The sequence below is a fragment of the Amblyomma maculatum genome, chromosome 11 (genome assembly GCF_055883805.1).
Source record: "Amblyomma maculatum isolate TAMU_Amacu chromosome 11, ASM5588380v1, whole genome shotgun sequence".
NCBI classification, from domain to species: Eukaryota; Metazoa; Arthropoda; class Arachnida; order Ixodida; family Ixodidae; genus Amblyomma; species Amblyomma maculatum.
In genome coordinates, this window is record NC_139354.1 from 55,791,157 (window position 1) to 55,863,245 (window position 72,089).

Sequence of the window (72,089 nt, forward strand, 5' to 3'; positions counted from 1 at the left end):
GCGACTGCACCATTAGCTTCAATTCCTGCCGAAACAGTCGCCATTCGTCGGCTCTCGGACATTCTTGATATCAACGTAGTCGAGTCGAGTTTCTTGATATCAACGTAGTCGAGTCGAGTTAGCTTTAAAAAGCATCGCACGGTGTATGGGGACGGAGATCTCTGAAGTGCAGGCCGGAATTTACCGCAAGAACTTCGTTTTCGGGATTCATAGATGAATATATGGCTACGCCCAGTCGAAAAAAACTACAGAACTGTGTCAAAAATACGACAAAATATCCTGTAGTTCTGTCGTAACCATCAGATTTTTCTGTAGTTCTGTAGTTTTTCTGTAGCATATTTCTGTTGTACTTTTCTGTTGTAACTACAGAAATTTCTGATGTCACTACAGAATGTTCTGTTGTCACAACAGGTTTCCCGTCAAAAACCGCACAGAAATTCTGTCGTAACATCAGAAAATTTTCTGTAGTTTTTTCCGACTGGGCGGCAAAAGAAGTGATGACTCTAACCAACTTTAGCCGTAAGTTTTGCTGCTAATTGAGAGCCCTAGTCGAGTACCAGCAATCACGAGGTCCGCGACCACGTCATGGTTTCTATAGTTTTACTCATCTACGTAGGTGCGTGAAAATACATACGGTGCTTAAAATACACATATCTTTTTAATCGAAATGTCTCAGGAATAAATGCATCATTTACGTAGTGAAAGGCCAACAAAGGTAAGAACTACTTCGACTGGGATGCCAGCACACGTTATAGATCCCCAGGTGGTCGAAATTACTCCGTAGTCTCTGCCCCACTTGTTTCTGGGGACACCTGGATCGCTCCATAAGGAAAGGGAGGAAGAGAGAAGTGAAACTGGATAGAGAGAAGGACTCCTTCTCTCTATCCAGTTTCACTTCCCTCTTCCTCCCTTTCCTTATGGAGCGATCCAGGTGTCCACAGAAACAAGTGTGGCAGATACTATGACGATCCATTCTTGTTAACCACTTATTCTTATTTATTATTATTATTATTATTATTATTATTATTATTATTATTATTATTATTATTATTCTGCTAACATAATAATCATGGCAGAGGGGTAAATATGGTCTTTTAAAAATCGCTTAGCGTAATAATTCACTTGCGAACTAATTGAACATTGTGCTTCTTGCCTATTACCTATGTAGCGTCAATAGAGACTCTGAGAAAAATTAAATGTGAAGCAGATTTCTTTGCTTAGTAATAATATGCGACGCGTTAAAAACAGCCTGTATTACAATTATATAAAGTACATGAGAGTTCACAAACGCATATTGATATAAGGGCGCCCACTGAAAAACTCGCCCCCGAGAGAGCCTGAACTCATAAATAGGTACAAATACCAAGAAAACAAATTTATGAAAACATCCCAAAGTAGTAGTAACCACAAAGGATCCGCCAAAATATACCTTTTCCAGACCACATTGTCATCGATCCTGGGCCAGCTGCATTCACTTGACCGCTGCCAACTTCTTAACCTCATCCGCTAACCTGACTTTCTGCCGCCCCCTGCTAAGCTTTTCTTCCCAATTTGTTAACTAGAGCGGTTTTTCTTTATACGCACTACATGCGCTGCCCATGTCCATTTCTTCTTCGTGATTTTCACTAGAATATGATTAACTCGCGCTATTTTTAGACTTATCTGCGCTCTTTCGGTCGTTTAACGTTAGACCTACCGTTTTCATTGTTTCATTTGTACAAAGGAAGTGTACCTTTTCGAGACAATATTTTTATTTGGTAGGAAAGCGAGCCTTGTGGTAAAGCCAGCGTGTGAAGCTAGAACGCAGCGGTGGGACTCATCACGCAGCCCGACGGACCTCCTGCGGCCTGCGATTCTCGGGTTCGAGTCCACTGCAGTAGGTAGATATCACTATAAGACTAAGTATTCTATGCAACATCAAGCGAAGACATATCTCAGAGTAAAATATACTGCCACATATTTACATTGTGCAAAGTAACCACAACTTCTGCCCACTGAAAAACTGTTGCTAGTAAATTTGCAGCTGTTATGATGTACTCCAAGAATATATTTGCCCCTGTGAACTTATTGACATAACTGAATTGCTGGTACTGTCAAGGAAAAAGTCCGCGGACCACGCCAACTACAAACAAAGTGCATAATTTTCGGGTCGGACCACATTTGTAGATGCGAAAGTCGGACATTAGTTCTTGCAGGTGTGCTAAAGAAATAAGGCGATACATCGTTTACATCGTGTTTCTAGTTCATAATCTGAAGACGTACGGTCCAGATACCCGATAGTACTTTTTCTATAAATTCTGTTACGCTCCGCAGAAACAATGCAGTGTGCCTAAAATGTATCCGCCTTCCCCTGAATACAAAAATTCATTTCAAGAGGGCAAAAGTAAAGTGATGGCGACATAAGGTGTTAAACTTGTAGCAAGGCTTAGATGTATACGCTTCTAGAAATAACAATATACTATGATAATAAAGATAATGCAATAGCGAGCAATTATTATCTCCGTTTCATTTCGATGTACTCTAAGCTGTCGTTCAGACCACTTCCCCTGACGGGAAATTACTAAGTTGTGCGTGACGTTCAACAATACAAGCGTCCTTCAAATTTCGCTGGCCTTTGAAACATCTAGATAAAGTTTTCAGTGAAGGTACTTTGGCACCAAGAAAGTTGAAGTCGATCTTTAAAGTACAATGAAACTTGAGACCAAATACATTTGCCAGCATGAAGGTACTTTGGAGTCCACTTCACAAAGAGCGCTTTATTTCCCAACACACGACAGCTTGGCAGCGTCATCAATTTCACTTTACTTTTCAACTCTATGTGCCGCATCTCATCCTATTGATTCGGGAAAGAAAACAGCGAAGAGGCAGGCATCCTCACAATGCGGACCTTTGTTGGCATTGTGGGTTTTTCGCGCAGCGCCAAGTTTTTAAAACACTCCATGCAACAGTCCCAGAAAAAAAGCACCTGAATTTCCATCACGTTTTCTTTCCGCAGCTTTTATATTCGTCTTTTTCCTTTTAATACAGAGAAGAATTAGTCGCACCACTTCTCTTCAGTAGCCAGAAGGAAGCAAATTAGAAGAATGCTGAAGAAAAAAAACTAAAACAGCCCGGCAAATTAGGGAGACAAAAGTTTCGTAAATATTTCAGGAAAGATAGTCCAGAATAATAGAAAAAAGTAAAAGAAAAATGTTAAGGATTCAGGACAAAAATAAGGGAACGATCACGTCTCGCCTTAAGGGTAGAATCGTCAGCGGCTTTATTATCCTCTCTTCATTTCGGAAATGCTTTTGTATGTTATAGATTATATTGCGTTTTAGGGAAAGGAAGGTGCAGAATCTATTATTAAAGCTTTTAAGCTGATTTTTTAGGCGAAAATACGATTTATTTTAAGTTGGATTTTGAGGAAAGGAAAGAGCAGGAATCTCCCTTTTTATTGAGCAACTAAAACTCGCAGATGTGCACATGTGAGTGTTTTGAATCCTTATCATAAGCTAGCCTCCAATTTGACTTGAATGTATGCTAAATTGGAAGTGAATTGGTATGAAAGCTCCTTTAATGCTGGACACAGCACTGCTGCAACACAATATTGATAATAAATCATCAGCTTGCTTTCTTTGACTCCCCTGTTCTCAATTTGGCTTACGGCGATGAGCAGGCCTTTTCAGCTGGACAAGCTGGATAACCCAAGCAGACATGACCAACCGCCGACGGCTTGCCGACATTTCGCAACAGGCTCGAAACAGGTAGGTGGACTTTTTTGTCAGCCAAAGGAGGTTGGGCAAAGCTTGGGGTGTGGTCGCTCAAGAAACATGTCGGCTGGTGGTTGGCAAGTAAGCTTGGCCCGACGTCTTTTAGGAGCCACTTTGTTGTCGTTTTTTGCAAAGGCTTGCCGTCTTGTCCTTGCCTTCTTTCATACTGTTTATACGGTATTTGTGTAAAGAAAACCATGTGAATGAATACATGGAACGTCCCCGTAGTTCCTATAACATAACAGAACGTAGGTGTGGCTAACATGTTAATAACTGAAAATTTACAGGTTTGTTCTTCAAGTGGAATAAAATATAAATTTTTTTTACTAAAATAAGTTGTCTGCGAAGCATGTTTGCAAAAGACACAGCGACCTACAGGCGGCGGCTGACATCCCCACGCATAGACCATCTTGCGTTAGCCGTGATTTTTCACGTCTCCACATATTCCTTTCGGGGCCTAGGCTGGTGCCTCTGTCACAGAAATAAGTACATGTCTTTGGCCATATGAGGTTCATATTGATGCTGATATTTGAGGGCTCTGGTTTTGTACGGAATCGCTGACGGATGTCACTCACTACTGTGCCCAGAAATCATTGCTTGTCATTTTTCATGGGTGTCATCTGTCGGCAGCCGAAGAATTTTCCTGCATAAATGTATCTGCATTCACATCTGGTTGGCCATAGGGACCGGACTGCTTGACGTGTGGCGCCACCTCTCGGTGCTTCGCTGTTTTCAGGATGCACACTCTTTCGATGGCTCGTGTGGGTAGTTTTTTCCATAATGTTTAGTCAATGTGCGTTAATATATCCTTAGAGAGCAGAAATTTCGGCTCATTGTGTGAATATGTCTGGTGGGAAGAAGTCTGTTCAAACTTGTCATGTTGCTGGCTACAACAGAAACGCTTTGGTTGACTGTTTACTACGAATCGCCGTACAAGCATGAGAGGCGGGAGACTTGGACACGGTGTGTTCTAAGACAGAGGCATGTATCTACGCATTTTATTGCTGTGTGATCGTGAAATTAACGGCAGTTTTTGAAAGCTCGTTGCTACCCGAAGCTCTGTGCCTTTGCCCCAGAATTGACGGCTCGGCAGTCTCGGAGCCAAAGCTGCACTCCTGCATATGGAGTTGTTATTGTATCGACAGTTGGAAGACGGAGCAGCCCTGCAGCTTGAGCTATAACGCCACCATTTTTCAGCCAGTGTAGAAGAAAGGGCCTGCACGGAAAAGGACAAGGCAGCCAGGATTGTCATTGGAGCCGCGTTACTCTTTTCAGTGATGGGCAAAAATAATGTTTACACAGCTACTTTCACTGGCTAGGTTTAGTGCATTTACTTTATTTCTTAACAAAAAGAGGAATAGGAGATACAAACATTTGCAATTTCTATAACTTTTTGTCATATTTCTTCTCTTCGATGGTCAACCAATGTCTACTCGCTGAGGACTCGGCGTTGCCCCTTCCGATTTCTTCCGTATTGTCTGTAGCATGACTTTATCTAATAAAGGTAAACCAGTCCAGAGCTTATTCACTACTGCTTATTGTAAGGGGGGATTAATTCCTCCATGCTTAAGAAGGGATGGAGGCATAACAGCAGTCTGCAATGAGGGAGGTCAGCCGCGTGCCTGAACTAGGCATGGCCTTGCGAATTGAGCGTATTCCGTCGTTTTCGCAATGGCTCCATGTCCGAAAAGGAGTCACCCTGCTGACTTACGGGGCGAAGAAGACAGCGGGATCATCACTGTCTCGCGGTCGCATCGATAGAGTCGGGAGACTGCCTGAGGCGCTCAAGAAGGTAATTAACAATTGATGTCCGCTTCAAGAGAAGGAAGGTACTTTGATATTATGCGAGAAGTTTCCTGGAGAGGCCCGGTCTACTGAGGGGATTCTGTAGCCAGACAAGGCAGGCAAGAAATGTGGGGCAGGTGGATTAGTTTTCATTGTAACTTGGTGTAGGCATTGGATAGCTATCACGAAGGGCCGTGCGATCTATTGGCAACCTTCGGCGTACTTGGCAGCCTCTAAAACTGTGGTAGCGTAGCACAGTATTAATGGGGATGAATAGATGTCGACGCTAGAGAAGAAAGAAAGAAGAAAAACCTTTATTAGATTGTTTGGCAGTATTTTACATGAATGTAATGCAGGGAAGACCCAGGTCCCATTTAGTGTAAATACATAGGAAGCACTTCACCCGCTTTGTGGTTAAAGCACTCCGTAGGGCGTTTGAGTGTGGCGCGCAGTGCGCATGTGTAGACACGTGACTGCTCGGGACTTGTGGTGTGTGCATGTATTGACGCTTCCAAATAAAGCCTTTCTGTTAGGATCGAGTAAGTGCTGCGTATCATTTGTCTGTCACACTTGTCTTGGTTATTTTGAAATGAATGTACTCGAACTTGCTCAGTTGTCTGTATAGATGCAGTTAATTTCCAGTACACTTAGTCCTATCTTGTCTGTTATTTTGACCCCTCCAACTCAGCAGTGAGCGCGTCACTAATCCCATATACATTTTTGAGCCTGGTACGCTTGCCTGAAATGCGAGGCATGGCAGATTCCATGGGGAAGCGTACACTGCCTATCGCTTCATCGAGCCTTCAAGATGTACGCAAAAAGGATGACAAAGATCCGCCTTTCTGAGTGTTGGAGACAGGCAACGTCCTTTCAAGCTCACCTTAGTCTGGTGGGTCCTTACAAGGGGATAGCGCTTGTTTCGAGAGCGGTTAGCGACAACGGAACGAATGATGGAGTACTTAGGTTCATTTTGTCACCCAGGCTTCCCAGGAATTGGCGAAAGAAGTCCACAAAAAACAACATTATCATTATATGGGACAAGCCGTTTGCAGATGAGAATCAGAAGATTTTGCAGTTGGGACTGAGTTTAATTTCAGCTTGACCTTCTTTTCGCTGAGAATCTTGCTTTTGCCAAGTCCGTCTGCTGACGTGCTGCCAGTGACTGTCGCCCTCGGTGCGCTCATGAGTGTGTATCTATATTACAGAGGAGCGAAGCTGAGAAAAGAAGATGCGCGAGCACATACCACCTGGTAAATTACGGGCTGGAGAACGACCTAAGCTTGGCGATCGCATAAAAGACTGGCGTTTTTTTTTCGCTATGTCAGGCAGCATGTTTGGCGAAAAGGTATACGAGGCGGGGAGAAGGATTTCAAGCAGGTCGATGTCTGGGTGACGGCTCTCAAGAATCAAGCCGGCACATTTTTGCAGACACAATCTACTGCGTCCTGCATCAGAAAGCGACTTCGGCTAGGCCTCTAGAGGCCTTCTTCAGCATGAAGACACACAAGAAGGGCACGCCATTCAGGTGCATCGTATAGGAGAACTCATGCCAGGACGCCGTCTCGAGGTACTAGCGGACCTGCTTTCTTTGGGGATTGACGACCCGCTCAGCGTCAAAAACTTTGAAGCCTTGGTAATGTATTCGAAAGACGAGAGCTCAGGCAGTACAATTTCATCAGTGTAGATGTTAACGAATTGCATTATTCAGCGCCGCACGACAAATTAATGAGGTGCGTAAAATCATACACAACTGAATACAACGATGAAAGACCCTTTAATGGAAGATGCGGTATTTTTCTTGAGGCATATTTAAAAACTTTTGTTTTATTTAAAGTCCACTGTGGATTGGCCAAGACAAACCATTTTTTCGTGGAGTGGGTAGTTGTTTGCAAAGGGTGTTGGGTAGCTCCTGCTTTTAGCACCATTTTTTAGGCTCCAGGGACAGAAAATACCTCGGTGTTCGGTTTAAAGCTTTTTTAAAAATGTTTTCCGATACATAGATGACTATTTATTTATTCCTAATGACTTCGAGAACTTTGTACATAAAGCTACTGATGTATTGAAGATGTGCAAGCATGGTGGGCTAGGATTGTAATTGATGCATGAGGTGTTCAGCGAACTGCAGCGAACTCTAGTTTCTTGGAGAACCCGAACCATATCTGTTGGGTTTACCCTGCGCGGTCCGCAAAAACAGTAACTTGTGTGTGCTTAATTCAGGGTATTGAGGATAAAACAGCTGTCTCCTGCCTAACATCAGCTATATCGAAGTCGTGTAACTATCGGGTGAAACAAAACCTTAACTATCAAGTGAATCGATATTGTAAAGTTCCGTGGCAAGTGAGAAAGTTCCTTGCTTGGTGAACCGCAACAAGAGGAGGGGGAAGACAAATGAATACAACAGTCCCGTCGTGATGCCGTACCTTCATCGTTTATCACATGGGATTACAAATATCGCTACCAGATATTCCGTTCGAGTCATATCTTGCGCCCCCAAAAAACTATCAAGTTGATGTCCTCCAAGTGAAAGCTTTCAGTACCATTCATCTTGCGTTGACTGCAATGTAGGGATAGTTGACAGCACTCCTTTATCATATGGGAAAACGTACGTGGACCGGAGTGAACGGCGTTTATATTGGCGCCTTATGGACTATGGTAAAAGCCCTGATATAAGTGATACATCAAGCGATTTCGTGGCGCAGTGTCGAACGGCAGCAATCAGAATAACAAGAAGGCATGCTATTTATTGCTTTCGAGAAGAGTGCTTTGTTGGTACAGTGAGATCGGTTAATACGGGATGTAGTGGAAAGATGTTTCATATCAAAACGCGGGACTACATATTTTAATGAACCTTCGGTTAGCTTTTTCTGAAGGATAACTTATTTCTCAGATGCTCGAATGACGAATGCGTGGCACCGTTCTCCTGCGCATGGGTAGCACTTGAGTATTCGGGATTTGTGGTATTGTGTTTATATATCTAAACTTGCAAATAAAATCTTCAGTTGCAAGTAAGCGCTGTTCCCCCTTCCTTCGGTTGTGTATAGCGCTTTTGTTATTTTGAGAAGGTTGTTTTACCTTCGAGAAATTGCTGACATAAACAAAGCTTTATAAGAGATTTACTCATTTAACGGCACTCCAACAGTTTACGATACAAAAGGTGTTTGAAAAGCTGACCTTTCGATCATTCAATATTCTCAAGCGCTATTAAAAGCTACTTTCATAGACATACCCTCACACATTAATCGAAATATGGATGCCACTATCAGGCTCGACAAATTTGTCGTATGCTGAGACAGCAAAAAATCTTAGCGAATGAGCGATCACTGCGAGTCTTTTATAAATAGAACACCATCTTGGTTGTTTCGGTGCCTATTTAACACGTCATGTTCGATGTTTTTATTTTATTGTATTTATGGTTCTGGTATAGGTTTTATTGTTTTGGTTATGGTTACGTAGACGGGTGCCGTCAATTATTATGACCTTCCTGCGCTGGGAGAATGCTTAGGTGATAAAAGCAAAATAATCCTAGGAACGCATGTATCATATAAGGTGTCCAAAAAATACTGCTGCTCAAACCAGGTATTTTTGTTTTTTATTCTCAAACTCTGGAGCATGTCAAGAGAAATGTTTTCGAATTAAAGTGTTTCCGAACTCCGATATCTTCAGTAGCCTCTGATGTGTTCAACCAGGGCATCAGTGTATTGTAATGATGATGCTTTATATTTATTTCCCTCATATGAGTATTAAGAGGCCACGGTTAATGAGGTGTGGCAGCATAACAGCGAAAGAAGTCTAGAAAGTTTGTTAACTTGCTTTTCTTAACAAAACGGTAAGCCTGCTTCTGTCTAGTTGGTTTTATTTTCTACTTCTCAGGTCTCGTGTTCAAGACTGAAACAAGAAAATATCTGGCTGTCACTCTCTTCCGAATCATTGAACGCATTGCCGAAAAGCATCCTTCACGAACTCCAGGCCATTTCAACTACCACTAATAAGGCACCATCGCTTCACGGTATAGCGATATTTGCCCTGCTGGCGGATTTCGACAAGGGTAACGATAAGGTTGAGTTCAGCGCTGCAGTTCGTATGCTATCGGTATAGTTCCACACTCTGTTTTTTTTTCCATAGAATTAATCCAATTTTCACCTTCTGTGTTTTTCACCTATTGCATAACGCCATTGCATGGTGGAACAGCGCCACCCACGGCATAACGCTCGCCATTGGAATGAAATAAATCATTGCGGCGTAGCCGGTTCCGTCCGGCGAGGCGTACTCGAGCAGGTCGTATAGGATATAGGGCACCAAAGAAGAGCTCTTTGGTGTCCTATATCCATGGCTTCAGTTAAGTTCAGTTCAGTCGTTCAGTCGTGTCCGACTCTTCGTGACCCTATTGACCATGTCACGCCACGCTTTCCGGTCTCTCACTATCTTCCTAACGTCACATAACTTCATCTGCAGTGCCTCGAGGACGCCATCTAACCATCGCGTTCGCTGCCTACCCCTTCTCCGGCTACCCTCAACCTTTCCCAACATCAAATCTTTCTCCAGCGACTCCTCTCTTCTCATCAGATGACCAAAGTAGCTGAGCTTTAACTTTAGAATTTGACCCTCCAATGAGCAGTCAGGGTTTATGGTCGACAATATTGACTTATTTGATCTTCTGGCAGTCCAAGGAACTCTCAAGAGTCTTCGCCAGCACCACAATTCAAACGCGTCAAATCTTCGACGGTCAGCCTTTTTCACTGTCCAACTCTCGCATACATACATCACAACTGGAAAGACCATAGCACGAGTTATACGGATCTTGGTTGGCAGACTAATGTCTCTGCTCTTTACTAGGCGGTCAAGGCTAACCATTGCTCTCTTTCCCAGAAGCAGGCGTCTCCTAATTTCTTGGCTGCAGTCTCCTTCCCAGGTAATCTTTGAGCCCAAGAAGAGAAAGTCTGTCACTGCTTCCACTTCTTGTCCATTGATGCTCCAGGACTTGATAGGGCAAGACGCCATCATCTTTGTCTTTTTAATGTTCAGTTTAAGCCCAAACTGCTCACTCTCTTCTTGTACGCGCATCAGAAGTCTCTTGAGTTCCGTTTCACTTTCTGGCATTAAAGTGGTATCATCCGCATATCTAAGGTCGTTGATACGTTTTCCAGCAATCTTCACTCCATCTGAAGACTCGTCCAGACCGGCCTTCCTCATGATGCACTCCATGGCTTCACCCACAACATAATGAAGATTGGGAAGAAGTATGGCGTTCATATAATTCCTACGGCTCCCAACAAAGCTAGAAGTGTAACTTGCAAGGGTGGAAGAACGGGCTAGTTGGTAATTCATCTTGGAAATCAAACTAGCGCACTTCAAAACAAAGACACAGGAAGACACAGCGCTGTGTTGTCGTTCTCTTCCTGTGTCTTTGTTTTGAAGTGCGCTAGTTTGATTTCCAAGAAAAAAAGTTAGAAGTATGTGTGCTCGTGTAAATGGGAATGACAATCGATCGAGATGCACAACAACGCATCGAACAAGATACTCTGAGTGCATTCAAGGGATTGTTTATAGCATCCCCTAGTACTGTGGCAAGAATTATATCGCCCAGACTGGAAGAGGCATAAATGATTGGATTAGAGAACATGCCTTTACGATATTGGATAAGTCCGGGACTAACCGTGCGATACACTACAAGGACTACACTCTTTGTGGAAATAGAATGCCTTCTACAGAACTTAATAAAGTAGCAGTGTTGAGGAAGAACAAGGACAGATTAACCAGAGAGATTTTGGAAGCTTGGGAGATATCTTTAGCTGGTGAAGACTGCGTTAGCATGCCTTCTGTTCTCCTGTCAAATAAAGAGAAAGACTTTTTATATCATTGGGAGGATCGTCAAAGAAGTAGTGGCGTGTGTCCTTACATGTGACGAAGAAAGAGGATGTTGGTTTTAGATTTAATTAGTTGTCAGTGCAGCATTGTCCTTGTTTATGTGTATGTGTGTATTGTATGCCTCTTCTGTGTGTCGTCGCCTAATCTGCGGCGTTGTGCATCAGGTCGTATCACCCAAGCTTTTTTCCAAAAGTGAGGGTGTTTTCTGTGCATGGTGAGATCGAGCGCGGTATTCGAGTATATAAAAGAAATGTTATGTTCCGGGCGGTTTCAAAACACACGCACTCCCGCCGATGTTGGCCGTTTCCTTTTTATTATTTCCTTTTCGGGAAAACTTCGTGCGAATATTAGGATTTGAAAGCGCCTCATGGCAGAAGGAAGAGTAGAGACCTGCTCGAGTACGCCTCGCCGAATGAAACCGGCTACGCCGCAATGATTCCTCTCATTCCAATGGCGAGCGTTATGCCGTGGGCGGCACTGTTCCACCGAGGCGATGGCGTTATGCAATAGGTGTAAAACATAGAAGGTGAAAATTGTATCAATTCTGTGGAAAAGGAACAGAGTGTAGAACTATACCGAAAGCGGAAAAGGCAGATCAGGAAGGAAGCTTTCTGTTCGTGCTTACCCAACGCGTCGAAATATCAAGAGTAGAAAATAGACCTTTGTATTTGGCCTTCTAGGACATAAATGGTGCGTACGACCACGTAAAAAGGGAACTCCTGTGGAGCACTATAAAACGAAGAAGGTATCGGCCATGAGATAACTGATTTCCTACAGCAAATATACCGGAATAACAAAGTAGAAATTACATGGGAAGGGATAAGAAGTACTGAAGCTGTGAAGGTATTTAAAGGATTAAGAGAAGGTTAAGATTAAGATTAAGACGGAGAGGCGGTAGAGCAGCGCCTCCCCGGTTTAATGTATGCAGAAAATATTGTGCTGCTAGCAGATAGCCAGGAAGAATTGTAAACGCTAGTTAAGTATTGCGCAGACGAAGGGGATATTCTAGGCTTCACTTTTGGTGCAGTTAGGTCGGGTCTGATGACAAGGCCGTGAGATACCCAGAGTGACAGAATATAAATATCTCGGGGTATGGGTAAACGAACGACTGGAATACACTGAAAAGCATGAGCAATCACTTAAAGCAGCAGGGCGAATAAATTCCGGGATAACGAAGCATAGGACATTGCGGGGATACAATAGGTATTAGGTTTTGAGAGGTATTTGGAAAGGAATTATGGGGCCCGGGCTTCCTTTCGAAAATGCGTTTCGTGTATAAATTTTGAGGTACAGTCGGCATTATAAATAAATCAGAGAGCCGTCGGAAAATTAGCACTGGGTGCACGAGGCAAAACCACAAATGAGGAAACACAGATAGATGTAGGCTAGGCGTCTTTTGAAGTACGCGAAGCTAAGAGTAAAATATTTTATGAGGAATGCCTCATGAAATTGAACAGTAACAGATGGGCAGCTAAAGTATTTAAATACCTATACCTAAAAAGCATTGACTCGCAATGGAGAAAAAGAACTAGGAAACTAACCAGTAAGTACGCTGGTCAATAGGACGAAGTGTAGTGTCACACCAACGCTCGGTGATTGTCGACGATGACAAAGACGACGAGCGTACGTCGAAAGGCGCGTGCAAAAGAAAGAAGACGGCAGACAAAAGACGAAGACGCAAGAGACTGACGCGCTAGGTAAACGGTCGACCTGAACACCGACCTGAGCTTCAACGCACCCTTACATTTGGTGGAGGCTGCTCTTCGTTCCCTCCTCTCAAGCTGGAGCTTCGCAGCCGCACACTAGCTCGGCCATCCGCTATGCCTGAGGCAACAAGCCAGACCGCCACTCCACACTCGACTGATCCCACCGGTTCCCCTACCATCCTGTGCTCCGGTGGGCTTCGCCAGCGTGACCCCAGCTTTTTCAGTGGCGCCGACGACCAAGATGTAGACGACTGGCTATCCTCCTACGAACGCGTAAGCGCCTACAACAAGTGGGACGACACCACGAAGTTAGCCAACGTCCTCTTTTACCTGACCGATGTAGCAAATTTATGGTTCCGCAACCACGAACCCGACCTACCCACCTGGTCGGCCTTCAAAACGAGCTTTTCCGAGGTGTTCGGCCGCCCCGCTGTGCGCAAACTGCGCGCCGAACAACGCCTCGAAGCCCGCGCCCAGAATCCCGATGAATCGTTCACCAGCTACATAGAGGACATTGTGGATCTTTGTAGACGTGTTGATCCTTGCATGTCCGAAGCTGACAAGATCACCAAAATCGTGAAGGGAATCTCCGACGATGCATTTCACATGTTGACGGCCAGAAACCCCCAAACCGTCGTCGAGGTAGTTCAGCTCTGTCAGAGTTACGACGTCCTCAAAAGGCAACGAGCTTCTACCCGGCGTTCTCTCGTGAACGATCGGTTATTCGTACCTCCGACAGCATGCAGTCTCACTTCTGAACCACCTTCCCTCCTTCCTGAGATCAAGGCCTTTATACGGGAGGAAGTGGCTCGTCAACTATCGCTCCTCCCTGCTTCTGCCGCAACCACCCCATCGATAGATTCTGCACTTCGACGCACCATCCAGGAGCAAGTTGCAGAAGTTTTACCGCCAAGTTCTCAAATTGCGCCTGTGACAGCCCCGTTAACGTACGCCGCTGTCGCCGCCAGACCACCACCCTGCCCTGTCGCGTATGCTGCGCCGTTACCACCGCCACCACCTCCGCCCCGCCCTTATCTGCCTCCTCGACGTCCGGTCAACAATCCATGGCGGACCTCCGACAACCGCCCAATCTGTTATTCATGTGGCGTTCCTGGCCACGTCGCCCGGCTTTGTCGCCAGCGCACGCAGTCATACCGCAATGGCCCCCGCCTGTACAGTTACAACTACAGTTCAAACTTTGAACCTTCCCCTCCCCCTGTCCCTGCCGGCACTTCTACGGACTCATCTTATCCTGACCGCTCCTCCCACTCCTCCCGTCGATCGCCGTCTCCCCGCCGTCGTTCCCTCTCGCCGCTGCGCCGTCGCTCTCCTGCTGGCCCGGAGGAAAACTAACAGCCGCAGTTCCGGAGGCAAGAACTGCGTTTTCCTCAACTTGTGAAAGTCCTCCGTCTTCCCCGACCAACGTTATCGAAGTGTTTGTTGATGGCGTCGCAGTTCTCGCTCTTGTGGACACTGGCGCCGCTGTGTCTGTTATAAGTGCCAACCTTTGCCGCCGACTTCGTAAAGTTACGACGACTGTTTCGAAATTTTTTCTCCGAACTGCCAGCTCACATCGCATTCAACCGCTTGCGGCGTGCACAGCTCGAATTGTCATTCAGGGTGTTTTGTACGTCGCCGAATTTTTTGTGCTGCCTCACTGCTCTCACGAACTGATTCTGGGTTGCGACTTTCTCACTAGTCATCATGCCATTATTGATTGTGCCCGAGCCAGCATCGAATTGTCTCCGCTTTCACCGGCCGCCTCGTCTGATACACCGCTCTACATCGATAAGATAACTGTGGCCGAAGATACTGACATCCCCGCCTGCTCTACCGTCCTCGTGCCCGTTTCCTGCGCCGGCTTTTCTGATTCGACAGTTCTGTTCACTCCGACTCACGCAGCTAATCGTCGCCATTGCTTAGTCCTGCCTTTCGCCCTTCTGACTTTCTGTGGTGGCTACAGCGCCATATACGTCTCTAACCCGTCGCCTTGTCCGTCAACGCTTCTTCGGGGAGAACGTCTTGGTCATGTCGAGTCCTTTGATGACGCTATGACATCTGCCGTCTCAGAAGACCCAACCCCACTGCAACTCGATACTATTGACTTGCCCGCTTATGTACCGAACGACGACTCCACTGCAGCTTTTTCTGGCTGTCTGGATGCCAGCCTTTCAGCAGATCAACGCGACCAGCTCGTCAGCTTGCTGCAGCGCTTCCGTTCCTCATTCGACCTTCCTCGGACATCTTTGGGGCGCACATCCGTAGTCACTCACTGCATCGACACCGGTACGCACGCCCCGGTACGCCAGCGCCCTTATCGGGTATCGGCTGCTGAACGTCAAGTCATCACCGAGCACGTTAATGACATGCTTCAGCGTGGCGTCATCCAGCCTTCGCACAGCCCTTGGGCTTCTCCAGTTGTACTCGTGAGGAAAAAGGATGGCTCTATACGGTTCTGTGTTGATTACAGGCGTTTGAACAAGATAACGCGAAAAGACGTATACCCCCTTCCACGTATTGATGACGCTCTGGATTGCCTTCAAGGTGCCGAATTCTTTTCATCTCTGGATCTTCGCTCGGGCTACTGGCAAGTACCCATGGCAGCTGACGATCGACCAAAAACCGCCTTTGTGACACCTGATGGTCTCTATGAATTTAACGTCATGCCGTTTGGATTGTGCAACGCGCCGGCCACCTTCGAGCGCATGATGGACACAATCCTGTGCGGACTCAAGTGGCATGACTGTCTTTGTTACCTAGACGATGTTGTCGTGTTTTCAAAAGATTTTACGTCACATTTGGACCGTCTCGAGCGTGTGCTAAAGTGTTTGACTGATGCCGGCCTGCAACTAAATTTGAAAAAGTGCTGCTTCGGGGCTCGCCAGCTTCCTATATTGGGACACGTTGTTTCGAAAGACGGTGTTCGACCAGATCCTGCGAAACTCCGTGCAGTAGCTGAGTTTCCACGCCCAACTTCCCTAAAGGAGCTGCGTAGTTTTATCGGGCTGTGCTCGTATTTTCGTCGCTTCGTACACAATTTCGCTTCGATCATCTCGCCGCTGACTGATCTCCTTGCCGGTGACGCCATTCTTTCGTCTTGGACATCCGACTGTGATGAGGCCTTTTCGACACTTCGGCGCCTTCTAGTGTCGCCTCCGATTCTCCGCCATTTTGACCCTACGGCGCCTACCGAAATTCACACTGATGCCAGCGGTGTAGGTCTCGGCGCTGTCCTTGCACAACGAAAGCCCGGCAACCCAGAGTACGTTGTTGCTTATGCCAGCCGTACCTTAACAAAGGCCGAAAAGAATTATTCTGTAACCGAAAAGGAGTGCTTGGCCATCATTTGGGCCATTGGGAAGTTCCGCCCATATCTCTACGGTCGTCCCTTTTCTGTTGTTACGGACCATCACGCACTCTGCTGGTTGTCCACCCTTAAAGACCCATCCGGCCGTCTTGCTCGTTGGGCCCTCCGCTTACAAGAGTACGACATTCAGGTTACCTACCGGTCAGGCCGTAAGCATTCTGATGCCGACGCCCTGTCTAGGTCACCTCTTCAATGTAGCTCTGACTCGACAGCTATCACCATAAGTGACTCATTTTCGCTAGAAATTGCCGACATGCCCAATGAACAAAGGCAAGACCCTTGGATCGCTTCTCTTCTCACGCTTTTATCTACACCTTCTCTGCGCCCAGCTTCACGAACGCTTCACCGCCAAGCTCGTCACTTTTCCATCCGCGACGGCATGCTTTACCGCCGAAACTACCTTTCCGACGGACGCAAGTGGCTCCTTGTCATTCCTCGGCATCTCCGTTCGGAAATATGCGCCGCTTTTCACGCCGATCCTCAGTGTGCCCACGCCGGAGTGTTGAAAACTTACACTCGTCTTCGCCTCCGCTATTACTGGCAGGGTATGTACCGCTTCGTGCGTCATTACGTTCGCGCATGCCAGGAATGCCAACGCCGCAAAAACCCTCCACACCACTCCACCGTTCCGATGCAGCCCTTGCCCTGCCCCAGCCGACCATTCGATCGTGTTGGTATTGATCTTTACGGGCCACTACCAGTCACTCCAGCTGGTAACCGTTGGGTCATCGTGGCTGTTGACCACCTTACCCGCTACGCAGAAACATCTTCCTTACCTTCTGCGTCGGCGCCAGACGTTGCGTCTTTCGTCCTGCATCATCTCGTTCTGCGCCATGGTTCACCTAAAGAATTGCTCAGTGACCGTGGCCGTGTTTTTCTTTCTGAGACCATTGAAGCCCTTCTTCAGCAGTGCCGCATTGTCCACCGTTCTACCTCGGCCTACCATCCGCAGACAAATGGCATGACAGAACGTTTTAACCGCACCTTAAGTGACATGCTGGCCATGTATGTCGCGTCCGACCACTCAAACTGGGACCGGCTTCTCCCATTCGTCACGTACGCTTATAATACTGCCATACAAAGCACGACCGGCTTCTCCCCCTTTTTTCTTCTATACGGCCGTGAACCCACCTCAACTATGGACACGATACTTCCTTATCGCCCTGACACCTCCGAAGCGACCACCGTCTCTCAAGCAGCAGCATATGCAGAAGAATGTCGCCAGTTGGCCCGCTCATTTACAACCCAGAACCAAGGTCACCAGCAGTTCCTTCGCGCACCGTCTTGTCCAGCTCCTTCATACACCGCAGACTCCCTCGTGTGGCTTTGGGTTCCTGCCACCCCTTCCGGCCTCTCTACCAAACTTGCTTCCAAATATCATGGCCCATATCGGATTATTTGCCAGACCTCTCCGGTGAACTACGTTATAGAACCGCTTGTACCGACACCGGATATGCGTCGCCGCGGGCGTGAAACAGTGCACGTTGACCGCCTCAAGCCCTGTTACGACCCGCCTGTTGTGTCCACACCATGAGTCGGCAGGATGCCTCTTTTTTCTCCCGGGGATAATGTAGTGTCACACCAACGCTCGGTGATTGTCGACGATGACAAAGACGACGAGCGTACGTCGAAAGGCGCGTGCAAAAGAAAGAAGACGGCAGACAAAAGACGAAGACGCAAGAGACTGACGCGCTAGGTAAACGGTCGACCTGAACACCGACCTGAGCTTCAACGCACCCTTACAGAAGAAATAAAGAGCGTTAAGCAACCGGTGAGAAACACAGAAGGTAAAAATTGGATAAATCCAGTGGAAAAGAAAAACAGAGTGCGGAACTGTAAAGAAAGTGGATAAGGCAGATCGCGAAGGAAGCTTTCTTTGATAACTCAAGAGGCAGTGCCCTACTTTTTGAAGCTAGATCATGATACCTTAGAACGCGCAGTATAAAAAAAAAAGACTTTAACCATGAAGTTGACACATGCGCAGTATGTGGTAAATTCGCAGAATCAATTGCCCATATTATACTCGAATGTAATGGTATCCGTCTGGAAGTCGATGCCGGGGCAGTCACTCTTCCTGAAGCTCCCAGTGGCCGGGTGAATGAACCTGCGGTGGAAGGTAGCAAACAACGACAGGACGATTGGTGGGCTAAAAGCAGAAAAGTGACTTATAGTGACAATGAAGAAACAAAAATTCAATAAATACAATGATGGTGTAGTTAGTCAAACTAAAACAATAATCAAGATATAGGGGGAAAATGAGCATGATAGCAACTTCTACCACCCTGTTTCAAAGGGGACGCTACTATATTCCATCCATCATCCATCGATGGCGGCGCCATACAACGGGCGTCCTGTCCATAGAGTAAGTCATAAAACACCACCTACTGTTTTTACTTTTACGTCATTGTTCATGAAAGGAAGCGCTGCGGAGTAGATGCACCACACGGTAGCTTTAAAAGATTCACTTGCTCTTTGCTTCATCAGTGATTTATACAGTACTTTACGCAAAGGAATATGTGAAGGTGTAAAAAACTTTAAAGCGAGCAGTAAACTCAATACAAACTTTTAAATATATTCCTTACCGATCGTATTCGCGCTAAGCCTCATATTTATTCAGTATAAAAAGATGATTTTTTTTACCCAGAAGTAACATGTCATGTTACTATTCATTAACTGCCATGAATAATTTGCGGAAGACAGAGGTGGTCGGGCACCACACTTGTGACGTTTCAGAATGAATGAGTGCCATACATGGCTGTGCATATCCTCTAGATATTATAAAAAATGCAGAACAACCAGTCAACAAGGTTATTTATACTTATTAATCAAAAGCTTCCTCATGTCACCATTTAAAAGCATGTCAATGGCAATAATATCTAGTAATATGGCCACACCGTTGCATTTCAGTGATAACCTGTCACTGCTCAGTGGAAAGAAAATGGCTTTATAATTCTGATGGTCGGGCTGGTAGCCAAATTTGGTATATCTCTAGCACTGCTGGTGCACAAGAAACCGTTGACCCCACCACTTGTATATTTTATTGAAACGCCTTGCTCAATATTTTGTACGATATTCTGCTTTGTTCTTTCGAGAATGAGTGCTTCTGCTGTCATATTTTTGAGTTCTCTGCTTAATTAGCAGGCTGAGCGGTTATCAATGATCCAAAAGAGGCTTTACTGTAATATGCGAGTGCTGTCCTTAGATATGGCTCATTGTAGTTCAGGATCAACAGGAAGGCTTCACCGAGAAGCTGATGCAACAACAGATGGCCGAAGGTAGCCAGCAGTGCCAGGACTGGAAACCTGAAAGGTGGTTTGCGAAAAGAAGCGCAGTGTTTTGTGCCTGAATCAGTTTTTCTGACTTGCCTTAGCGTGCAACACAAGTATTATGGCGATCTTTCTACAAGTTCTGAATGTCAAATGTGAGACTGGGTTCTTCAATTTGTTTTCATTTTCTGCCTGTCTTTTTGCCGTGTTTACGATTCAAAGCAGCATTTGTAGACACAAAAACGTGTTGGGCGGAGGGCCTCGCCCAGTTCATGTGGGTTTTTGTGTTTGGAATAATTAGCATTTAACTTGAAACCCAACAGGTTTCCCTAGTTCAACTCAATGTTCCCTTATCTCGGAAAATTTTGTGCTTGGGTAAATATTTTACGAATGCACCCAAGTTTTTATGCGCCTTTTGCCCATTGAGAAAAAGGGCAGGCTAATATAATAAGAAACTGTCTTGAATTCTGTCGAGCATATTTACACTGTTTTAGAGTATATTGTGTTCCTTCGCGTTCCCATTTTGTACACTGTTCCTTCGCTTATTTCGAAATGACTAATGACACATCATTTAGGCTGCATATTTGCTTGTCTCTAAGGATGTAAAGTCATGAGAATGAATCGACCTTCATATTTTATTTTTCTGCAAAGGGTTAAATATATTTAGGATTTCATTTTTTTTTACAACATATTTGTTATGTTTTTTTTTTATATTTCAATTCTTGTAATAGGCTAATGTTCTCAATTTATATATCAGCGATCATTTTTTAGCTTTTTTTCACGCCTCATGGGATCTAACCTTAGTGCATGTCGCGCTTTATCATTCACTAATAAAGCAAACAGCATCACAAATAAATTATATTACACAGTATGCAGTCGTTAAGAAAAACACCATCAGGGGATTCACGTGTGGTGAAGTGTTAGGCATTATCTGAAGTGTGAAAATAGGGAGCAATTGGTGGTTACATATTTTGAAAAATTGCCAAGGGCGAGAACAGTGTAACTGAAAGGATTATCAATGCTTTTCTAAACTGTTTCTTTGCTTTATTCACGCCCTGTAGAAAAACGCTGTTCCATGAAGAACTGGTCGTTTTTTGCAGTTCCTGTTTTAGAGCTTTAAATATATTTACTGTTGTGCAACGATGAGATAAGGGCTACATGCTTTGCACACATTCTGAATAATTCAAGATTATTTCAAATCAGAACATACAAAGGTGTTTCCTGAGCATTACAATTCATCGGTAAGCCTTTGCAAAAGTTAGTTTTTGAGTTTCACTTTATTTTTAGTGCTCCTGGATACTCTAAGAAATTACAGCAAAGCACTAAACTCGTCCAATATTCGTTTTATATGATATGGCTTCTGCGTGCATTTGAAAGAGAGGGATGCTCCTTGCGGCGATTTGAAACCAGTGAACATACAGTCATGTTAGAAAAATGCCTCTCATGCACATTCTCAGTGGCGGGTGCTGAAACATTGAATATCTTGCCGTAGTGTGACACAATATTTTGTCTAAAACAGCATTATGTTGTTATTGTGCGCAAGGTAGAAAATTTGATAGCAGCTCCAGTTTTTTAACATTTTTCCAGTTCAGAATGTGCAGTGGGCTCGGAAACTTATTTACGAAAACCTACAGATCTGTCGGCGGATAGGTTTTAACAAACACTTTTCCAAAACAGGTCTGAGTTAAAGAATTCAGAACATGAGTTGCGCAGTGTTGTTCACGACCCCTTAACTGTTACAGTGTATTTTTATCTGGGCTCAGTCGGAGAATCTCCTTTCGCATATATTTCATCCAAAATACCCAATTCTGCCACCAGGTAATAAGCCATTATTTTAGAAGGTGGAGAAAACGCCCGACCACTCGTTTGGGCATTACATTCAAAGACAGAATGTTATATTTCTCAAATTCATTTGTCGCGCTCTGCTCTGGGCAAAACGTTTTTGTGAAACGGAAAATATTAAATTGTAACTGAGGGTCAAAATACACAATTCTGCCACCAGGTAATAAGTGTGTATTTTAGAACGTGGAGAAAGAGCCCGACCACTCGTTTGGGCATTACATTCGAAGACAGGATGCAATATTTCTCAAATTTATTTGTCGCGCTCTGCTCTGTGCAAAACGTTTTTGTGAAAGAGGAAATACCAAATTGCAACTGAGGGTGAACAAATTAGGACGAACACTACTCGCCGTTCTTTATGAATGCATTATTCGTGAAGATGAAAAACAAATGATATTATTCGTACCTTGCTTCTGGGTGGTAACGTAAATGTTCCAGCTGCTAGTGTTCAAGTTTTATATTTAGGATAGCTTTCTTGACCGTTTTACTTTCGGTTCGAATAATAGAGACAACCGCTAGGTTTCTCAGGAACACTTTCATTCCTCTCCGGCCTGCCCCTAGCACTTATCGTTTTACCGTCCCTATTTTTTATCCTTCATTAGAAGCCTTCTTATATTCTTATGTTTGATTCTCTGATTGCACTGATCTGAGGTTTTATTTATGCCATTTAACGTCCCAAAGCGACTCAGGCTACACTAGATGCCGTAGTCGAGGGTACATAAAAGCCATGATTCATAAATTTATTGATTGCCACGTGCCGGGTACTCTCAAACAAATATGAAAAAAAAACCCGATGGTTCTCTCGAGCAAGATTTGATTTGAAATAATACCAAAATGCCTGAATAAAAAATAAATATTCATTCAGCGTAATTTAAGGAAGATCACTTTACTCGTTTTAAGCAAAAAGAGCAAACGGTTCTCCACGACATTTATTGTTATCATATCAGATTTTTCAGAAAATACAGGCGCTTAATTTTGCATCCTTCATGGATTGCCGATGAGTTAGAAATATAAGATGTCGTCGGTAGACAGGACAGTTTTTCCTGTCTTCAAACAACAACTTTTGGTATGTACTTACTTATGAAATCGTAGCTTGCCAATATTCGGAGCATAATCTTCGCTTTTAATGGACCTTGTAATAGGCGAGCAATGTATTTGAAGTCTACTGTTAACCTCCATGTAAAGATATCACCTGGGCTGGACGAGATGGAAGCCCATTTATTTCTTAACGGACATCTGCAATGCAGATCTGAATATCTTTTTTACTTACAAAGTTCTTACGTGAAAGTTTAATTCAGAGCGACTGCGAGACAGCCAGAGTGAACCACTTCCTAAACCTACAGAAAATCGATTGATCATGACTTGCGGCCTTACTTTTTGCACTCGAAAGCCTGTAAAGTACGTGAATGCACAAACCGCAATTACGTATGAAGGGTTCTTTAAACAATTTTAATATCGGCATGAATTCTGTCTGTACAGTGGGCGTCACCGTTGTGTAGAGCGCGCGAGCGGCGGCCGCCAGAGCTCTCCGAAGCCAGCCAGCGACGTCTAACGGTAGTTGCTGGGCCCGAGATAAGATGCGTCCAGGCAAGAGCGGCCACACATACAGACAAGCCTTGCTCTTTCACCGCCCGACGCTTACGCAGCCTCTTCTCCTTTCCACTGCTCTACTTGTTTCCGTGGTAGGTTCGCTTTCGCGCGGAACGAAGCAACGCTGGATAGCGAGCCGTGGGGAAAAAGCGTCACACTTTATTCGTTCATATTTACTGCATGCTTATGGATAATTGTAGTAAAAAGATCGACATGCGTGTATGTAAGTTTCCGGTGAACAGAAAAAAAATGCCTTTTGCCTTTTTTTCACAGCAGGTGAGCCTCAGTTAGTGGCCAATTTTCTTGAATATAACCCAGGATTCTGCGTCCGTTGCTTCGTTCCGCGCGAAAGCGAACCTACCACGGAAACAAGTAGAGCAGTGGAAAGGAGAAGAGGCTGCGTAAGCGTCCGCTCCCGCGGGCGGTGAAAGAGCAAGGCTTGTCTGTATGTGTGGCCGCGCGTGCCCAGACCATCTTATCTCGGGCCCAGCAACTACCGTTAGACGTCGCTGGCTGGCTCCGAAATGCTCCGGCGGCCGGCGCTCGCGCGCTCTACACAGCGGTGACGCCCACTGTACATATGTTTGTCTGTAATACTGTCTGTCCATATGGATTGTACAGGAAAGGCTGGCATTTATGTTTGTTATAGACCAGTCATGAAACCACTAATAGAGAGAGAGAAAGAGAGAGAAGGCAGAGAGGTTAACCAGGATAGCTTCCGGTTTGCTACCCTGCACTGGGGAAGGGGAATGAGGAGTTTTAAGGAGAAAGATAGAAGAGAATGATAGGAAAGGTAAGGCGGCGAGGAGCACAGTAACAGTCACTAATAAAGTAAAAATGACTAAGGACCTCCTTTGCTTTCGATCGCAAGGGTCAATATTATCAAAATAACTTAAAGCTGTTCAAATAAAGTCGACTATATTTTTCAACTTTTGTTATCGGCATTGAATTTAGAAATCTTTAACGTCTACTTCGGGCATTTTACCTCACAAACTTGGCTTTTCATAGCGAATATTTTTAAAATGGCGTTGGTATACGTCAGTTATATATTTTTCAATCCAAGCTTGCGTGGCAGCAATAACTGGCCGAAATGAAATTGCACAAGTTAAATTCATGTACCAATTTATTAAAAGATATAAAAAAATATCGCCCACCGATTTACTTGCATATGATAATAAACACGAAAATGACCTTAGAAATGTTTAGATCTTTTTTCGTGGCATAATAATTGCTTGAAATGCTCATTTCATTTGCAATTTATTTCCCTCTGGAATGACCTCACTAACAATGAATTGTTGCAGCAATCCCTAATGTTGTTCTTACAAAACATGACATAGTTTGTTTTTCAAAATCTATTTTGTTTTACTGCTGTATTTCTAAAATCATGTTGCAATGTTTCAACTCGAAATTGTATTGCTCAATTACATTTGCTGCTTTCGTTAATCTGGTCACTTTTTTCCCACTCGTGTATCTCCAGACGCCGTGATTGCAGTTCAATAATTGTTTAAAAGTAAATGATAAGAGCCATCAAAAATGCACATAGGAAGTTTAGCATACGTACATCGCTCATGTCGGTTACCATTTTTGGCATTAGAAAGTACAAGTCTTCAAGAATTCGAATCAGTTACAGATTTAGGAAATTAACATAGCTTACGCCACATCTATGCAATAGGAACTGGCTTATTTTTATATAACATTTGTCCCACATCTGTTTCACAAATTGTAGAATGGTCTCTTATGAGAAGTCCCATGGCGCAGGCGACGTCGCAGTGTGGCGATTGACAGTATATTCTTCCTGGCGGCCACGCAATCACAAATGAAACGCCACCAGAGTAGCTATTATACCTCACCCCGTCGAGCGTATATGTAAGGATGTGAGCTACGTGTTAAGACAGTGCTGACATATTTTAAAGCGAATCGCTCTAGTACTCCAGGCCTGCCAAGGTCGAGTTTGGCGAGGACTTGGCCTTGAGTCGATGAAGTGCAGATGTGACTGTGAGGTCATACCATGTGTCTCAGCACGGAGAGGCGCAGCTGAGCGCGCTCGCCGAGCATCGCAGCTCTTATACTCGGCGACTAGGAGAGGTATAATAGCTGTTTCCCATCGCGTTCGATGGCTTTATCAGTGTAAACCCTCTAGGATAGGAGAGGATATAATGGCAGGTGCTCTGTAGGTGGGTTTTCTTCCAGTTGTGCCATGGAAGAGGCGCACACTGGACAGTGTGCGACAACTCTTCGCGGCATCATCAGGCAGCGCACGATAATATTGTCGACGTAGCTCACCAAGAAGAAGCACTGCAGAGGTGCTTTAAGGTAGCCGCTGAAACCGATCAATATTTTAAACTCGAATAGAGAGAAAATGGCAGTATGCCCGTGAAAGACGATGTCAGAAAGTAATGGCAGATGCTGCGGCTGCTTCTAGATCGTCCTCAATATTAGATTCACCTGGTGATGTAGAGCTTTACGCTCCGCGTAACCGGGTTTGGAAGAGTTGAAGAGTTGACGCTCATTAGTTTTTTTATGAATGCAAAGTAGAGAGCTTCATGTCTTGCTTCCTGCTGCTTTACGGCGCTCCTATCTTGAAGCCAGGAGCGCCGTAAAGCGGTGCAAATGCTTTTCCATATACTCAGTTCACATTATAATCAGCCTTTTTCTGGTTATGCTAGGGTTATTCAGGGATGCCTGTTACAATATGCAATGCATGATGCAGTTTGACGCTGGTAGCTGGGTTCGTCAAAATGGCTTCGACGCACTCCACTGTTAAACTTTGGTGGCCAGAATCTGAAAATACCTCTCACGAAACTTTGCACTCACGTTTGCGCACTCTGTTATCCTGAGCATCAAGTCCCAAATCACTCACTCTCGCTGCTCCCCTTCTGTCATCAACTATAGAAGCGCTGCTTCTTCACTTTTCCTTATACCCAAAGGAGCAGTAGCAAGGGTAAAACAAGAGAAACACAATTAGTGCACAGTATGAAGGAGAACTGAACAGGGACTAAGAAATTATCGGTTTCCAAGCCGAGCAAACGTTTAGAAAAGGGGCTCGTCTTAATCTAGGCCAGGCGAAGACAAGTCCCCTTCTCAAAACGATGGCTCGGTTTGCGTACTGAAGCTTCCCCTCAATCCTTGTTCAGTGTTCGTTCTTACTGAGGACTAGCAAGTCACATTAAAATCCCTCAAGCAATCCTTTCCACACCCTTCTCTCACTATAGATCTCCTGTTCCTATCGATGTTATATTCCTTTTCCGTTGTTTACCTTTCCCTGCATTTTTGGCACCCTCGCTCTTCCGATGACCAAGTTTCCGAGTATATAATCAGTCCGATTATGTGATCGCTAAAAACATACTCCCTGACATTGATTTTTAATATTCTCCGTATGAGCCAGTCGTTGCCACGTCAAATCTGATTTTGAAATATAATATCAGCGCTATGCTCTGCATCATCCTCGCGAAGTTTACATTTCCTTTGAATAGATGATAAACAACGGTAGTCTGCCTGCTGCTCATGCGAGACATGAGTGCCCGTGCTGAGTTAGATTAACACTTCGTGCGACTAGCGCCGATCACATCGCCGCAACGTGATGCCACCTGCTACCACCCTTGCAGACCTTGCATGTGTGCTCCGCATCGAGCTTTGGGGGAATCATATGCCTTATATTCGCAACTTGTGAAAGCACGAAGTAATCCCCGTGTTTGTGAACTGCTGCAAAAGAATATTTGTTGAGGCACTCTATTTTTCTCGTGCGAAAATGCCTGAGTCGGAACATAGACTGAAAAATCTGTTTATGAAGCTTCCGCATTGAGTATACAGCTCACGCACCAAATTATCCGCACCCCTACTGTTGCTGACAGCGTATTCATGACACGTGTGACGACCTCCTTCGATTTCAATAAGAAAAGACAAATCGCGCGTCTAGAACCTCTAGTATTTTTATCGAAGCCTTGTTTGGTGTACAGCCAGGCAGTGGCAAAGCATTTTGAACAGACTCGGAGAGCCTCGCTGATTTCCTTTCAAACGTATCCTGAGTAGTCAATTTCATTTTCTATACATTATGCATCCGCGAGACGTCCGATCCGTTCTGTTTGTTTCCTTGAAGTAAGTTGTTTCCACGCACGTCGGCAGCCATGCAGCAGCCGATACCATCTGCTCAGTGAACAGCCACCACATTCGTTCCCTTATGCAGAAGATGTACTGCGTCTACCTGCATTCGAATCTCGCTCGGTAAAAGCATTTTTTTCTTCGGACTTGATAGACATAGAGGGGTGCAAGCCCCTACTAGAAGCATTTTTCAGGTAACAAATGACAGTCATCTAAAATATATATAATCCGTGCCTATACGTGCTGCGGCTAAACCGTATCATCAAAACTCCAAGGTATGCGATATTTTGGACTTATAGTCAGTAAAAACACTCCCATAGTCCGTTCTATATATCTTGCATTTAGTATTACAATGGTTATTCTTAAAAAAAATCATGAAACAGTACTTAAATGCTCTAGCTTATCCCTGAGCGGACAAGATAGAGCTGTCAACACCGCCTTGTCGGTCCGCCAAACTGCTCTTTCAGTGAGTGATTAGAGAGTAAAGCGGTAGTTCTCAAACCGAAAATGGAGCACCAGATAACTTCGCCTTTTTTACCTTCATCTCAGTCTCAATATCAAATCTTTGAGTCAAGTTCTGGCAATGCTTGTTTTATATCATTGACGGCTGTAACCACAACACAGTGTTATATTGTTGGATCGCTAATGTCTGGCATAATTCCACTGGAATAATTATACGCCTTCAATATTAGCGTTATTTCGTTGCTGTGATTAAAATATGAACTTTGAGCTGCAGCATCAAATCATTTATTGCTATTTTCTTATCACTGGTACCATTTTACGATGCTAATGAATTGTCAATAATTTATTGTTCTTTGGTTGACCGTGAGCAAACATTGAACTCCACTCTAAACAATTATGTCATTTAATTGAATATCTTATATCAAGTACGATTGCGCTCAGTTAATTGCATACCTTAATTCAACTGTTAATTAGGCGATTACGGAATTAAAATTGAGATTTGCAAAGAAAAGTCATATGTCGAATGATAGGTCGCGACAGTTACAACCCCAAAAAGGAAGGCCGCCGCACGTAATACACTCGAAACTGGGCCATCGGTCACGCAAATCGATCAACCATGATGAAAACGCTGCCACACGATTGAGTCGGGATTGAGGAGAAGGAAAGGTAAGTATTTGATCCACATAATTCTCAATAGACACCTACAATTACAATTCACGCAAACATTTGTGGTATATACGTGTGTATTTGGTTAGAGTTCCTATCAGACACTGGCCTTTAATTTGACTTGCTTACGGATGCGAAATGGGGTACGAAATGGTTTGATACCCCCTTGGACTTTCGACAAAAAAAAATGTTCTATCAAAGTTTGGATCGTAAATTGCGTGCTTATTTTTAAGCATTTCTATAGACTGAGGCGAGGCCCGAGCTTCGTCTCAAGAGTATACTCGATAAGGCCTTTAACTCTGGCTTTTCAGTCCTCGAATTGTCGGCATTGAAAGATTGGCACCGCGATCGGCAATAGAACGACTTTTGGTGTTCTGGTTCCTGGAGAAGGGAGGGCGCCATATACGCAAGTCTCCTTGGTAGACACGTAGACGTGCAATGAACGCCGCACAATTTGAAGGGCTCATATCATTGATTCCAATCGCTGTTGCAAAATAGCCTTGTCAAACAGGTGTGTGCTAAGATGAAATAGATATATTATGACATCATTTCCAACGCTGCCCAACTAGCGGTTGCGGGGTAAGCTCGATACTAAGAAGCATACAGTTTTTTTCTGACGCATTTTCCTCATTTCCGTGTTACGGCGATGGCTGCCGCTTCACTGCCCGACGGGCCCTATGATCTTTTGCTTAATTATGACGCTCAGGAATCACGTAGGAAAAAAAAAAGCATTGCTCGTCATGCTTGTCGTTTTGCGTCCAACTACGTGAGTAAAGAGTTACATAAGCTACTGTGGGACCTTCTGTGGATTTGCGCAGTTTTCAAACACTATTTCTATTATATTCGCGGCTAGACAACTTCATGCGCTCCTCTAATTACGCCATGCTTTCTGTATTCTAGACGCAACTATTACACGAACCTGGCACTGTACTGGGGCTGGTGCCAGATTTTGGGTGGTGATATGGGGGCACCACTTTCCCGTTCCGCCCTTAAACACTTTTCCTCCTCTTCGAGAATCGATAGCCCAGAGAGCTGTTAGAGCGGGTTGCTTCCTACGAATATCTTCCTTCAATATAACCCACTTTCATTCACCGCGCTGAGGAGCACACCACACAAGCCGGCTTGCTAAAGTACAACAATGCATAAAAATAACGCCGCCGTGTTTACAATTCTGCAATAGAGCGTCACATACACGGGATGTCCGCTGTGGTAATGACGCAATCACGGCCGGCAGCTAAAAATGCGAGTTTCTAATAAGGTGATCTGGGACGCCACTCGCAATCGTGATGCCATCCGCTTTCATCTGTTGCCAGAGATGTTTTATAAGCGCACGTCAAATTATTTTTTCTTTGTATTTAGGACTTGTTAAGAACAAATTCTTTGACATACATGAAAACAGTTGGGAAAGGCATAGAATAAAAGATGTCAAACGAATATTAAATTACGGGCCCATACTTCGTTTAGGTGCACAGCGATTTCAAAAATCATCATTCATTACATGGCTACGTTTTATTTCAGGACACACTTGAGAGACTTATTCGTTAGAAGTGCCCAGATCATTTTTTTTATTTTCATGTTGCATTGTGCGGCACTGTGGGCGGGGGAGAGAGATGGCTGCATGCCTGAGTTATCCTTAAACTGCTAATATTTACACTGACTTCCTAGCCGCCCTTAAGCAGGTACTGTTGTTCGGCGCACATTCAAAAGTACACAATCCATTCACAATCTCTGTAAAAAATACCCCTGTCCTGTGCGTATACACTGCATTCGCGACCATGCTCCGACATACATAATATCCATGTGGATAAAATGATACACCTTGACACATCAGACATCCCGCCGCCTTCCCCTCATCCCCCAGATCCGCTCATGTCTAATGTTTGCGAGAATATTTGCGCCAGCGAACACGCGCTGTAATTCCTCCGTCTAACGTAACCTCTCCCCCGTAATTTCCCCGGGAGGAAGAGGTATCTGTGTGCCGGATTTGGGCAGGAGTGGCTCTGACCCTTTGTTTGCGTCATCGGTGGCGCGACGAACGCTTACAAGTGACCGAAAATTGCCTGCATTGTGGTGCTTCACCAGAACTGTGCAATGCGAAGCATCTATTGTGGACTTGCCCAGCTACGGCATACGTGACCCAGTGCTACCTACGGAAAGTAGGCTTGCGGTGGGACCTTGATTGTGATTACAGGAAGCGGACGCTAAACAATCAGTTTACCGTAACCTATTTATTTATGCGAGACCTCTTTGCACTTTTTTTTCTGGCTTCCTCCTACTCCCCGCTGCCTTTTCACTATGCCTGATGGCAAACCTCTCGAATAAAAAAAAAATCCCATTTCCGCCCTCCTTAATGACCGGTTCTTTTATGCAAAGTCATGTACAAGACTCAAAGAATCGACAAAAAAAAAAGGTTCTGAAATAAGTTTGACTCGCTGGATTATTTGTGTTGCAAATATTCGCTGTGAGCACACAGCTGATTTTGCGGATATAAAAACATCTTTTCGAAAACAGAGGAGGAATCCCGCTTTGTTCCCTAACATAACGTCTAGCTTTTTTGCTCGAGGAAACATAGCCATGTTTAAAGAGATCATCAGGACGCTGAACCTGTTATGTTGACACTTGGTTATATACTCGTGATTTGGTTGCCACGTGCAAACATTTTGCTATTTATTTAGGGTCGTTTCCATGTTTGCGACCTCCATTACGACCTCCCGAAATTACGGCCTTCAGAAGGCTGAGCTTTCCAGTGTTTACCGATGTTGCTCAATCGGTGTGTCTCCCCCAGCTATTTCGCAAAGATCCTCCTCTTGAATTTAACGCAGAGCATGCTTTTAAAACACGGCGGGGTTATCCCAGTGTGGCCATTTTCTATTTTTATGAAGTGTTCTTTTTTGAGAACAGGCAAGCAAGCTTTGGTGCAAGTAGATACCATATACAGAGGCCTAAAACTGCCGTCGTGTCTCTTGCTCAGAGTGTGCTGCGTAATCGTTCCCTTAGAAACGAAGTGTCGTATCAGCCGGCTCTAATAACGTGTTTTGTTATAGATTTTAATGGGGACAATTATGGATGTTTATGCAGCATGAAAGTTTGGTTTGGTTTGGTTTGTGGGGTTTAACGTTCCAAAACAGCCCAGGCTATGAGAGACGCCGCAGCGGAGGACTCCGAAAATTTCGACCACCTGGGGTGTTTTAACGTGCACTGATATCGCACAGCACACGGGCGCCTTGCTTTTCGCCTCCACCGAAGAGCTACCGCCGAGGCCGGGATTCGATACCACATCCTTGGGAACCGTAGTCGAGCGCCGTATACCACTGCGCCCCCCCCCCCGCGGCGGGGTGCATGAAAGCTTTAAGTAGCGTTTGTAACTCATATCAGCCTCATGTTTTGGTAAAAAAAAAAAAAAGATTATTAACGAGTTGCAGGGGCGGCCGTCTTTCCTCTATGCTTGTCATCAATAATTGGAATTGTTCCATGTCAGCAATATTTAAAGAAAGGACCCTCCTTAATCTCGTTCCTTTAACTGATGCCATTTTTATTTCTTTTCTAGGTGTTAAAAAGATTCTTAAACCCGCCCCTATATTGGATTGGCGAAAGCATGTGAAGGGCTATAAGAAACTTTGGAAGGAAATAAATCATAAAAATATTTCTTCGTGCACGACGTGACAAGCTTCTTATCCACTATAAATAACATATATGCCGTATTGGTGTAAAACCACTCGCCCCTTCTATTTTTACTACATTTTTAGCATGTGGTGTATCGTAAACTGCATCAACAGGAGCAGCTCGTTCTCAGGCCAACGCTGTTTCGAGCTGTAGAACATGTGGCGCCTTCGATAAATATTGGGGAAGAATGGACGATTCCAGATGCTATACGTCCCTCCTATGGAGGCAGTTGGATGGCTCAGATGTCCTGCCGTGAAGACTGCAGTAGCGGAGGCGCCACCCGGAATATGCAACATCCTGCCCTCAGGTCGAGCAGTGGATGTTCGACCTGACTCTTAATAAGGTGTTATCTTGGGTTACCATTTCCTGTAAATTTAGGTACGTGGGGCATTTTGTCCACTTGTAATCAACGACAGCCTTTGAGGGCTTATAGTGGATGCAAAATGGATCCTTCTTAGCACTGTGGCCGGTGTTTTTTAAGGTTTGTATTCGGAGGCAATAAATTCGTGTTCTATCATTTTAGTAGCTAGTTATCTAATGGCATTTTGTTAGTACTTCACCCAGGAAGTCTACCTCTCAGGAGCTGATCTCCCGGTTCCTCAAACGTCTTGGCTGTGCGATCTGCCACCTGCTTCCTTGGATTTCGTGAGTGAGCAGGGACCGATATAGGTTCGATTAAATATCATGCCCTGCACCCTTGCGAAATGCGCGCTTTCGCATTTTCTACCGTGTCTTTACATATTTCAGGCAATGATAACGAAGACGTGCCGACGCAATTGTTACCAGCCTTGTTTATGTGAAAAGCTTCTATTATTTCGCGCTCAAACTTGTGTTTTTACATGGCCAAGAAAGAAGCTGCGTTTTCCAAAGTATGAATTTGAAGTTCCAGCAGTAGACGGCAAGACCCCCACTTATCCCATCCTTAACTAGTTTGGAGTGTTCAAGCGCTTTTTTACTGAATCAAACGCGCATTTATGGTTTACCAAGAGCGCTCGAACACAACAAGCTAGTTAATTGAAAAATGAAGGGATTTTCGAATTCTACTAAATTAAAGGAGTCGACTGCGTCAAGGCTAAGATTAGTTCATGCCAAGCCGTTTTGCGCTAGCTTTTTAATCAAGACGTAATCGCTAAATAAACCTATTTAGGCAGTCAGGCTTCTCCGCAGTACACGATGACAAGTGGGGTCATCAGTAAGAACGTCATCTCTGGAGATGATGCATTTTCAACGCGGAAATACTTCCTCCGAGGAAAAAGACCAACGCCAATGAAGGTAAAGATTGTGAGGAGTCATTTGACGGCATTGGGGGTACGCAGAGGGATTGAGCGAAAGATGTTGAAACTGTAAATGTCACCCATGATGACGTCATTTTCTAGTTTCTCCACACTGCTGCAGTGCTGTGAGTAAAAGCCTAATAATTGTACCAAATTTAATAGTAATGTATGTCACAACTTTATACGGTAGCGCGAAGCCTTTTCGTGAGCACAACTTTCATATATTCTTATGCATGAATCTCAGAAAATTTTCAAAAAAGATTTCAGGTTCTCTTTGAGGAGAGAATAAGTGGGGATCTTGCGTCCACCGCTTGAAATTTCCAATTCAAAATATTGGCCATGCACTTATATAAGCTGGTTTCATACAACAAGCCAGGTAAGTCATTGCTTTATGAGATTGAGACTGCTATTGGAAATCAGAAGTACGCTTTTTCCTGCTATAGCTTTGACTTATGATGAAATGTAGCCCGAAGAGTACGCGTATTTGAGAGGAAGGATTTGAGAGTAGTATGAGCCGAAAAGGACTCAAGGAGGGTTGTTTTTTGGTGATGCCACATAGCACGTTTGGGGAAAAGGCTACTGATACCATCGAGAAGAACTTTAAAAGGATCGTGTCCAAGGGCAAGATAGGTCGAGAAGACGATTTTTCCTTGCCCTTAAGTCACAACTTGCAAAAGCTGCCTAATTCCGTGAAGAAGGCAGATGCTGGGCAGTTGATGGTGTTTTTCACTACTAAGACTTATAAAATCGGCACACCTTTCCGTTCTGTTGTTTCTGAGCGTCAAACCTGGCAGCACTCGGTCGCCCTTTACCTTAATATTAAAATCTGCTTTTAGAGATAGCACAATTTGCAAATACGCCATCCATCACTCCGGCGAGCACACTGCACTACCTTGAGTAATACTGTCGTGATAAAGCACGGACCGAAACAAAAAGATAAAACGAGCCTTCGGACGCTTGGAAGTTTTGAGGAACAGTGCCAGATGATACTTATATAGGCTATTATGTGTAAGTTTGCACTGCTAATCATAATTTACTTCAGCTTAATTCACTTCTGCTTTTTTATTAGCCAGAGTTTAGTATCTTTATTTGGCACATTTTTCATTCTTTTACCTGTAACATTTGTACAATACCTCTTAGCTGTTCAGCTATCTCACTAAAGCACTTCTTTATGAAACTTCGCATAAAATATTCCTCCTAGGACATGTTTACTTGTTTTAATTCCGTAAATCTGTATTCCCTTTTTAACCTCTTAGGGCTGGCAGCTCTGCAAACGATGAGCTGCTGCAAAGCGATGTCATCCTATTAAACAATTATACGCATCTGAGGACGGTACGATGCTTTCAAAAGGACGTCCGACGCTGCACAACAACTTTGCGATGCACCTGAAATGTATTACGTCAACATGTCCTTTATTTTTCCCACCTACTGACTGCGTTTCCTGAGGTTCAATATTATTCGATGTTGAGCCGGAAAGCGGAGCGCATAGATTTTTGCAATAGCGCAATTAAACCAAGGATGTAACTGCGACAATTTTGCTTAAGTACAAGCACATGTCTTTCGTGAGCAGCACAAGAGATCCTTTAGTTTTGCAAGAAAAGAACTCTCCTTGACGCTTACCGAAATAGAACTTCCAATATCTCCATTGTTGCTCCCATGCAATGGATGGTTATAACGCCAAAGGACAAAAATAACTTGTGTAGTATTACTCTAAATCTAGAATTCTTGGTGCGAAAAAGAATAAAAAAGTATGAGGTCATTTTGGTAGCCTAAAGCAGACAAGGATAAAGCCTTTGCCGCACCACTTGGACTGCCAGTGACTGTCAACATGTCCTTTCTTTCGTACCGGGCTAAGCATTGCACCGTCACAAACGCTTTCTTTCCGCATATCTCTTCTTAGTCCCAAGAAAAGCCTGGAGCCCGCCGTTGACGCACTCTTTCATTGATCTTCCGCCGTTTGCTGTTGGGGGAATCCGCCTTCCGGAGCTTATCAGAACCACTTTGTGCGGAATCACTGGGCCGCTCGAGAATTATCCCACTCACTCACCCGACTGCAACGACACGTCCTGCGAAGGAGCTCTGTCGTAGCGCGTACTCGCTCCACGTAGTGGTGCAGGTGACGTAACTGTTACTATGCAGAGCTGCGCATGCGCTTAAGTGCCGCTACCTATCGCCGACGAGCGAGCGAGGAGGCTTTGTGCCGGTTCGGGGGAGGGTCAGAGCGGGCACTGTTCCAGCTTTTGGATGTAACGGACGGATGGTCAACGCGACTATGAGCGCTTAATGGCTTTGTTCTTAATAAATATATATTACTCATCGCGCAAAGTTCTGATAGGTAGACTGCTACACTGACATCTCTCTGTAGGAGCAACGACACACAACAAAACCGCTTTGGGAGCCCGCCGAAAAGTGCCTTCTGTCGATTTTCGTCTTGTTTCTATTAATGCCATTCCTGTTACAAGGACGACGTCAACATCGCTGTAATACAGAGGTTTATCATGAGATGTCTACTCGGAGCAATCGACCGCTAAAGAGACCGAAAAAGTCGTTTAGTTGAGTTGCTTACTGAGACTGCATCTGGACCTGTCGGCCATTTGGACCCTTGCTTTGTTCTGCAACAATACCGCCACCGCCTTTAACCTCACTTCCACCTGAGACATAAATACATATGCCACTTCTCCTACATCGCCACTAAGTCTTCCAGTGATCCTGGAACCGGCCAATACTTTCGCACATGATCTCACTCAAACCTCTAAGCCATATTCGCGCTAATTTAATGCCTAATAAAGGATTCACAATGCGTATTTGTAGTTTACTTCTCTTTAGTGCGTTTTTCTAGTGAGTTGAACAAATAACTCTCTGCCTGAAAATGCGTCTAAGCAACGGATTAGCAAGAAAACGTGGAACCAATATAAAAATGTCGATACTAACATTCTGAATGCAAGTAGGTTTGCCCGGCTTACAAATGTTGTGGTGCCAGTGCATTTGGGTGCACGAGATTATTTAGGAGCCACTGAATAGTATCTGATGGCAAATATTAAGATAGACATATACGGTTGGGTTCCCAATGTATAAGTGGACAGGAATAAATATAATTATCAGTTTGAGGCTGGGAGACCAACACAGCCGTTATACTGGCTTTTTATGGTAAACGTATGTACTACATCGGTTTTTAGCACGGTTATATATTGACTAAAATAGTGCTAAGGTCTAATAGGAATAACGATCCGACGCTTGTACCAATTTTTTTCAAGCTGAGCCGGCATTGTTTCATTGCTATTGTTCTGCTTGAGCCCCGGCAAAATAAAATATACCGCCCAGTCTCGGTAAATCTGAAGCTCTCCACTGCAGCGTTCCTTGTAACATGCGATGCACTTATAGAAATCAACTGTAAAATACATATTAATTGTTTTACTGCGGTCTGAGTAACCTTTTCGTCTAACGACCTACAGTATTGCAACTGCCATTTGTGAGAGATGTGATTTCTTCGATTCGCGAAGTAGGTTACCACAAGCCCTTTTTATTCACAGCTTGGCAGCCTCCTGTGGTGTAGATCGTAGGCTACGTATCACAATCATTGTTATTATCACCGAAAATGTTTATTTCCCTGATCAATGAATACGACCCTCTCAAACACACACCAATAAAATGCTGAGCTCAGGACTACATAGCAAACGTAGTACTCAGTTGAAATTCATGAATTCTCTGAAGATCGCCCTGCATCACATTTATATACAAGAACGCGCCTACGAAATTTTAAAAGCGGTGATCGATCCGCGAACATCTTGCGCAACTGTAGTTTAATACCTATTACTTGTTACCAAGTTCCAACCGACGACGCATCAGGCTAGCTTTTGTAGGTGCTGCTGAGAGTCGCATGGTTGCCGCAACAACTGTCGACACAACCGCAGCCAACATGCAGACAAGTTACGGAGAACGCCAATTGGCTCGGCTCTTGAGAACGCCGGACCTCACGCAACGGATCGCGCGGCGGCTAAAAGACTGTAGCACACGAGCTAGAGCACAAGCTCGTGTTATGCTCTAGCACACGAGTTATAAGCCGGGAGCTTTGCTTGAAGCGTTATACAAAATTCGGATTAAATAGGCGTTGTCGACGTTCGGTAGTACTCGCAAAACTGGTATCGCGCCAGGTATTCTCTAATCATTGAAAGAGGTCGGAGGCACGACAGCATGAATATCAAATTTAACAAAAAGTCGATAAAAAGTTCCTGAGAACAAGTAACGGTGAAACTACGACAAGATGGAAACCGCCATGGCTTTATAAAGCAACCAAAAATATCGTCTGTGGTTGGAAGTGCAAAAGTGGTATTTCATATTCATAGCATTTAGCCCTTAAAATAGCATTGTACTGATTATTTGCACACGCAAGAAAGACACTCATAAAATGTGGAAGTTCATGTGCTTCCAGAACAAGAACACATGCTAGTACACACTCCGCAACGCTCTTCGGGAATCGCAGGCCGAACTGAGTGTCTTTACTATTTGATTGATAATCCGCAGTGTTTTCGTATCCGGAGGTTTGCAGGCGTACAGCAAATCATCAGAGGATGAGCAAAATAAAAATAAAAATGATACATAAGAAAATTGAGAACTGTATTCCTCGCGGATAGAGGGTATAAATAGAGGGCATAAAGTGGAAGAAAGAGGCCGGGAACTACGTCAGCTACGTGTATCAACTCAGCTTTCTAAACATTAACTGGGCGTGTTTGCCACCTCTGAAGGAAACACGGTCCGCCTCTGTTTAACAGCGGTTTTTTATTAAATGTCACTCAAGCATACCGACGTGTTTTTATAGTGCCCGTGGGCCATCAGAGTTGCTGTGTGTAAATTGCCCCACGCTCCTGTTTTGTCACTGAACTTTGTCCACAGACCGTAGTAAAAGTAAACCAAATGCATAAATGCATCCCGTGGTCTTCCTCTGCATGACACCGAGGCACAAAAGGCGAGTGAAGCTTAATGGCGGGAAGTGCGCGCTACAGCAGTCTCTTGGAGCACATGTGTTTGTGTTTGAGTCCGGCTGCAGTGTACTCCGAGGTCGCCCGCGTATGGAATAGGTCCTCAATGTGCAATGTGCAGCGAACCCTCTACCCCTTGTAAGCAATTTAAAATTCCTAACTGTATGTATTAGAACGGGGGAACGGGGCAATACGCGCCCGCCCACTTTTGGTCGCATTGATGCGTTAGGTCCATATCAAACAGACGTGTAGTGCAACACAGCGACTGTCTTAATACAAGCATAATGCGCCATGTACCTTCGGTGTCTGCTGAACTCTACACATTTTAAAACTGCCTATATATATATATTTTTTTTTACGTTTCGCGTTTATGTTAACGTCGCTTGGAGGTCCCCACCTAGTATGAAATATGGTCTCGGTGCCGTTTCTAGTTTGCATCGCGGAACCAGCGCTGACTGTAGGAAAGCATTTTTGACGTGTATGCTGTTCAGCAGAAGCTCAACGTGTAAGCAGCAGAGGGTGAACCAGGAAAGTTCATTTATTTTTTACTTTCAACAGTGGTTCGCCCGATTCGGCGCCATGCTTTCTTTGGCGGGACAATAACCGGCGCGAAACACTTGTTTGGACTGGACTCTTGTGCACAGAGTTCTTCTGGAGCGCACTTCCAATGGGTGCTGTTTGTTTTTGCCTGTTAACACAGTTCAAGTGACGTGTAGCAAAAGTTTATTGGCTGCTCACTATACATAGCACTCCAATTTTGCATTTTCATGAAATAAAACTTTGCTGCGCCTGAGTTAGACAAGACAGTTACTTGGTGCTTGAACGGGGGAGGAAAAGTAACTTCAGGTTCGCCACACGACACCTCGGCAGGTACACGCACGCTTCATGCTCTTAAAATAGTGTTTCACAGATTTATGGTAGCGGAACGGTGCTGCGGCAAAGATGTTAAATTTTCGTTGACCAAGACCTGAAGATTGTCTAGGTTTACATCAACGCGGATGCATAGGAGAATATGGGAACTTGCTAGAGTATCTTTGGCGTCTATCCCTTAATTTGAAGACCCTTCCACTGTCACATGTTTTACCGCTTTCGCGTGTCACTACGCCGGCAATACACCAACAATAATTCCATGCCAATGCTAGGCTTCTGCGACTAATGAATCATCGTTTCTTTATCTCACAACCTGCTTGTGGAACTACAAAAGGTACGTGCGACCCGGGCTACTCAAACCTGCGCGGACGTCATGTTCTTTATGTACGCTGAATAGATGCCCTGCTCGGTGGTACCTTTCGTTTTGTCCGAAGAGTTTGCGAGCGAGAGCATACTCCGACTGGGAGGAAAATTTCTCATACATCTTACTTCGAGTCAACGAGTCATAGTTTGAGTTCCAACGAGTCCAAAGCTTTGAGAGTTTGCTTCCGGCGTGCGCATTAAGGTTCTATAGGCAATCCGCACTAATTTCCAGAGCAGAAGCGCCAACACAAGTGGAATGCTAAAAGGTTTGAGCGACAGTACTCAGGACTGCTTGCGTGCTTGGAAAACCAAAGTAATAACCTGTTTTAATAGACCATCCCTACTGAAAAACGAAAAGTTTTACGTAGCAATAACCCAGCACAATCTCATTAAATCACATAGACTGTCATACGGTGCACATGATTATCATAAGATATATTCCTTAATTTATGTTAATGTCAAGAAACTATGAGATCTTACGCAATTATGTGCGACTTTTAGGCAATTTCTTACATGAAATGAGTGAGACTGTGTGAGAAAATCTGAGGTTATTCCCTCATACAGTTATTTCAGTAGGGATAAGCCTCCTGAATTCCGCCCTAATCTATTGTAGTCGGCCTTAATTCAGATTACACAAACAAATTCCACTCATATTCAAAACTCTCTCTTGCTGACACTAATCCAACAAGAATACACACCTAATCACCCACAATGCGCACGGACCAACACTCACCACATATCGCAGCCCAATTGATTCTTCCAAAGTTAAAACAAATTCAACTCATTTAGAAGCAATCTATCATTACACCGCCTGAATCCACAATGTTTCACTACTATAGAGTAACCCACCTAAATCGCCCTCAATTTGTCCTAATCCATCTCAGACCAATGAATTTAATGTGATCATCTGGTCAACTAAACGAGTTAACTTTCGAGATAAATATAATGCCGTTCGTTTACATCGCAATTAAACATGGTCAACAATTAACAGCTCGAGAGGTGTTAGTGCCCGAGCTAATATCGAGAATTACATTCCTTCGAATCTGTCGTGCGGCGGACACACTGTCGCTGATCGGTTTACTACTTCTCTCGCGTAATTAGCAATAAAATCTCACTGGTAGGTTGGTGCACCTTACGACACAGCATTCATAAATCAGCATATTTTAATTTCTCATGAAGAGCTAAGGTACACTGTTTAGGCTTAAAAACTAATAAATGTTTTAGTATTAATGGAATCTGTGTCAATCACTTGCCTAGAACATATCAGTATACTGAAGATATTTTGCTAGCTTTGCTCAATCCCATAACTTTAAGCGGTAATATTCCTGGAAACATGAAAACGGCAATAATTGTACCGATATACAGAAGCGTTGTGCATAATAGGATAGAAATTATCAACAATTTCAATTCTTCTTTTATAGCTGAAAAACTTGAAAAACATTTTGTTTTGTTAACGATGACAGATTTTCTAGAGAGGCACAGAGTTTTTCACCACCTCAGGGTAGTTTCCGGCAAAGGAAAAATACTCAAACCCTTTTGGAACATATGGCTTCTTAGTTGAATTCCGCGTTCCTTAGCAATAAATGGCTTGTGCGCTTATTTTAGATTACAGCAAGGCATTCGGTAGTCTTCGTCATGGTCTGCTGTCAAATAGGCTTTCTTTTTGAGGAATTGCTGAAGAATTGAAAACTTTCCTACACGACAGGCATCAGCGAGTTTCAATTCCGATCTAACATCAATACTTTACGCCCCAGCATCTTCGGACAAAATTTAAATAAAAGCTTTAAAGCTACTACGTCGTGTCAGTTTATGAAAGCCTCCTTTTCTTAGTGTTGTTCTTGTCTTCAGAAAACATTCTGGCCTGCCTGTATTGTCCATGTTTGGGCGTGTACAATTCCCACTGTACCGAAGAATCCCGATAAACATGTGCTTGCGTTGCTGCAATCACAATGTGTGTTCATGGTAATGTGTTTTCATAAAAACATTCAAGTGGCATTGTATGCCTTTGTATTAGAGCATTATTAGTGTTTGTTTTTGCTGCCTGCCAGGCTGTGCCACTCAAGCCAAAAATGTATTTCGAAGCTCTGAACATATTACCTGTCTACACATTCGTCAATAAAGTGTTATTTATAATAATATAATTATTATTATTCTTTTCATCTATTGGAGTTCAGATTAGTTCGTGCAAATGCCACAAAACATGCACTCAAATATTTGCAATCCATCTTTAATGCAAAAAAGCCAATCATATTTCAGAATTAATCCAAGGATATTTAACCTTTAACGCAACTAGCATGACGTAACGCGAATCACTGGTGTGGTTGTGGCTTAATAAAAAATATAATCAAAAAGAAAGTAGAAGAATATTGGCGGGTGCAGCGATCCCTATCTAATATCCTAAGCACCCCACCTGCGTCCGACGGAAATGAAAAGGTATCGGGAGAGGACACCGAGAACTACAGAGCAGAGCGATAGCAAGAAAAGACAGAGGGAATTTGTACATTATTTACAATTGCAAAAATCTAACGATTCTGCGTCGCTCGCCAGCGGCCAAACACTGTTCATAAACGACTGCACGCAAGCAGCCTCATCGATTATTTGCACAAGATATTAACCGTATATTAGCAAGTCACGATGTGTTTGGTCAAATTTCTCTGGAGATGCCTGAATACCGAGTGTTATATTCGAAACCTACCGCGAGGCCGCCTAAGCACCGGAGACGAGCAGCTTCCTGGAACCAACCTTGCTAGGATTGAAGAAGTCTCGCCACGAAAGTTTTCGCTTCCGGACATAGCTGGTTAGCAGAGACGACGGCGCCAAGGCGTGCATAATTTTGTGCGCGAAGCGGCGGCAGGGTTGAGAGAAAGGCAGCCACACAACTGGGCACTGCATGTGAAGAGTCGCCCACCAAGATGCAGGGAAACCAGTAACGAGCATTCGGCGCGTGATGGCGACATGTGTGCGGTGACGAATCACAGTGCATGTACAAAGCAATTATCGTGGTAACCCTTCGTGTTGTCACGTGCAGCTGTATTTATGAAAGGCCACTGACGCCGCGGTTGTGCTACGTCCTGGACCCACGATGCGGTAGTTTTCGCTAAAGTATTGTGCAAAGCCCGGGTCGTGTCACGCGTTGACACTCGGTACAGGCAATGACGCCGGCAGCTATAATCACAGCAAGGCTGTCAGCAACGCCACTTTCGGAAATTGGAGAACTCGCAGATGAGTTCCAGCTTTGAAGTGGCGTCATCAGGGGAGCACGAATGTGTGCCGGACGTTGATTCGGCCACAGTCAAAGGAAAGAAGGAACATTGTCAGGGGGCGGGCGCGTGACCTGAACATTAGGCCCTATTGTTGGGCATTGTGTGAGCGCTATTCAACTTCTTTTTATTTGAGCATAAGATCGCACTTTGATTTTAGGATCATGATGTGTTGGAAAACTTTCCCACTCAACTTTGGACTATAAACGTGCCCTAATGCTTGTCTGAGAGGGTTCTTCGACGTACAGGCAGATATAAAGATCTACAAAGAATCGTACCTCCTGGTTTCATCGTAGATGAGCCGTCTAAAGAGCGCCTTAAGACAAGGTATTTCGCATCGTGTGCATTTCAATCCCACATCGAGGAAAACAGATGATGTTCGCAGATCACTTCGTTACAGCGATTCCACATCTCAAAAATAGCATTTCTTACGAAGTAAACTGCCTTTCTTGCATGCTGCCCTTCGGTAGTCATATTCATGTCCTTACATTTTCTGACAGAACTGCGTGGGTGGCGCAGCGGCCACGGCACTCGGCTAATGTGCCAAAGGATGCGGGAACGATTCCTGGCGTCGGCGACAGCTTTTCGATGGAGGCGAAAAGCAAGACGTCCGTGTGCTATGCAATGTTGTGTAGGTACATTAAAGAACACCTGGGGGTCAAAGCGACCAGAGTCTTCCACTACGGTGTCTTTTTTGGGACAATACACCCCCACACACCAAACCATCCCCTGACAAATTTGCGACAGAGACGAGAAAAGGTGGTATTTGTTTGCCTGTTCGAGTGCGTATTTACTCCTAGCTTCCAGGAAGCAATTAAAGAGGACACTGCTGGTCTTCACGTCAATAACGGTACTTGAGCAAAGTGGAGTTATGGGCTAGTTTATAAGCCATGACTTACAGGGAGGCTTAGCGCGAGAGTGACGAAGACAAGAGCGGGATACAGAACGAGCGATAACTTGCAATAGAAATTGGAAGCGAAAAACATTGTAGGAGCTCGAGGAGTTGTATACGCATGCTAAGCTATGCCCTGAATTTGAGTGAAGGGGATCGATAGGCCAAACTGAACCAAGATAGTCAGGGTACACGAAGGCATATAAAATAAGGAAAACCACCGCAAGTATACGAAAAAATTACAGAGCATTTAGAAACACAGCTTCCTTTTGTAACAGAACAACCGACGTTTCATTCACGCACTCACGCAAATGGTGCCTCAAGAAGCTCCTAGCTAGCTATCTTTATGAATGGCGAAGAAAAGTCAAGAAAAAGTGGGTGGCATTTGGAGCTCAAATACTGCTTAGGCAGGTTTTTATATTTGGATGATTTAAAGTATGCAGCGTGTTCCCTTTAGGCATCGCTAATTAGGACGTCGGCCAGTCTGGCCTCTGCTCAGAGGGATTTCTTAAACAACACCTACTTTGCAAGAAATGAAAATAGTTACATTTTTGATGCAGAAAGTCGGTTTCTTATGGCTCTGGCCTGCCAGTGCGCGAAGGCTTGACAGTTTTCAAAGTTCCATGAAAAGGACTTCAACACCAAACGTTTTCTCTATCCTCTTCATGGTATGCGATACTCGGTGAATGTAAGGCACTACAACGTTTTTTTTTGTCTACCTTCAGTGGCAGGGCTTATAACAGGTTCTCTCTTTTCATGCTTCCGAAGCTGCCTAAGCGAGCCTTCTGCGACAGCTGTCAGTACAGAAACAGGATAGCCAGTATGCTTGAGGCGTTGCGCCTGAAGTCCGAAACTTTATTCCACTTGGTGAAGGCGACTTGGACAGCCCGGATATAGGAGACAAGGATATGACACCACGCTTGCGAATTTAAAATGTGAGGAATGATACGGTAGAGGGCTTTTTTTTGCGCGTGGCATGTAGGCCCAACAAATGTGGCTTGTAATGCTGAAACACAGTCTTAGATCCAAAAACTGAAGCGAGATATTTTGTGGCTGTTCAAAGATTAAACTCATGGAAGTGGTGACGGCAAAAAACTGCCCTGAGACTGATTCAGTCCTGGTCCTTTTGAAACTAAGGAATAAGAACATTGATTTTGTTGCTAACTGATTATTCCAGCGAAGCAATCGCAGTGACTACTGAAATTTAGTGAACAAGGTTTTTACCACCATCCGCAGCCGTGGAGCAGCCATTTGACATAGCTCGTTGTTCTAGGCGGTGAAAAAGCGCGACGGAAGTTGTACGTGCAGACGTACTGCCAGTGGGTGGGATGGCACTCTGCGCGTCCGCAGAAGGTTGAAGGTTTATTTCCGCAACTGGTGTTGCGAGGACAGCCAGGGAAAAAGCTGTATAAACAGCTTGAGAGGTCCTGGCTTCCTCTTACAGAGCAGCATTGACGGCGGCGGAGTACAATACATCAAACAAGATGTGAGGGAAAAAAAAAAAATCATCGTCGGCACAAAGAAAGAGACGTACTTTTAGTACGCAGTGCATTGTACTTGTACAGTACAATACTACATGAACATTTGGGGCAATTCTTTCAAAGAAATATTGATTAAATCTATATTTTCGGAGCAGTACAACTGGTTCAGAAGGGTTGGTAAGGTATGCTGCAACATTTGTTTGCCATAGTTTGTGCGGCATTTCTTAACATGCCAAGGTTCTGCTGCGCGGGTATCATACACAGTTCTGCTTTGCTCTAACCCAGCAAGTGTAAGTAAGAAGTCATCCTTTTTCATTATGGCGAGTTTATATTTATAGCACAGCCTATAGTCATACATGGACTTCATTTGTATAACGTTGTGTTGATGGAAAAGGCTTGCAGTGTGGAAGAAATACGGCACTTTACATGCAATGCGTATAATGCGCTTTTGTAAGACAGTGAGTTTGTTAATATTTTCAGCTGTTGTTGCCCACACCATACATCCGTAGTTGGCTATGGAAGAGAACAAAGAGTGGTAAAGTAACATGTTAACTGACGTAGGAAAATTAAAGCAATTTCGGCGTATGATACCAATTGTTCTGGAAAGTTTCTGAACTACGTAATTAATATGATCATTCCACGACATATCTGCTGCAAAGTAAACGCCGAGAGTTTTCACAGACTGCACAAATTCTATTCTGGTATTGTTTAATTCAATTAGCGGAGGTTCAAAATGTTTATGACGTGGGTGAAACATGACTGCTGCAGTTTTGCTAACGTTAATCCTTAAGTGATTATCAGCCGCCCAAGTATTTATTTCTTTTAAGGTTTTATTAGCTCGATTTGCGAGATCAGCTGTTGAAGTACCCGAAAAAAACAGGCTAGTGTCATCTGCGTAAATTATGTACTCAGCAGTGCTGTCGATGTTGACAATATCATTAACATAAAGAACAAAAAGAAATGGACCCAAAATGCTCCCTTGCGGAACGCCAGAAGCTACCGCTTTCAACTGGGAGCATTTACCGGCAATACTAACAAACTGAGACCTATGTCGCAAGTATGAGGAAATCAGCATATGAGCTATGCCTCTGATGCCGTAGTGATCCAGTTTCTTAAGCAGAACAGAGTGATTAACAAGGTCAAACGCCTTTGAAAAATCTAAAAATAATCCAAGTACCATGTTTTTTGATTCAAAATTTTTTAGTATGAACTCTTTCTGAGCAAGGAGAGCTAACTCAGTCGATCTGTTTTTACGAAAGCCATATTGAGCGGTAGTGATAATATTATATCTTTCAGTGAAGCAGGATAGCCGTTTAAGAGTGACTTTTTCGAGGCCTTTTGAAAACACAGGTAAGATTGATATCGGGCGATAGTTTGCCACTTCATTTTTGTTTCCTTTTTTATATACTACTGTGACTTTTGCCCTTTGCATAAGACGCGGGAAAACGCCGGACACCAAAGATAGGTTGAAGATATGGGCAAGGCAAGGTGCAAGAATGTCGATAGTAAATTTTATGGGCTGTATCTGGAAACCTGACGCATCTGTAGCTTTACTATTATTAAGTGATAAAAATTCTGTAATGACTTCATTTACTGTAACCGGTGTTAGAAATATTGTTTCACTATTTCGGGCACCCATATTAGACAGATTTACGTCGCCGTTTGATGTATCAGCAAAGGAAAGGAAGTAGTCATTAAAGGAATCTGCTAGGTCGGCTCCCTTTAATTCAATCCCTTCATGAATAATTTTTGTGGTCGGTTCGGAAGAACTAGCGAAGATAGATTTTAAAACCTCCCAAACCTTATCAGATTGTCCACCGGTTGAATTAAATCTGTTATAAATATACTGCTTTTTAGCGACGCGAAGTTGCTTTGTGACCAAGTTCCTAAATTTTTTGAATGTTTTTAGCGCTTCAGGACACCTACTTTGTAAAAACTGTCTGTAAAGTTTATCTCGTTTTCTTATCAACTGCAACATGTCTTTGTCGACCCATGGCTTTCTACTTTTCTTTGATTGGGAGAATTTCTTCAGTGGAAAGGAAGCATAATAAATGTCAGTAAATATCTCTAAAAATTTTGCGTACGCTTCATCAGGGTCACTTTCCTCAAAAACATGTTCCCAGTTAACAATAGATAAGCGTTCCTTGAACTCGCATAACGTGCGATCATTTATAACTCGATAAAATGACGTTTGGTGCGGTTGTCGTTGGGAATTCGAAGTGAGATTGACAGATATGAATGTTGGCATATGATCACTCAAAGCATAAGCGATAGTACCAGATTTCAAGGTATCTGTTTTGAAGTTTGTTACGAAAAGATCTAAAAGTGTTGCTGATTCTGTTGTAATCCGTGTAGGTGACATGATGACATTTACACAGGAGTGAACGTTAAGTAAAGTATTAAACTCGATTGATGTGTTATTATTGGCCAGCATGTCAATGTTGAAATCGCCACCTAAAATTAACTGATATTGGTTCATGTTAACAAATTCTAGGAATGAATCAAGAAATAAAAAGAGCTCAGCAGAACTGCTACCCGGGGGGCGATAGCAGACACAAAATATCCTTGTGCCAGATTTGACTGCCAAGACTTCGTAATGGGGCGTGATGCAACAAAATTCAGGCAGCATTTCCGATTGCATAAGATTCGAAACTAACATTGAAACACCACCTCCCCTTCTTATGGATCGATTCATATAGAAACACTTGTACGTCGGTATAACATAAACGTCACCTTCACAAGTAAACCACGTTTCCGAAAACATAACAACATCGAAACTAGTTTCCACTTCGCTGAAAAAACAGTCAAGTTCTTCTTGCTTATTTCGGCCAGATCTGAGATTAACGTGAATACACGAGCAGCAATGAGGATTATCAAGCTTAATGGAACTACTGAGGTCACAAAGATCAACTAGATCAGTAAAAAAAGACATTGAAAAAAAGATTGCCGCGCATTACCGCCCATTACTGGCCTCACAACTGGTCTAATTCTGCTGCACAACGGATGACAATCGCAGAATCGTATTGTTTCCTTCTAACGAACACTTTTCCATTCCGGTGCCAAGCGTACTGGTACTCATTTTCACCTGCCCAAGCCTTTGCATAGCGCAACAGCTCACGGCTTTGACGAGTCATGTTTTCAGTGAATGAAACATCCGACTGAGCATCTCTTAAGGCTGTCCGCTTCTGAAACCACATGTCCCGAGTTGAGAGCTTTGAAAACCGTACAATGATCCCGGGCACCTTCCCTGCCTTTGAAGGAAGTCTGTGCACAACATCGACGTCGTTCAAAGTGAGCTCTGGCAAATTCACAGATTTTGCTACATCATTTACCTTTTCCATCAGATTCTCATCATTTGTCACCGGTATGCCATGCACCTCAAGATTCAGCTTTCTATTTCGCCACTCAAGGTCGTTCACAGTCATTTTCAACGACTCAACATCATCAGCGTCGACTCTGGTCTCAAGGGCACTAACACGTTTGTTTAAGGTACAGATTTCTCTATCATGTTTCACTTGTTGCTGAAGTATATCATCATATTTTTTTGACATTAGTTCAATGGACTTCTTCACTTCGTCGACTTGATCAGGCAGGCCAGCAAGAGCATCAAGTTTTTGACATATGCCGGCTAAACAGCTATCAAGGTCTAGCTGCGTACTGGGCGTGTCAGAGCTTCCTGCGTTTGTTTTACGACAGTCTGAACATCGCCACGCTTTGCGACCTTTCTCGCCTTTTCCCTTATAAGTTGACAAAGAGACACCAGAGCAATTGCCGAGATGGTAGGTGTACTCACATTCGGCGCACTTGATGGCGAATCCGTCACTTGGCAGACACTCTTTGCAGGAAGGGCATGTCTCCGGCATGTTAGCCTTAGTATAGCTTATGCAACATACAGGTTTAAAATGGGAAAATCCTTCTAACACTACAAATGAGAACACGGTAAAAAAACAAAACAAAAAGGAAGCAGCGAGCAACACGGCAGCAGCAGCGGTGGTGAAAGAAAAATGTCTATTAGAAAAGTAGGCTTTTTACCAACCTGTAAGACGAAAATAAAGCAGATAAGGGGGCGTCCGATCACCACCGTCGCTGCTGCTCGTGTGACCCGTTTACAGCTCGGCCGGCAGAAGCGCGGTGGCGCAAAAGTCTGTGACGTCACACTTAGAGCCGTCTTGAGGCCAGCGCAGCAGGGTTCGTCGTTGAAATCTGCAGAAGCAAGTAATTCACGGAAGCTGAGCGTCGGTAGGCACTGGAATGTACGCCTTCAGGACAGAGCAAGGCAGTGCAATATGGCAGCAGGCAGTCAGGGGTAACCAACCTGTAAGACGAAAATAAAGCAGATAAGGGGGCGTCCGATCACCACCGTCGCTGCTGCTCGTGTGACCCGTTTACAGCTCGGCCGGCAGAAGCGCGGTGGCGCAAAAGTCTGTGACGTCACACTTAGAGCCGTCTTGAGGCCAGCGCAGCAGGGTTCGTCGTTGAAATCTGTAAGACGAAAATAAAGCAGATAAGGGGGCGTCCGATCACCACCGTCGCTGCTGCTCGTGTCATGTAAGCTATGCCAGATTTTCCCAGCGGGGTTTTATATTTGCAAGAAATAATGATGCATTTGCGTTGCACAGCCGAAGCCTGCAAATTTCTCACTGAAGGCCGAAAAATGCCTGCCATAAAAGAAATGTTTCTCAGGGGCTCCATTAGCATGTACGTTTTAGCTTTGCACAAGTTTTACAACGTCCTAGAGGTGCAATCTATGATAAATGGAGGCTAATTTCTACTCAAAAACAACTTTCCTAAGACGCCGTGCAGACTTGAATCATTCTGTATGTATGGGATATCTCTGGTGAAACGCAACCAAGATTCTATATAAGGCGGAGTCTCCTAACTGAGCAAGATAGTCTGAAGGTTGTTGGCAACTGTATGGTTTTGTCTCCAGCTTAATATTTAGAAAAAACAAGAACTCTATTTAGTGTGCTTTAAATTATCACACACCCAAACAAAGTGTCGAGGCAATTGTAGTAGATCGCCTATGATGTAACGAAGCTGTTTGCACCAAAGTACCCTTTGCGAGGTATCAGGGCTAACCAACTGCATATCGGGATGGGCATCGTTTCTTTCATTGTTTAAATTTCGCCTTAAATTTTGTTAACCTGACTTATAACGGCATATTTATCAACCACAAAACCACATAATTGATTTGGGTTGTTATTAGCATCTTAGCATGCACGCTTTAACGTACCGATGCTTCTTTCCCTATTCAAACGCGTGTCGCCCCGATTCCTTCAATGCCGTACTGAGGTTTCTGCTTTGTTCATAAAGCAGACTGAATATTCTACCCAGTTGTGTCTACCAGAATTTGTCTGCTGCAACCATACGCTCATTACGCCACTTAGTTTTCAGTTTAGGCGGTTCATTGGCTATTGAGATGTCCTTCTCTTTGATTGCACAAAACCTAATATACCAATAAACAAAGCGTCCTTAAATGTTTTACTGTGGTGCGGCAGAAGTTATTCACAACAATAACCAGCTGACGCGCGGTGATCGAGAACAGATTGGGCGTCTGGCAAGATGGAATTCTAGTTGAGCACAGTCTGGTTTCCACCCGCTTGAGCCGCCTTGATTAAATATCTATGTTGGCACCAATTAATCATGTCTGTATGGTTGTTATATGCCACAGTTACAGTACACCGTCAAGTCATCTATCGTTTGAAAGGTTTCGCCGAGTTACAGAACCAGATTCCAAAACCACACAATACTATACAAAACCAAGCTATAGCTCGTCTGACTGAGTTCAACCATCATTCAATCATGGCCAATGGTTTTTAAAAAGACGTTCGGCGAATATCATCGCTTACCAAGAACCCTTTTTCTGCTTTTTCTCGTATAGCAGGCTTGTGTAATACATAAGTAACAAAACACAAACAAAGATATCCTGGCTCGCGACATTACTAAGAATTAGGTTACGTGTAATCAATACCGACCGCCAAAGCCCTCTATGAGTATAGTGGCGCGAAGTCGTTTTGAAGTCACCTATTGGAGGAAAGTTGCTGCCTGCCAGACTCCATTGGTTCGAAATCTGACCTGGAACTATTGCTAGAAACAGAGTGTGCCGAGCACGCCCATTGGTTCCTTGAGACGTGGATCTCGTATCTTCTTTTTCAAGTGTTTGCGGCACGGCCTGCAGATATTATATTACTGGAACCAGCGTCAAGAGGACTGGCCTCTGTAAACTGCACTTGCTCATAAATTTTATTCTGCTTAACAAGACTCAAAAATTTAATCTCGGTTAAGTGACTCCAATGTTTAAAAAATTGCTAAGAAGTATTCATTTCCAAGTTTGCAGAAAAGAACGCATACCCACTTGGCCGCAGCCGAAATGATGCAATGTCTCGCAAGTAATGGCACAACTCGAGACAAAGAAGTCCAAAATTTGTACATAGCACTCGTAAAAGCAGATGTTCATCCAAGTTCAGTCCTAAATAAATATATATTCCCAGATTTTGAAGATGAGAGTTGCAGGATTTCCGGGCAGAGGGGCACCCTGAACCATATAATATGGGAGTGTTTGCATTCCCCATGCAGGGTAAACAATATTTGCACATCAAACGGGACACATCAAACGTTGCGTTATTCGCGCGTCCATCAAACTAACCAGAAAAAATCATATGAAGACCGCGTGCAAGGCACATAAACACAACCCAAAGCGCTTATATCGAGAAATACGTTTTTCTCTCCAAGTAATCATCATCACCAGGCACTGCCGAAAAGCTCAAATTTCGCGGACGACAGGGCTAGCACTGGGACGTGTATAACAATGATATTCATGTGACACCCAAAATGAAACACGCACCAGGTAGTGTCATAGAATGCTGTTAGTAACACCTCCGACACCTGCGTTAGAATTGAAGCTAAGATTTACCTTTCTTTTCGTTTCCAAATTGTTTGATCATACCATGACTACTTCATTTTAATACGCCCTCGATTTCAACACGCCCCCTTTTTTCAACAACAAAGAGAAAACTGGTCCTCTCATTTCTTCATCTTAGTAATGAGGTTTAATGCGCAAACCCTTTTAGTCGCTTTTTTCGTGATGAAAAAGTACACATGGGAATCGAGTAAATACGATATTTGTAGGATCTGTACTCCAGCTGACCACATAAAGCCCCTGCGACTGCGGAGAAGGTACTTGCTAAGTGTACTGAGCTGACTTCCCCCTGCAGGACCAGGGTGCCCATGTGTATGCTGAGAGCACAATGAGACATAAAAATAATATCAAAGCTTTAATTGCACTGGTTGCCGTTATCGTTAGTGAAGATAGTCCTCGCGTATGCAGGGTTGCGAGAATTACCCGCACTACCTGCGTACGGAACGCATCATTTCCACGGAACAAGGGCTCCAGTCTTCTTACTGGCCTTTTCAAACTCCTTTTAAAGTGCCAATATCTATAGCAGCCAGATGACACCTTCGAACTAGTCGCAATACTTTATTGACGTTACAATGAATTCATCTATATTATGGCATTTGCCGGAAACCCTTGACGAATCAAACCCCTTATTCTACTCTACGCCTTCCAGGACAAAACTGTTCTAATCTGAAGTAGCCACATATGATATAATGTTCAAAGTATGCCGAAATAAAAAATGGTTCTTTTTTTGTTTTCAGGGCGTCGAGGTTTTCTCTTCACGCTCCACCGTTCACCGCGCCATTGGTGTGCAAAGATTGTTGGGTAGGTTGCATGTGCAGGCATTACATGTGAAACAAATTTGATGCTCATAGCTGCGGTTACCAACAGCGCCCTCTGGAATTACACAAACAGCGCTTTAGCTGCTTTAGAAACGTACTTTGTTATACATGTATATGTCGCACTGCAATCTGTTCTTAAAGGCTGTTTAATTTTGGGACAGTGGACGCATTCGGAAAAACACCGCGTCTCTTAATAAACAGCTTCCCTATTGCAAAAACAAGCGCCGCTTGGTCCAATAATCAAGCGCCATACCTGATTATGGGCCCAATATAACGCTGGCGACTGGAACGTGGAACATGGCATACTGGCGCGCTCCGCACTAGTGGAACTGGTACCCTGGCGAACAAAAGCCTCGAAATAAAAACGTAAAAGCTGAAAATCAAAAAAGCACCTCACGTGCAATAATAAAAGCTAAAAAGGTAAAAAATTATTTACCAGGAAGAAAAACAAGCGGTATTGGATTCTAACCCAGGACCACAAATTCCTTATATTTCTACGCTAACCACTGCGTCACGCCGGGAATGTGTTTCTTTATTGCATGGGGAAACTTCCGTAAAATAAAATAAGACTTAAATTACTGAAACTTGTTTATGCCTTACGTTCTTACGTTACCAGGCTGCTTAATACGAGCCCGCCTCCTAACCCGACGCTACAGAACTTTCAAAACATCAAACTTCCGGGAGGCACACAGAGGAATCTTGTACGGCTTCTTGTTTGGAGGAAAGCAGCCAGCTACTTTGTTATTATCAGGTTGCAATTTGCGTAGCTTCAATTCTTTTTCATCAAATAGAGCTGTAGCGTGACCAGCACGCTTTTAAATTATTTTGTAGTGTGTACACCAAGATTTATCGAGGAAGCATTCTAGGGAAAAAGCCGATTCTGCGTAATTACTCCCTGGCCCTGCACTACGACTCTTTCGTCTTTTTTCACCTTTACTTCCACCTTCCTCCCTTCCTCTTTGGCGTGGGTCAGGTGTCTACAGAAAAAGTTTAATAGATACTGCGCCTTTATTTTCCTGTGAACCAATTATTATCATTGTGAGGCAGAAGGACGCACCAGCCAATTCACCTTTCTATTTCAGATAGGCCGACGCAGCAGCTACCGACTAGCCGACGCTGATCAACACTTATTCTTCCCACGACACGATGGCTGATGAGTGTTACACTCAGATGAAAATGAAGTTCATACACAGTGCTTACAACATTCGCCATCCCGAACGAAAGCGAACATCCTGGTCGCAAATTATGTCAAGGTTGGAGGTTAAAGTATTTCAAACGTGACATTTGCACAATCTCGATGCCGTGACACCAACACTCGCGAACAGGCGATGCAGGCGTGATGAGATTGTTTGTAGGCGAAGTTTGTTCTAGAACCGTGTACAGGAAAATAAAACTGCTCAGAAACTTTCCACACAAGCCGGGGATGCGAGTAGGTGTCCAGAGTAGCGCTTCGTCTCCAAGGCAGAAAGACACTGAGTGATGGGTCTTATCATACTTGCTTTTCCTGGAAGCTTGAGTGGCTTTAGTTTGAAGGCTGGCACGATCACGGCAGTGGGCGATACGAGACACGAACTGTTCGTGGAAAGGCGCGGCAGAAGGATTGGAAGCTGAGAAGAAAGATGCTTCGAGGGAGAAGGTAGGGTGTCGGCCATAAACAAGGAAAAACGGAGAGTAGGTGGTGGTTTGTTGAACTGTAGTGTTGTAGGCGAAGGAAACCAAGGGGAGTAAAGAGTCCCAGTTATTGTGCTGACGTTGACTGTAAGTGGATAGCATATCACAAAGGGTGCGATGAAAGCTTTCTGTGATTCCACATTGGTCTGAGGGTGGTAAGATGTAGTTTTGTGGACCCTGCCTGAAGAGTCAAGCACTGCGGAGAGGGCGGTGGAGAGGAACGACTTGGCACGATCGCTAAGGAGGAGGCGAGGGGCGCCGTGGCGAAGAAGTATGGTGTGGAGGAAGAAGTTCGCGATTTCGGAAGCCGAGCCGGAAGGAAGTGCTGCGGTTTCAGCGTATCGGGTGAGGTGGTCAACGGTAGTAACGACCCAGTGGTTGGCAGCTGGCGTTACGGGCAGGGGTCCATAAAAGCCGATGCCGACGGCTTCGAAATGCGTGAAAGGACATGGGAGAGGGTGAAAGAGACCGGCAGGAGGCGACGTAGACAGCTTGCGTCGTTGACAAGGGATGCAAGACGCTACATATTTCAATACTGAAATTGAAACACCAGGCCAGAAGAAACGACTTTTGATGCGGTCGTAGGTTTTATGGCATCCAAGGTGAACTGCGGTGGGGTTGTCATGAAAGGCTTGTAGAATTTGAGAGCGCAGGGAAGAAGGAGTTATTGTAACCAAAGTGTGGCCCAGTGGGCTTAGTTTTGCCAAAATAATGTGCCATCCTGTAACTTAAAATTGTTGAGCCGACACGGAAATTGGCATTTGGAGGTCTAATAACACCGTTGAGACTATCATTCAGCTTTCGACAGTAAGAGTCAGCACTCTGGTGGTGGGCAAGATAGCAGTCTATATCTTCCCACGACACGATGATCGATGATGATTACGCTCAGATAAAGATGAAGCTCACGCACAGTGCTTACATTAACAATATGATTATCTGGGACGCATCACGGAACCTTGAATTAGCGCCGCTAGCATAAGAATGATTTTTTTTTAGGCACAGGTATCATTTTGAACACGTAAAACTTTTTAAATCATAGTCAGCTTGTTTAAAACAGCGTAGCTAGCCGTTTTCGGAGACCAGCTGCAATTTCTACAATGACACATTTTTCTCACCAAATAAATCAAAAGTTAATTAATTACTCTTTAATAAATAATTACTTTCGCGATCCAAACCAATACTTCAGAGTAGGCCAAGCTGCATTTATCAGGTCTTAGCTGGTTCCCTGTTAAGGGCTCGGCGTATTTTTTATAACAGAAGAGGGCTAATATGATCGGTTTATACACTGCGGAAGGAAATAGATCAGCGGGAGGCAAATTAAAAGCGTGAGTGCAGACACAGAGCTTGTGTCTGTCCCTCACTTGTTCCTCCTAGTATTTTTTTCTTATAATTTTTATAAAGTTCACGCAGCAAGCAGCGCGAAGGACGAGGACGACGACAGAGCACACATGCAGAGCGCTGACTGTCAATCAGCGCTCTAATGTGTCGTTTATATTCATCAAGCACCTCAACGCTTCTAATTTTTATAATCTTGATTACATTATGCGGAGCTAGTAACATCATATTTTTGCTATATAAGGGGTACATACTCAATGCGATAGCGTAAACACCAGTTCACGTTAGAAGCCACCGCCAGCATTGCGGGCGGGGAATCCCGAACATACCTCTTGTAGGAGGTATTTGGCAGGTCACGTGGCCGAGAACAGGTTAGCCGCCGAAATTTGATCCGCCACTAGACAACACGACATGAGCGAATTGGTGGGAGCAGATAATTACGGCAAGTCCTCGGAACCAGGCAGACTGGCCTTCGTTAGATCTTGTCCTTGCATCTATGTCGGATCGTCTTCCACATAATTTCGTAGTTAACACGTTGTGCAAATGCGTGTCGATTAGATATTATACTTGAAAAAGTGAGCGATTTGTGATAACAAGCAAAAAACGACCCGCAAGGTGAGCTATAGGCGGCAACCATTAACGTTGTCATGTCGTACGATTAAAGGTTGGGCTAAATATTTCTCCAACTGATTTCGCGCGTTAGTATGCACTGTGCGCTGTAGTGTGAAACATAGCTTGATGAGAAGATCCTACCGACAAAATTAGCACTCAGATCAAAACATTTCTACTGCTTTTGCTCCCCCTTTATTTTTCCGACTGTACATTTCAGCTTCGCGTTTCAGACACGTACATATGAAGCCCTTATACCAATACCATATACTCAGTATTGATCCATGAAAATGCGGTTAAAATTCTTTTTCGTACTTGCATAGGAGACAGTCGTCGGTGCGTCAAAGAGCTTGATTACCATGACACCAAAAAAGCACATGGCTTTTACGTAAGAAACAACATGAATACGTACCCACTCAGAACAACGTCAATTGTTTGTGCATTATGCGGATTTCCTTCTTCACCTGCCAGAAAAAAAGTGCCGACGTTTTGTTTGTCAGTCTCTTGAGATTGGCTCTCACTCTAGAAAATTCCTACGTCGGTGGCCGAGATGTTCCGCTGCATAGTGATCAATGAATGGCGTGAAGTACTGCTCGGTAAAATGTGCGATAGGTTTGCCAGGACTCTTCCGGGTCTCGTTTATACATGGCTTCATGGTGGGAGGCGATCGACTACTCTAGGACCTCTAGTACGGCGCGTTTCCTTCACTTCACAGCCGTGTGTGTGCGTGAGTGAGCGCGTGTGTGTGTGCATTCGTAAATGTGTGTGTTTGCGTATAAATGTGCATGTGTATACATGTGTGCGTTTCTGCCTTGCGCCGTTTAACAAATGGTCGAGAGTCGTCGTTCTTTTTACTTTGGCACCAGTCACCTAGTCGCATTGATGTGGAAATTTCAACGTAGTTGTTCTCTGTGGCGCTGGCCGAGTACCGTATACCCTGAGAGATAAAGAGGTCCACCTTTGAACGCTCGCCCATGTCTGTTCTTTTTTTGCCCATGTTGATTAGCGCTTTGAAAAATGTTTACATGAGAAGTTTTCAGGTAAGCTTTCAGATGAATTTCACGATCAACACGGTAACCATTTCCGATGGTGCGAGTCAGTCAACCGAACGGGGCTTTAGGATTGAACAGAGGTGACATACAATTTTTAATACAAGCTGAAATAGAATCATTAGTTCATATTTACTAAAAGGCCTTCAATTCAAGCGAAACGAAATAACTTAATCTCCGTTTTCAAGTCTGTGAAAGGAGACCTTAATCGGCTCCTGTCTGCGGCAGTTCCTGTGAAACCTTCTTTCTTTACATACACTTTGCTCACTTTATACCTAGTTAATTACTAATCCTTTAACTTTGCATGTATTGTCTCACACATCGTCGCTAGCATGCAGTCTAAAGCTAGCACACAGTTAGATTCATGACGGGATATGGAAGCAGAGCCCATTTTAACCAAGCCCTATAAACACGCTTGCAAAGCCTCATTTAGGCTTCTTGAGTCCGGAGTACATAGTCCCAGAAAGTTTCAGGCAAGGCTAGCAGAATGTATAGTCAGGCGAGTATCGGGCATGTGCTATAAACAGACTTCGTTTAAAAAAATGACGACGACTAAGTTTCATTACTGTGCGAAAATTGAGACCTCTTACGAGTCAGTACATTCGATACAAGAAGAACTCTAATAGATACGAATAAATCTGCGACAGACTTTACGCTGACGTATAGCAATCACCTTACCGAAAGCGATATAGTCGTCTCTTAAAGGGAACCATATTTCCTCACTCACGAGTGAGGTTCTAAAATGCTTCTATGGAATGCCGGCAATAATGTTTAGAAAGGACCGTGCCATAGACGCGTGTCATATTTACGGATGTGTTCCTTCAGCGACAGCTTGAAGAGCCCTCTGTAGTTGAGAGGAGCGTATGCGAACACTTTGCAGGTGTGTAAGAATCATAATATTATTATTGCCGCTAATTGGTACACACTTGATGTACCGTGCGTTAGAGAAACTTTGATTAATTATTTATTAACAGATGGTTTTCCTAACCCATTTTTTAGCCTGTCCAAGCTAGATGGCGATCCTGGTCTAGTTGCGTTCAGTTCCTGTATACTTTCAACCCCCCTCTATTCTACATCCTAATTCGTGAACAAATTAGCCGACGCAAAGCCGCTCTTCTGTTATGTCTTGGTAGTCCACAGCACTTTGAATTTGCTAACTCTGAAGGAGCTCAAGGACTTTTGTAAAAGTGTTGGCGTGCTTCCCATTCTCCCTCCGAAGCTTCGTAGCTTTGACCGAAAAGTAAAGAAAAGGTCCTTTTCAGATTTAATCAGCATGTGACACATTCGGGCACGTAAGTGGTTTTTGGTCGTGAGGCACGGAAACAACACGTTACACCGTCGATGTGACAGGAACTGCAAACTCGCCAGAACAGTAATAAACGTTACCCGAACACAACCGCGTGGCCCCTTGGTGGCGTGTTGTGGTCGCAGGTGTTTAGTTCATGAAGCGGTCGATTCCTATCTAGGAGGTTGATATGAGACAACGCGATGGCGTGGCCTCGGGATAGCTTTTCTCGCAGTCCTAGAGTCAAGGAGGGAACTCTCTAATCAGCGTCGCGTTTGAAATGCGAATAGGCGGCTCCCGAGTCCGATTCCGAGATGGGCACGATAACCCGTGCCATAAGGACATGTCTGTATAGATTTATTGCCGCTAGTGGACTTGCGCAGCTCCTCTAATATTGACCGCGTCGTGGGGTGTTCCGGTGCCTCACAAACGGAATGTCTAATACTGCCCAAGTGTATAACATTGCAATTTCCGCTTTAACGCGCGATTTCCGCGCATTTTTGTCAAAAATCCAACGCTGGGTTTTCGGGGGAATAGGTGGAGAGCATGCGAGCATTTTTACAAGACCCGGAACCCCATTGAAGGTTATAAACCCAAAATGATATTGATCCCCGATATTTTTAAGAGCACGGAAGTTGATGTGGTCAAAGGTTCTCAGTAAAAGGAAGAAGTAGACTCTAGGGAGGCTAAATAAAATACAGGCGACTGAATAGCACAGAAAGTTGGATTTCACTAGAAGAGATTAGAAAGTATTGGATTTAACAAACGCCTGAAAGCTGCTAGTATAGGTTCTTCACTAGGCAGCAGGTTGTGTAATTGGTTTTTTGCTGTATTATATCATATAAATGATTTAGGCATGTAATATGCGCTCATTCATAAACACTATCGCCAGTTTCACGCAGTAGCATCTTGCAACATCAGCCCTGAGCAAGGTAGTAAAATGCGCATAGGAGGGCACGAAATCAATTTGCTAAGGTGGTTGCTCTAATCTAAAGCGTGTTTCTCAAATAAGGGCATTACATAGAATGCTTCGCTCGGCTAAACCATAGTCGTCACAGCTCCACTTTTCCACAGGATTGGCATTTGGCCGCCAGTATGTTTATATATAATTTAAAGCATAGTGTAGTAATAAAAAGCATAAACACAAGACTTCTTCCTTGATTTGTAAAGCTATTTACTAACAAAGTCTCTTCATAACTATTTTGTACAGCCTAAGTACGTCGCTGCATTTTTTTTTGCTTTTATCCTGCCAACGCTTGCAGTGCAGGCAATGTAAGTGCATTTTGCTAGAATCTTCGAAGCCTTGCAAGAACCGTTCGAAATCTTGCTTTTATGGGGCTGTACATTGCTACAAATATAAGTTGATCGAGAAGCGGACAGTGGCGTGGGGCAGCGTTCTCTTGCTAGAACCACTGGCCATTATCCCGACATCATTTAATTCCGTTTATACCATGTAGCCGTGTTCCATCGCTTGCCACTAATTAACAGCTTGGTGGTAGTGCGAGAGAATATATGTCAACGTCATAATTGTCTCTTTAGAGCGAACTGTTCTCCTCGCCTTTATCGTCTGCTGCGGCTACCTGAGCTCTGGCACTCAAATCAACTTGGGTCACCTTGACCCAGCATGACCAGCCGCTATCCTTTTGACCGGTCTCCATCATGCAGATTTACCTTGCCCTTCATAGCTCTCCCATCTGTAACCACGATGATGTTAGAGTGTTTGGACTGTATCCGATAGATTGAAAGAACGCTGAAGAAACTACGTAATTGCGGAGAACAGCTGCACCTCATGATGCTCACGGCATCTAGGAAATGGGGGGGGGGGGAACAGGATGCTTAACGATGCAAAGAAGCCCAGAGGCTGACCAATACATTTGCGGCCATTCGAATACTCTGTTCGATACCCTATTTCAATATTCTCGAATGAGATGAGAATCCCCTGGAGGGGATCCTACGCAAAATGCTTAAACGCGTCCTCCAAATCCCCATAACGACTTCCAATCAGCAGCTCATTGATCTCGGGACGTCCAAATCATTTGCGTAGCTACGCGGTGCGCAATTCAACAAGCAGTCCTTGCGGTTGAAAAAAACATCAGCAGGCAAAAGCCTCCTAGACAGCTTGCATATTGTCTACAAAGCATAAGCAGAGGAAAGAGCCAAGGTTCCGGAGTGTGGCGCCATGGGCTACAGGTCCAACCTCTGCCACAAAACATCACAAGTGAGACTCTCGAGAACCACAGATGCGCGCGCGCAAAGGCTCTTAACGACCGCTGGGACTCTCGGTACTGAGTAATGTTTCGAAAGCTACATTGGCTGCGATGCAGCGATTTTGCCGTGGCACCAATTTCCACCGTGGTTACACCGCTCTCCCCGCCTCTGCCTAGCAACCACCTCCTCACCATGACCAGAACATGTCGCCATGCTTGAGATAGGCCACTAGTGCACATGCGGTGAAACCGGAAAGGAGCAGCAGATGCGATGCGCATTAGATTAGAGCGCATAGCGAACCAAGGAGAGAATTAGCGTAAGAAGGCGAAGAGAGCAGTGGCGACGCACACGAGCAGAAGCCGTGCGCCGCTCCGTTCGTCATGCAGCCGGGGAGGCAGGAGGGGCGATAGCATCTAGCATGCGTTGCGGCGCTGTGTAAAAAGCGGTTGGTTCGTTGGCGCCGCCGTGTTTGAAGCCATGGAAAGCGAGACGGGAAGGCTTAAACAAGTCAGGCTTATGAGTTGGAATGAACACAAGCGAAGGCGACGAGCCGGAGAGCAAGGTAGGCAATCACGCTAACCTGGACGTGCAATCAAGATTAACCAAGGCTAACCGAACTATGCCTTCGCTTTCGCTACGTATATCCTGACTTAGACGACCTAAGCCATAGCCAACATTTTTTCACGGGCGCTGCTGGCCCGCGCCACAGGAATGGTATAGAGCCACATTAGTCATAAAAATACGCATAATAAGGGACTTCCTTTCTGTGCCTCATCACCTATCTCCGAGGAGCCTGCCGGAATCTAGAACAAGAATGCATCACTCGAGAAACCGGCAAACGTTTACACACATGTGAGCACCGGGATTGGTCGGACATACGTGTTGAACACTGAACCCCAGCACACGTGGGACTACAGTGAAACGAGGTGGCGGACACCTTAGCCCGCGCGCTCTACTACCGAGTATCGGCTCGATACTAGAACCTATCCTTGCTATAATGTTCTAAACAAATAAACTTTATATCTCAGCCAATATGCCGCTTCCACCCACTGTGAAAGAGAGAACGAAAAGCAAGGAGCGAAAGCTCCTTGCTTTTCGTACACATATTTTTTTCGTACACATCTGAACACATATTTCTTCTTGAGCGGCAAAGAAAATGATAAAGGCGCACCTCGTTACTGCCAGCATGATCAATGAGTACATTGCAGTGATAAGGCCGTATGCTAGCGGCTGTTGAAAAACAACAACGAATGGCTCAAATGATCTGTGGCATTATGCAAACTTTTATAAAATGGAAGACGTTCCTAGCCTACGTGTGCTAGGGGTACACATTGCCAGTGCTTTAGTGTTTACACTGTGTACACGAAAATCTTATTAGCCAAGCACCTCAAAAGAACAATACCTATAGCGATCCCGCAGTCTCATACAATGATTATCCTCATACCAAAAGCTCGTTTCTGTTGATACATTTTCTTTGGTTTCACGGCAGATAGTGGTAAAGGCCTAGTTAGGGAGACATATACCTTTAATTGTTTATCCGTACTCGAAGAGAGTCATGATTAAAACTAAGCTCACCGCAAGTATCGGTATCCCGGCTTCTTTTAAAACAAAATTATAAAAGATTGTCTGGCGCTAAGCCTAAGCATATCAAAGGAGTGCGAATTGTGGAAGGGGCTGTACGTTTAATGTTATGCGGTGAAAAGTAGGCAGTAGGCTTGCACAGCGGAGTAAAAGAAGTAGTGAACATGGCTTCCACAGACAGCAAAAATATACATTACAAAATGCCAAGTCTATCGTGTTTTTTTTTCTGCGGAGGTGAATTATGAGGAGCCCCTAATGTATGTAAAATGTATCTACAGCGACATAAGAGTGTTAACAGTCAGCTTACATCGCAGCCGCCATGTGTTCATTCCATATTGAACGCATATTCCGCTTTCCCCACAAGTTCATGTCACATAAATGAGAGAGCAGTAGCAGTTCGATCTCACATCTGCTCGAAAGTTTTTCTAGAATACCTTGAACATGATTGCTACCTCTTGCGAAAGAGTCCGGAACGAAGCCTGATGGATTTGACGGAACCTCGTCGAGAGCATGGCTTTGTTCATGCAACCTGTACTCCGAACTACTTTTTTATGCTCTTATTTGTTGCTGTAGCAACGATACCCTGGTGAAAAATCCCGTATCGCGACAAACGGGTTTGAACCGGTCCTGTATTATCCCGTATAAATTTGATACCGGTGTGACCAGTCCTGTATGAAGCTTAAACGTGCTTATATCGGACAGGTCATGTCCGGTATGAATCTCAATCCGGACGGTCCAGTCCGGTATAGAGTTAATACAGGGCAGACCATTTCCAGAATGCACCTTATACATGACATCCCTGTCCGTTTTGGATATGAAACAGGGCGGACCAGTCCTGTATGAAGCTTAGACGGGTTTATATCGGTCAGGTCATGTCCGGTATGAATCTCAATCCGGACGATCCAGTGCGGTATCGAGTTAGTACAGGGCAGACCATGCAACTTATACATGACATCCCAGTCCGGTATGGATATGAAACAGGGCGGACCAGTCCTGTATTGAGCTCATATACAGGACAGGTCATGTCCGGTTTAACAGAAACCGAACAAATCCGATATGAATGAAACTGATACGGGACAGAGTATATCCGCTTCTCAGTACAACTCGGGCGGATCGTGAAGCTCAGCTAGGATGACCACGTCGGAACATGCCTTCACGCTAAATAAGCATGAAACCATACATAATATACGTTAAAACTTTTCTGTATATGTGGAGTACGCGTTGTTTCGTACATACCTAGAAGATATGAAGGCGTGGATGTGTGCGCTAGCAAGTACATACATGCACCGCGTTTTGTTTTTGCGTGTGCAACAGTTGCTGCAGCTTGTACGATATTGCGGTGCATCTTCATAATCTGTGACTGAAGATCTGCCACCTTCAACGCGAAAGTGCAGCAAGAACGTAGCGTTTCATTAGCGCGGATAAAATACGCTCGAGAATAAACGAAACATCGCTGATGATCGAAATATGCGCAGGTCAGTCGGACATCGGGAGTCGCTTCCTCGAGTGTTTACGCATCCAAAACACTTGGTCAGAAATAAATTCATTGACGTCAAGGCTCCGCTGGCAGCAGGTGAAGCTAAAACAAGCATTATTACAAGTGTTGGTGCACCGCATATATCTATATGTAGCAAAAATTGCATGCGTTCGAAGACGATGACAAAACACATCAGCACTAGTAAATTGTGACATTCGGAGGTTTGTCTGCAAGAAAGCTATACATTGTAGAGATGTGGGACACGGATAACCCTTCGTGATAGCCAGGAAAAAGATGCAGCGCGTTTAAAGGGCGGTCGTTCAATTACGACCACAAATTCTACACCCTACAAAAATAGACAAACTACAAAATAGCCATCTCGACTACATAAGCAGATATATAACCACCGTCACCGTGTCCTGCCGTGGTGTAGTGGTTAAAGTGCGTGTTTGCTGGCTGAAAAGACCAATGTTCGAATCACGTGTAAATTTTTTCCTTTTCTATTTTCTTTTTGTTTCTTTCTTATTTTTTAATTCTTTTTTTTTTCTTTTTCAAATGTAGTGGTGTTATGTAGTGTTCAGCCTGTATCAATTAACCAGAAACCAGACGAACGCGTCATTTCTGGAACTGATACCGGGCAGAGTATTCCGCTTATGAACAGAAGCCGGGCCGATCAACGAAGCTCAACCAGAATGACCATGCCGGACACGCCAGCGCACTAAATAAGCATGATACCAAGCATATTATACAACTCTTCTGTATATAAAGGGCACGCTTCGTTTCCCAAATACCTCGAAAATGCGAAGCCGTCGAAGTGTGCGCTAGCAAGCATATCCGCGCGTCGCGTCGCTTTTGCGCGTACAACAGTCGCTGCAGCTCGTACGATCTTGCGGTGCGTCTTCATATCTACGACTGAAGATCTGCCGCCTACAACACGAAAGTAGAAGCACGAACGTATCGTTTCGCTAGCGATGACAAAAAACTGTTCGAGAAAAAATAAACAAACATCGCTGACCATCGAAAGATGCGCAGATAGCCGCACACCGGGCGACCCGTTCTCGAATGTTTACACATTGAAACCGCTCAGTCGGAAGTGTATTCATTGACATCGATGCTCCGCTGGTAGCACGTGAAGATAAAATGCCCATTATTACAAGTATTAGTGCACCGGATATCTCTGTATGTAGGAAAACTTACAAGCGTTCGTAGACGATGAAAAACACATCAGCACTAGTAAATTACGATATCGTGAGGTTTGCCTTCAATCAAGCGACGCATTATAAAGATACGGCACATTTGTGACCCCTCGTGATAGCCTGCAAAGATATTCAGCGTGTTTAAAGGGCGATCGGTGAATTACGGCCACAAACTCTACTGCCAAGGAAAATATAAAAGTACGAAAGAGCAAAAGTAGCTACATATACTGAATAATAACCACTTCAGCCATAATCCGCCATAGAGTAGTGGGTAGGGTGCGCGTCTGAAGACCATAAGGACCCGAGGTTCGATTCCACGTTCGGTAGTAAATTTTTTAATTTTTCTAATTTTAGTTATTATTTTAAATGTAGTCAATTTTTATTTTATATTGTTGCATGCTTTTTCCACCCTGGCGACGCGTTTCTTTCCGGAAACGAGGGCCATCAACCATACAGGCCATTCCGGTATCTGAGCTCCGCGCGGTTTCATTCTGGACTTTCCAGGGCAGTACAGAAATTTGCTGAAATAGCCCTCAATCCTGCATCCCAGATCCTGTACAGTAAACCTGTATACGATTTCCTGTACGAAATTTATACAGGATTTTTCAGTAGGGTATTTATGCTTTATGAAGGCATTAGAGCTACCCAACGCCAAAACCCTAAGCTCTGAATTACACGCTTCTCTGTCGACTTTACCGTCTCTGTTCTTGCTTCAAGCTCTCGTAGCAATCTCTCTACGTTGTTGTTTGGAAGTCTCAGTGTCAATTGTTGCAAAATATCGTTACTCGGCGCTGGCCGAGTACCGTATACCCTGAGAGATAAAGAGGTTCATCTTTGAACGCTCGCCCATGTCTGTTCTTTCTTTGCCCATGTTGATTAGCACTTTGAAAAATGTTTACAGGAGAAGTTTTCAGGTAAGCTTTCGGATGAATTTCACGATCAACACGGTAACCATTTCCGATGGTGCGAGTCAATCAACCGAACAGGACTTTAGGATTGAACAGAGTTAACATACAATTTTTAATATAAGCTGAAATTGAATCATTAGTTCATATTTACTAAAAGGCCTTGAATCCAAGCGAAACGAAATAACTTAATCTCCGTTTTCAAGTCTGTGAAAGGAGACCTTAATCGGCTCCGGTCTGCGGCAGTTCCTGTGAAACCTGCTTTCTTTACATACACTTTGCTCACTTTAATACCTAGTTAATTACTAATCCTTTAACTTTGCATGTATTGTCTCACACATCGTCGCTAGCATGCAGTCTAAAGCTAGCACACAATTATATTCATGACGAGATATGGAAGCAGAGCCCATTTTAACCAAGCCCTATAAACACGCTTGCAAAGCCTCATTTAGGCTTCTTGAGTCCGGAGTATATAGTCCCAGAAAGTTTCAGGTAAGGCTAGCAGAATGTATAGTCAGGCGAGTATCGGGCATGTACAATAAACAAACTTCGTTTAAAAAAATGCCGTCGACTAAGTTTCATTATGTGCGAAAATTGAGACCTCTTACGAGTCAGTACATTCGATACAAGAAGAACTCTAATAGATACGAATAAATCTGCGACAGACTTTACGCTGACGTATAGCAATCACTTTACCGAAAGCGATATAGTCGTCTCTTAAAGGGAACCATATTTCCTCGCTCACGAGTGAAGTTCTAAAATGCTTCTATGGAATGCCGGCAATAATGTTTAGAAAGGACCGTGCCATAGACGCGTGCCATATTTACGGATGTGTTCCTTCAGCGACAGCTTGAAGAGCCCTCTGTAGTTGAGAGGAGCTTATGCGAACACTTTGCAGGCGTGTAAGAATCACATAATATTATTATTGCTGCTAATTGGTACACACTTGATATACCGTGCGTTAGAGAATCTTTGATTAATTGTTTTTTAACAGGTGGTATTCCAAACCCATTTTTTAGCCTGTCCAAGCTAGATGGCGATCCTGGTCTAGTTGCGTTCAGTTCCTGAATACTTTCAACCCCCCTCTATTCTACTTCTTAATTCGTGAATAAATTAGCCGACGCAAAGGCGCGCTTCTGTTATGTCTTGGTAGTCCACAGCACTTTGAATTTGCTAACTCGGAAGGAGCTCAAGCACTTTTGTAAAAGTGTTGGCGTGCTTCCCATTCTCCCTCGGAAGCTTCGTAACTTTGACCGAAAAGTAAAGAAAAGGTCCTTTTCAGATTTAATCAGCATGTGACACATTCGGGCACTTAAGTGGCTTTGCGGCTGTGAGGCACGGAAACAACACGTTACACCGTCGATGTGACAGGAACTGCAAACTCGCCAGAACAGTAATATACGTTACCCGAACACAACCGCATGACCCCTTGGTGGCGTGTTGTGGTGGCAGCTGTTTAGTTCATGAAGTGGTCGATTCCTATCTAGGAGATTGATATGAGACAACGCGATGGCGTGGCCTCGGGATAGCTTTTCTCGCGGTCCTAGAGTCAGGTAGGAAACTCTCTAATCAGCGTCGCGTTTGAAATGCGAATAGGCTGCTCCCGAGTCCGATTCCGAGATGGACACGATAACCCGTGCATAAGGACATGTCTGTATAGATTTATTGCCGCTAGTGGACTTTCGCGCAGCTCCTCTAATATCGACCGCGTCGTGGGTGTTCCGGTGCCTCACAAACGAAATGTCTAATACTGCCCAAATGCATAACATTGCAATTTCCGCTTTAACGCGCGATTGCCACGCATTTTGGTCACAAATCCAACGCTGGGTTTTCGGGGGAATAGGTGGAGAGCATGCGAACATTTTTACAAGACCCGGAACCCCATTGAAGGTTATAAACCCAAAATGATATTGATCCCCGATATTTTTAAGAGCACGGAAGTTGATGTGGTCAAAGGTTCTCAGTAAAAGGAAGAAGTAGACTCTAGGGAGGCTAAATAAAATACAGGCGACTGAATAGCACAAAAAGTTGGATTTCACTAGAAGAGATTAGAAAGTATTGGATTTAACAAACGCCTGAAAGCTGCTAGTATAGGTTCTTCACTAGGCAGCAGGTTGTGTAGTTGGTTTTTTGCTGTATTATATCATATAAATGAATTAGGCATGTAATATGCGCTCATTCATAAACACTATCGCCAGTTTCACGTAGTAGCATCTTGTAACATCAGCCCTGCGCAAGGTAGTAAAATGCACGTAGGAGGGCACGAAATCAATTTGCTAAGGTGGTTGCTCTAACCTAAAGCGTGTTTCCCAAATAAGGGCATTAAATAGAATGCTTCGCTCGGCTAAACCATAGTCGTCACAGCTCCACTTTTCCACAGGATTGGCATTTGGCCGCCAGTATGTTTATATAAAATTTAAAGCATAGTATAGTAATAAAAAGCATAAACACAAGTATTCTTCCTTGATTTGTAAAGCTATATACTAACCAAGTCTCTTCACAACTATTTTGTACAGCCTAAGTACGTCGCTGCATTTTTTTTTGCTTTTATCCTGCCAACCCTTGCAGTGCAGGCAATGTAAGTGCATTTTGCTAGAATCTTCGAAGCTTTGCAAGAACCGTTCGAAATCTTGCTTTTATGGGGCTGAACATTGCTACAAATATAAGTTGATCGAGGAAGCGGACAGTGGCGTGGGGCAGGGTTCTCTTGCTAGAACCCTCGACATCATATAATTCTGTTTATACCATGTAGCCGTGTTCCATCGCTTGCCACTAATTAACAGCTTGGTGGTGGTGCGAGAGAATATATGTCACCGTCATAATTGTCTCTTTAGAGCGAACTGTTCTCCTCGCCTTTATCGTCGGCTGCGGCTACCTGAGCTCTAGCATTCAAATCAACTTCGGTCACCTTGACCCAGCATGACCAGCCGCTATCCTTTGACCGGTCTTCATCATGCAGATTTACCTTGCCCTTCATAGCTCTCCCATCTGTAACCACGATGATGTTAGAGTGTTTGGACTGTATCCGGTAAATCGAAAGAACAGTGAAGAAGCTACGTAATTGCGGAGAACAGCTGCACCTCATGATGCTCACGGCATCTAGGAAATGGGGGGGGGGGGAGGGGAACAGGTTGCTTAACGATGCAAAGAAGCCCAGAGGCTGACCAATACATTTGCGGCCATTCGAATACTCTGTTCGATATCCTATTTCAATATTCGGGAATGAGATGAGAATCCCCTGGAGGAGATCCTACGCAAAAGGTTTAAACGCGTCCTCCAAATCCCCATAACGACTTCCAATCAGCAGCTCATTGATCTCGGGACCTCCAAATCATTTGCGTAGCTACGCGGTGCGCAATTCAACAAGCAGTCCTTGCGGTTGAAAAAACATCAGCAGGCAAAAGCCTCCTAGACAGCCTGCACATTGCCTACAAATCATAAGCAGAGGAAAAAGCCAAGGTTCCGGAGTGTGGCGCCATGGGCTACAGGTCCAACCTCTGCCACAAAACATCACAAGTGAGACTCTCGAGAACCACCGATGCGCGCGCGCAAAGGCTCTTAACGACCGCTAGGACTCTCGGTACTGAGTAATGTTGCGAAAGCTAAATTGGCTAGCATGCAGCGATTTTGCCGTGGCACCAATTTCCACCGTGGTTACACCGCTCTCCCCGCCCGCTAGCAACCACCTCCTCACCATGACCAGAACATATCGCCGTGCTTGAGATAGGCCACTAGTGCGCATGCGGTCAAACCGGAGAGGAGCAGCAGATGCGATGCGCATTAGATTAGAGCGCATAGCCGAAGCAAGGCGAGAATTAGCGTAAGAAGGCGAAGAGAGCAGTGGGGACGCACTCGAGAAGGAGAAGCCGTGCGCCGCGCCGTTCGTCGTGCAGCCGGGGAGGCAGGAGGGGCGATAGCATCTGACATGCTGTGCGGCGCTGTATAAAAAGCGGTTGGTTCGTCGGCGCCGCCGTGTTTAGAACCATGGAAAGCGAGTCGGGAAGGCTTAAAAAAGTTAGGTTTATGCGTTGGAATGAAAAAAAGCGAAGGCGACGAGCCGGAGAGCAAGGTAGGCAATCACGCTAACCTGGACGTGCAATCAAGATTAACCAAGGCTAACCGAACTATGCCTTCGCTTTCGCTACGTATGTCCTAACTTAGCCGAGCTAATCCACAGCCAACATTTCTACACGGGCGCTGCTGGCCCGCGCCACAGGAATGGTATAGAGCCGCATTAGTCATAAAAATACGCACATTAAGGGACTTCCTTTCTGTGCCTCATCACCTATCTCCGAGGAGCCTGCCGGAATCTAGAACAAGAATGCATCACTCGAGAAACCGGCAAACGTTTACACACATGTGAGCAACGGGATTGCCCGGACACACGTGTTGAACACTGAACCCGAGCACACGTGGGACTACAGTGAAACGAGATGGCGGACACCTTAGCCCGCGCGCTCAACTACCGAGCATCGCCTCAAAACTAGAACCTATCCGTGCTATAATTTTCTAAACAAATAAACTTTATATCTCAGCCAATATGCCGCTTCAATCCACTGTGAAAGAGAGAACGAAAAGCAAGGAGCTTTCGCTCCTTCGCTTATCTATCAGCACGGCACTGTGTCCGGCAGTGCTGCAAACCTCGGCAGCTCGGCAGTGCTGTAACGATTAGTCCGCGCACGGTGAGCGCGCGTTCTCGGACGCATACCAAATGGTGTGGGAATACCCTGCACCCTGCTTACCTTCCTTTTCCCTCATCTACCGTTTAGAGCGGGGAGGCCACCCTGCTAGGCTACTCTACCTTAGAGGGCCATAGAGCTCTCGTGGCCAGAGCCTGAGCTGCTGTGGAAGCCATAGGAGCCCAAGAATTTGTAAGGAGCTGGCCCTTAAGGCCAGTCCCCACTTGTGCCTCTGAATATCCATGAATAATTATGTCACCACCGAGTTTTGACCGCCACACGCCACGGCCAGGAAAGGTTGACAGCCGATCCGACCGACCCCAAGACGCTGTGACACCGTTACCACAGAAGCCAAGACAGCAGCCCGCCCAAGTCATGCGGTGTGTCATGGGCCTTGAACTCTGAAAATAACAAGCTTTGACAATTAAAGGTGCACGAAAACGGCCCCCAAGAAACCACTGATAAACGTGTTCAGTGTGTAGAACACATCCTTTTGAGCATTAACGCAAAATATAACTCCTTGGAACAAAGCCAACGATTTATTATTAATTTTTAAAAACAGCGTTTTTTGAAATTCGCGGGCAGAGAGAATGTCGCTTGGCGGTGTCGCATGGAACTATTTCCTAGTCCCGTGACGTCACGGGTCGGTTGACTGGCAAGGCTTGCTAGAAGCTGCCATTCGCTGCGGTCACTGCAACCATGACGTCACGGACACACTTCCGGTAGCTGCGAAAGTCGTCTGCTCGTGCGCTGCTCGAACTCTGTGCGGGCTGTTACACAGCTCGCCGCCCTTATCGGTTAGGTGGCCATTGCCCATTAAATGGAACAACCGAAGCGACGCAGGGATCGGCAGAACGAAGCTGCATTTACAAATATCTTATTTATATAACGTGGTTTCAGGAGTATCGGAGTGTCGTCCGACGAGGCGTCAACAGCACTGTCAAGCACCGCACGATGGCAGCACCTCCTCGACCGCCGTAAACACCGCCGCTGTGGCCCCTCCTCCCGCATACCGTTCGCGAACGACACGGCGGATCGTTAGCACCGATGTCCGAAATAAAGCGTGCTAAAATTTGTTGGCGTCTAGAATACTGTGCCGAATATCAAGTATGAAGCCCTCGTGAGGATCGCTGACCAGCAGCAAATTGCTGGTAAGAGCGATAGCCGTGATACAAGCTTGTT